This window comes from Camponotus floridanus, unplaced genomic scaffold (genome assembly GCF_003227725.1).
Source record: "Camponotus floridanus strain SB8 unplaced genomic scaffold, Cflo_v7.5 scaffold217, whole genome shotgun sequence".
In the NCBI taxonomy this organism is placed as follows: domain Eukaryota; kingdom Metazoa; phylum Arthropoda; class Insecta; order Hymenoptera; family Formicidae; genus Camponotus; species Camponotus floridanus.
The window spans coordinates 106,571-178,659 of record NW_020229345.1 but is presented as its reverse complement, the minus strand read 5'-3'; the positions used below and the strand labels follow the sequence as shown (position 1 = coordinate 178,659).

Genomic DNA, 72,089 nt, shown 5'->3' with positions numbered 1-72,089 from the left:
GAAAAAAGGAAGATTTCATTAAAAGTATTGATGTCAGATTTTAAAATATAAAAATTATAAGCATTGAAAAAGGAAAAGAAATAAATTGAAGGTCAGATTGACTTACAGTTTTGCAATAAAAGACGTTAGTGGTGGTTGAGCTGCGAGTTGGTCTACTCTCAGTAGACTCCTGGTCTTTAGCATTGAGGATGATAGGATGCTTGTGGCGCTTGTTCGATGATCGAAAGTGTGTGTCCGCATCACGCAAACTGTGTATGGACTGTTAAAAACCAATGACAAATTGAACTGACTGAAGTGACTGCCTAAAGTGACCGATGCTCCTTGACAGCTTCTCTTTTTATATCCGATTCTGTTTACTTTTCCGGTACGCATCTTATCCTTCAATTAGATTTCAGATTCCCAAAATTTGTTCAGGTGTCTAAGGTTTCGAATTTTTTTAAGATTTATCTAGTTATTGTTGATTAGATTTGTCAGTTTAGGTCGGCTAAATTCGTCATCGATTTCTTATTTTCCTCTCTGATAAGTTTTGAAATGTTACTATTTCTATTTACAGAGGGAGATCTATGTTGTTTTATTGTCGACATATTTCTCTATTGTTCTGTCTGTATTTTTTATCTTCAGGTAATTATTTGTTAAAAGGATAGATGTTGCTTCATTGTTAGCATTTCTTGCGTGTTTTTTCGTGATTATTCATAGATATTAGATGACAATATAGATTATTATGAGGCACGAGAGGCACTATTTGATCAATAATTTTGCTTACCGTTAATCGAGCGATCGTTGCCACAACTTCGTGAAAGGAAGGAATCGTGGAGTCGACTGGACGTAACAAAGAAATTTAATGAGAAAAATTTTTTATTTAGATTTTTTATTTAGATTTAACTATATTTTCGCATATGTATAAAATTATGTGTACTTGCATAACTATATATATTTACATAACTATAATACATAACTCTTATTTTATCTTCTTAGCATATTTGTTTTTTAATTCATATAATTTAAAGTCAAGTTCTGCCATGGAATATGTCTGAAATATGTTCGTCAATGATTATATATGATCATATATATATTTATATATATTTTATATATACAGGGTGTCCCTGAGCACTACCACACGCACTTGTGAGGAGATAGAGCGCAGTAAATAAAATAAAATGTCCTATTCCATGTAACGATTTTTGCAATAATAACAAATGAGAAAAACGCTTGACCACTCGAGATATAACATGGCCGACCGTATCAGACATTATCTTCTAGCGCGTGGCAAAACGTGAAAATGGCGATGACAGTAACCACGGATAGCAGCGTGTTGTCCTTTCCCTCGCCGCGCGCCGGCAGACAATGTCTAACACGGCGGTAGTCTGTGCTACAGCTCGAGTGATCGAGCGTTTCTCTCATTCATCCGATTTCAATAATTAATATTTCTATTATTGCAAAAATTGTTACATGGAATAGGACTTCTTCATTTAATTTACTACGCTCTACCTCCTCACAAGTGCGTAAGGTAGTGCTCAGGGACACCCTGTATGTATATATTGCGACGTTTATTCAATTAGAATCAAATGAATTGCGACACTGCTCGAGATATTGGATGGGAGCGTGCGCGGGGGAGCGAAAACGTCGTCAAAAAAATAACGAAATTAATATACTCGCGTTATGAGGAACAGGGATGGAGGACGTTCTCGCGCGAGCCGCGGCGGAGCGGAAACCGTATCGATATATCGAAAAGTTGGGCGCCAGATGCGATCTTTCACGCATCAGTTTTCGCGAAAAGCCGAAAAACGATAGCCTGCTTCGCCACGGGCCGACTAGCTAGCCTAACGGTAGAGGGGAGGAGTTATTAGAGAAAGTTAATTGATTATGCGAGTCTTCACGGAGCCGACAGACGACAGACAAAACGACAATCGACAATCAAGCGAGACGAACACTTCAATAAATTACGCGATTTGAACAAAGAAAGATAACAAGTTTATTACTAGAAAAATAAAGTAACCATACGAGTGATCAATAATAGAGTAATAATAAGAAATGGATCAATTTTGAACAATAAATCAGCCGTCAGTCAGAAGCGATAATTTGACTGAGATTAATAATGCCTTACTGAGACATTGGTTTGCTAGTAATTCCACAAGAAACGAGAACGAATCATACAAATCAAGAAACGACGGTTCACAATAAATTCGAACGACATACGAAAGCGAAAAATACAATACAATTAATTCTGGCACGAGTAATGGGACGGAATTCTGAGAGTAGATGTAGTAGGCCGGTTCTAACCCAGGTCCTCTGAGGGAGGTGAGGTGCGAGGGGATCTCAGCGGAGCGGGGGTATGACGTCACGCGGGGGTTGGGGGGGGGGTCACGTTAATGACAAGCATAAACAAAAGAGCGGTATTCTTTTGAAAAGGATTAGGCCTAATCCTTTTTTGGGTCTAATCCTTTTTATTGTTCTTTTATTTTATTGTATTTTATTATATTTTGAAAAAGATTTTGGGGACCTAATCTTTTTTATTGTTCTTTTATTTTATTTTATTGTATTTTATTATATTTTGAAAAAGATTTTGCGGACCTAATCCTTTTTATTGTTCTTTTATTTTATTGTATTTTATTTTATTTTTTAAGGAAAAATTTTATTTTTTAAGGAAAAATTTTAATAGCGCTAATGATCGGCTGCTTTGTCTGGGGATTACTCGATTAGACACAATACAATTGGACACAATTGGCTTTGATTGACTAATCGGAGGTGTCTCCCTCGTTTACATATCAGCGCTGATGTTCGGCTGCTTTGTACTCTCGAGGTACACCCCTAATATAGATAATTCCAGGTTTTTTCCCGTTCGACGTATAAACAATAGAGATTAAGCGGACAAGCTTTCAGAGATTATCGGGGGACACAAAAAAATTTTTTTTTGCAATTGGGATACTATAGAAAACCTTTTATACTCTTTTTTTTTACTCTTATACATATTTTTATGACTTTATTTCATAAACTTACATTTTTGAGATATTTCAGTCCAACCTTTTCAAGCAATCTGTGTAATATAATAGCGCATTTTTTCTACGATCCTAGGTACATTTGCAAGAAAATTTTCTTTCGTGTCCCCAACAGTCTCTGAAAGCTTGTTGGTCGAATATAAGAAGGATCGAAGCACAGCAGATTATAGTACGTCATTTGAAAACGCATCGACACGCCGGTAGCAAAAATAGTGTTCTCTCGGAAAGTGTTTTGTCAGAAAAAAAGATAGTGTTCTGTTAGAAAGTGTGATATATATTGTGTGATAATACATAAAATGGAAAACGAAGACGAAGATCGCGTGTTGTCGTCCGACAGTGACTGTATTAGTGACTGCAGTGAGGATAGTGACTCTGCACTAGTCAGATCAAAAATAGTATCTATCGCAGAAATTAATGCATTAAGCGGACGAAAAAAATATTGCACGATATCCTTTTATTACTCGACTGGCGGCGCTTTAGCAGTATGTGCGTCCTGTATGATTAGGCTGCAAGGTATAGACCCCATAGAGATGTATGCCGTACGAAAACATGTGATTCAGACATTGGATGCAACGGATGGACGATACTGTTCTAATTGCAGAGATCCGTTATATCTAACATTTCCGTGCAATATGTGTCCACAATGCACGTGAAAAAACATTAAAAAAGTGTCCACAATGCACGTTGTGAAAAAAAACATTAAAAAAGTGAATAAGACTAAAGTGTGCGAGCAACGGAATAAAAAATTAATGAACATGTCGGTGGTGGAATATTTAAGAAATCGTGAACTTGGCGGAAGAAATTCTCCAATCGCGACCTCCCATCTAAAATCGTATATAAAGATTAGAAAGAGGGATATACGAATTAGAAAGAGGAACAAATTAGAGGCAACCATTTGCCGAGATTGCTGTTTGCCAGGCGGAAATCGAGAAGCGTGTTCCGAAAGGATGCGAGGAATCCATCAGCATAACTATCTTGAATATATGATCAGTTATGATTCTGATTCGGATTCTGATCAATAATTGGAGGTAGGTCGCATGTGTAGGTATTTATTATCAAATTATTCAAATAATTAATAAATTTTTTTTTATGTGCAGAAAGAGTCACCACTCTTCTACCGGCCGCCCCACCATCGCCTCTCATCGCCGCCCCACCATCGCCTCTCATCGACACCACCACCACCACCATATCGTCGTTGCCATCGCCCTCCTATTATATTATATATTATATATTCAATTATATATTATTCATTTTATATTTTTTGTATTCTTTTTTATACTTTTATAATTGTATTATATAATTGTATATATTACGTATTTTAAATTCTTTAAAATTTCATTTTGCACACTATGTATATAATACACATTTATATTTTAAATTCTTTAAAATTTCTTTTGCACACTATGTATATAATACACATTTATATTTTAAATTCTTTAAAATTTCTTTTGCACACTATGTATATAATACACATTTATATTTTGTATATTTTAAATTCTTTTGCACACTATGTATATAATACACATTTTATTTTATTTTATTAAAAATTAATTAATATAAAAAATCTTATTTATTTTCCAAATTCCTCTCTCCCTCTCTTTTCATTGCTCCATTTATTACTAAATTATAAGAAAACTATTAAAAAATTATATTAAATTATCAAAAATATTTTCATTGTGTGATATCTCTTCTCTCACGTGCACCGTATCACTTCTTCTGTCTCTTTCTTTCTTTCCTAGTGTTTGCTCTCTCATGATAATTCTCTCGCAAGGAGCTATGCATGAAAGCTGGGACGGGAGAGCGCGCCAAACGCAAAGAAAGTACACCATGATATAGATTTATAACTATTTATTCTGTTTATATATTTAGTATACAAATATAATTTTTGTCTTACATATTAAGAATTAAAAGCTAAAGATGCCAGCTCGCAATCGACGAGTTCATGCTTGTTGAAAACATCACTCGCGCGTATTACATATGATACTTCTTTCGGATCCGTTACAGTGGACGCGATATTGCAGAATTGTGTAAATTTAACATCAACTGTTTGGATAATTTTATCTAATCGATCAAAAGTTGCATCTATGCATTGATCGAGATCGAACATACGATGTAACGTTGATTCGACCATCATCATGCGTACATCCGAAGTTTCGAGACTTATGAGTTTGACGTCGTTAATCGTACGAACTCTCACTGTTAGCGGTCCAACACTTATAAAATTGTAGTCATCTTTAGAGTCGTTCCGAAGTAAATTTTGAATATTGCGACGCTGCTCGTAGAGTCCTTTCCATGTTTCGAGAGATAATATCAGTTCCTTTCCTCGATGATCTCCTATGGCAATCTCCATGTAACTCGGTGGACCCACGTTGATACCAATTTCGAGGAATTTGAATTCCGTAGCTGTCAATGCGTATCGTCTACCTAGTATACGAGTCACACGACGCTCCAACGAAATGCTATAGAAAAATTAAAATTAAATAATAGTAATAATAATAAAATTATAAAAATAGAAAAAAGTCAAATGAAACTTACTCGTCACATTTGTTCTCAAACGAAGTTTTATTACGACTCGGCACGTAATTATTATTCACGCGTCTTCTGACGTCGCTGCCGCTACTGCTTCTTTCGACGTAGTACATTTCTTTGAAGGTTATGAAAAGTGAACCATGAGCGGTTAACGCGAGACTGATCGTACAGGAATTAACCGGTTATACGTGACGCTCATCTTCCAAAAGTATGATGTAGTGGGAGGGATCAATGCTTCTAACGCTTTGAATTTTAGGAGAAGGGTGAAATAACGCTCAGATAAAATATTCTTAGAAACGCAAGGAAAGGTCTAGGGAGGAGGAAAGGTCTAGGGAGGAGGAAATAAGAGATAAAACACATATTAATGTTTACATATTTGTTTTATTTTCTTGCAATTTTTTCTGGCGTTGCGACCACCAGTTAAATATTTTAAATACATTTTGTAATGCGCAATTCTTAACATGTTTTCCACATCGCATACTATTGATAATATCTAATTTATTTAAAGCATCAATATCTTCGTAATCTGCATCCAAGGTTTCAATAATAATATAGCCATTTCCCGCATCGTCTAGTATATCGGTCAACCATTTTCGCTTTTCAAGTCCTTTAACGTATACGACAGACGATTCTTCTTCTTCTTCTTCGTGTATCGTACCAACGACAGCTGTTGTAATCGCACGCTGAGCCAAGCCATACGGAATGTTTCCGTCTTCCCATTGTAATCCGTGATGATTTCTAATCAGCCATGAGACTTGACATCGCTCAGATTTTGTAAGCGTGTGCCACGGTACGGGACTTGCGAAAAATTAATGCGATAGAACGTATCCCTTTCTCAAGACTGCCGCTTCCTTCACGACAAAATTTTTCCCAATGATAAATCCTTGCAGATCCACAAACGTTGGTACGGACATGATGAGATCTCTATCTCTCTCTTCGATACGCCAGTCGAGAGGAATGACAAAACTCTAAAACCATCTCGCAAGACTTTGATTTATATCATGCTCCTCTTCCCCCTCTCTCTTGTGTCGATGTTATCGCCTAGGTGATTTTGCGTACAACGTTGGTCAACGGATTGTATTGGATCATGCGATCGTGTATGATGAGACAGTACGCAGTGGTATTCGGCGGCACATTCTCCTTACACTCGAATTCCAATCTCACATCCACAGTTGCGCTCTTAACCGATTCGTTTTGTCGAGAACAATCGATAATCACGAACGGACCGTGTTGCATAAACTTCAGGATGTCGAGACTCGGCTCGAAATACTCGTGTCCGTAATAATTCTTGCAGAAGCGTGCGTACGTATCATATAGAATGGCATATCTGCTTTTATCTAAATCCAGATTCATATCGTCATACGGATAATATTCCGAATTCAGATAGAGTTTCACGTTGATCAATTTGCAGTCGTCGAATCGACTCACACCCTTAGACATGACATTCTTCCGACCTGTCTGCAGAGCGAAGATAACGTATCGTGGTTTCTCCAGCTGAGTCGCAGTCTTAATGGCCCACGAATGCTTGGTTGTAAGCTGCAATAGCGGATACTCGTACAGATCCCATGAGCGAAAAGCCATGCTGAGATATCGTCCGCTTTCCAGAGCACGCAGCATCGACAACTTTTTGATTTCGCTCAACAGCACGTGAGGCATTCGCCATTGTATCTTGAATATGTCGATCACAGGCTCTTGCGCCGAACTTCCATGCAGACAATTGTTGTCGTTGCGCGATCGTATCAAGATCAATTCGTGACGAGCGTTAATCACCACGCGTTTGTAATCCTCGCAAAATCCCAGCAACATGTAGAGCGGTACGCAAAAATTGAAATGTCCATGCGTGTAGGTAAACGGCTCTCAGCCAGCATTTTTCAAAATCATCTCTCTACCGGATGATACTGTTACATAGTTTTTGAGCGCAGTAGTTATTCCTACGTTTCTATTGCGATCAATCTCAACACCGTCGAGTTCGTATCGAATCTCATCGAACATGAATGCGACGAAATTATTTCCCAGTATCACTTCATTTTCTCCTTCAGCTGGTGGTTTGTTTTTCGTTAGTTTTCCCTCGATGTATAGGAAACTCTCATGCGGCAGCGTATACAGATCCTGTTGTTGTATGGGTATTCTTATCTCGTCATTGTGTCCGAACGTTGTATTGGCGAACGGGTTGTACGTGTGAGTCTCGATCTTGACGATACGATCGTCAAAGATAGGTTCGTCACCGATGTTGAGGATATCGGTCATCGTTCAGCTGTTTCGCACCGCGAATCCCAAAGATTGCAAAAACGCAACGTTCGATGTGTTGAGTTTCTTTTTCTCAGATGATTGGATATTAGCGAACGTCGATGTTGTTGTTGTTGTTGTTGTTGGTGTCACTGATTTCGTAAAGATTGTATTATCTCTCACGTCTTTCGATCCGTTCAACACGAGCATCTCATACGTCGCATACGTACGTTATCGCTGCAACCGTCGTACGTGCAATCTTACGGTGATCTCTTCTCCTCGAAAATCGAGCAATCGTCCGTTTTGGTCGACAACGCGTAACGTTAAATCCGTAATGCTCCGCGCGATGATCGGCAGGTAAATGATCTGCGCTGGCGTTTCCGATATCTTATATCCCGGCGGTACCCTCGGTGAAAATTCATGTATCGTATGAACGAGTTTGCCGTTGTTGTACGCACCCGCGGTCACGTTACATTCTACGCGGATAATATTAACGTTGATAATGTTAATCGGCATGTTCGATTCGTACCATTTTCCCGACTCGAGAATACGATTCGAGAATCCTAGCAGCGATCCAATGTTGCCGGGTTTGCTAAAGTTTAATCTGTATGCGCATTTGATCTCGCTCCTCATCGTATTGTAATTAGTGCGGAACACTATCGGATATTCGTCATCTTCATTGACACCGTTGTCATCTTCATTGACACCGTCGTCAATGTGTTTCATATTGTAATTAGTGCTGAACACTATCGGATATTCGTCATCTTCATTGACGCGATGTTGCCGTGAAATTTCACGTTTCAAAAATTCATGTATATCTCGCAACTCATACGATCCCTCGGGAATCGTAATTTCCGTGTCGTCTTTGCCAAAGTAAAATTTATTGTTCGAGGAATTCACATTCGGTATCGTGTGATAAGTCTCAAAATCCGTTAGACCGAGTTCGTATGCATCGTCATCCAAATCTACGGCGGGAAAGAAGTTTGCCGTGAGAACGCTACTCTTCCCACTCAATGTGAATGTCATAGACATGTCGGCAAAACTGTTTAACGAATACTGAGTTAAATAGCGCAATATGAGTCTTTAAATTCGCACGCATCGACCGTTCGACCGGAAGTATCCGTTTCTTCGCCGTTCTTTTCTTCGTCTTCGTTGTCTTCAGACCCATACCGAGCTTCGTCTTAGCTTTCATCGCTGTCCAGACAGCTGTAGCTGCAGCTCTCTCACCAAGAGTCGAATCTCTCGCAACGATGCGATTCCGCGCTTTTTCGGCGAGTATCCTATCCGCAGCGTGTCTCTCGGTGAGATCGTTGCTTCGAGAGTATGCTATATCGTGTTCGCGACACGCAGCGTCCAATGGATTTATACCTCGATCACCTCTGGCTAATCGCTTCTCCAATCGTGTACCTGGCCCGCAAAACTGATAGCCGGGAATATGTAATTCGATCGGAAGTGCGTTTATCGCGTGATTTAATAGGCCTCTACCTATTTTCGTTGACATTCGCTGCAATTCTTTATCAATGGCGCCGGACCGTCGATGTGCGTTTCCTGCCACGGCTGATTGTAGTGTTTGTAACAGCGACGATACGTCTGAACCTCCGGATCCGCCTTTATATATTCTGGAAGCTTGTCCCACACGTAGTGAACGTGATCGCCGCACATTCGCAACAGAACTGCTTTCGACACAAATTGTAGCTGTTCGACGCTCAAATCGCAAATGTCGGAAGGACTTGATAGCAGAATGAACATTTTTTCTTTACTGAGCGACTCGTGATTTCGCGCACCTATAAATAGGCAGGCGTTCGATCCAATCAACAGTGTTGAAAAAAATGAGATTCGTACGACAACCTTTGACGATTTACGTGAGAAATTGCGATAGCAGATTACGATTAATGGGGGACAACGCGGAGATGCACAGGCACGGTACGATGCTACCGACTACTATACGCGCGATCATATGCGGACCCTCGAATTGTGGTAAAACCAACGTTCTGATAAGTCTACTGGAAAGTCCGCACGGTGTACGTTTCGAGAATGTGTACGTGTATTCGAAATCGTTGCAACAGCCAAAATATCAATATCTAGAGAATTTGACGCCGATCGACGAAATCGGCTACTTTACGTTCTCGAATAACAGTGACGTCATTCCACCGAGCGAGGCACATCCAAACTCGATTTTCGTCTTCGATGACGTGGCATGCGACAAGCAAGATACGATAAGAGAGTACTTCTCAATGGGTCGTCACTCGAACGTCGACTGCTTCTATCTTTGTCAGACGTACGCGAGAATACCAAAACATCTTATACGCGACAACGCGAACCTGCTGATCTTGTTTAAACAGGATGGTACCAACTTGAAACACGTGTACAACGATCATGTGAATACCGACATGTCGTACGAGGATTTCAGTGAATTATGTCGTACTTGTTGGCAACAAAAGTATGGATTCCTAGTGATAGATAAGGACAGCTCGCTTACGAACGGGCGATACAGAAAAGGATTTAACGTGTTCGCGATACCGCAAAACGATTAGTCGCTGCCAACATTTTGTCGAGAAGGGTGAAACGCTCGACATTCCGTCAACATGGCTGAAAGCGATAATATTCGTGAGCGTGAAAAGATTGCGAAGGAGATTGAGAAAACGAGCGAATCGATCCGCAAGAAACATCGCGCTTTAAAGACCGGTAAGATCGACGACGATATCGCGGTCAAGACCCATTTTAGACCTATTATCGAGCCACTACAAAAAATCGCCGACAACTCTAGCTTTATCGCGATGAAAAATGAGCCGGAGAGTAACACTGGCGCTATAATTAAAACATTACCCATCAAGCGGAAATAAGGAGAAAGAGGAGGAGGATGAGGAGGAGGAGGAGGAGGATGCGACACCGAAAAAGAGGAAACGATTGAAGGCTAAACGTTTATTGACGCCGCGTACATTGGATGAACCGCTGCTAACCTCTACACCGCTGCTAACTTCTACACCGCTGATAACCTCCACACCGTCCGGGACAACGAGAACCGTACAATCCAGGATACCCAAATTACTTGATGAGATCGAAGAAGTTCTCGAAAAATCCCAAAAAAACCTGTTTCAAGAGGAAGTTTTCGAAACCACGGGCAACCCGCTCGAAACATCCGTTCGAAACAGATTACAAACGTCGGAAGGTCAAGAAGTGTTACGAGAACACTTGGGATCACTGGGACAAAAATACATAGGTGCTCTTCTTAGCGGTGACGAAAGAAAAAACACGATCGATCACGTGTACGGCGTCTATTTCGACGAGAATGGAATGCGTCTCGGTAACAAACGATTTGACATTGACAAAGATGACTCTATAATCATAGACAAAGTGAGGTATATTGGTACACCAGGATTATACGAGTTGATCTTCAAGAGAATTCCCGACGATGTCATATACACTGAGGACGATATGCAAAAATATAAGAGCATATTGATGATGACGAGTGCGCATAAACGTCAATATGATGCGCAAGGTCAATTAAAGAGCAACAAGGGATACAAGTATAAACAAATAATCGCGCCGTTGATGTCGATCGAATCGAAAAAGAAAAAAACGGGAACGGGAGTATTCACGCCTCGCGCGATGACGCTAACCGACAATAAGATCGATTACGTGCACTGGGACGATCCCAACGAGCTAGTGGATCGCCTACGATTGCTCGACGCTTCGCGCCGAGCTGGTCACAACGCTCACGACAACGAGATCCTGTCGATCATAGAAGAACTTCGCGAAGCTGGCCTTATTATAAATTAAACGGTGTCTCGACAAAACTAATCAGTCGATCGACGTTACTCACATCGAAAAAAAAAATGCCTATCAACAAATTTGGATTATTCGAACGGACAAATGAAGAAATCTGCACAAGCGATCATTTGGGTAAATTGGCGACAAGTTACTTACGTCGAAACGCTCTGTGTCGCGTCGCTACGGACTATGACGCGAGGTCGCGCAAGATTCGTCGTGTAGCGCAACCTGAGGCTGATACCGATGCAGTCAACAAACTGTACCTGGAACAATATGTTAAAACGTTGAAGAATCAACAGAAAGAATCAGACGAAAAGCTGATTGCGTTCGAGAAGGATATGCAAGCTTTGCAGATTGCGATAAACGAACTTCGACGTGCGATTAACACTAATTCAGAAACGGCTATCAATCTATAATGAGCTGTAGCGAACAGTTTAGGAGCAGCTATTGTACAATTATTAAACATCTACAAAGACTTATCCAACGGCTACAAACGCTTATCGAACGGCTACAAAGGCTTATCGAACGGCTACGAAGGATTATCGAACTACAATGAGTGACAGCGATCGAAGAGGAAACGACCTCGAACGGGTCAGCAACGGCTATTGAACGGCTATTGAACGACTATCAAACGACAGTGAACGGCTACGAACGGCTATTGAACGGCTATTGAACGGCTACGAACGGCTAAAGAGTGACAACGAATAATAAAACGCATGGTGATACGTATCGTTTATTTGATCGACGAATCGAAACAACGATGGATCGACGATTGGGAATAATCGAAGAAGCGAAGAAACAACATAGTTTAGAGAAACGGCAGTTGGTGAATGAACTGCACGCACCGGCGAGAAAAAATTTCCCCCGAAGACACGTTATAGTGCGGGGATACGATGACCTGTGGCAAGCCGACATCGTCGAGATGCGTCCGTACTCTCGTTTCAACAGAGGTTACAACTACATACTCACTGTCATCGATGCGTTGAGCAAGTACGCGTGGGCTGTACCACTCAAGAGTAAAGGTGGAAGCGAGACAGCTGACGCTATCGCCGAGATAATTCGAGATAGCAAAAGGTGTCCGAAAAATATACAGACCGATATGGGGAAGGAATTTTATAACGTCGACGTGCAACGGCTCATGCGAAAACACGACATTAATCATTATTCTACATATTTGACATTAAAGGCATCGATCGTTGAGCGATTCAATCGCACGCTGAAAAACGACATGTGGAAGATATTTACGCTAAACGGATCTTACAAGTGGATCAACGTGTTGCCGGAACTCGTATCGAATTACAACGCGCGCAAGCATAGAACGATCGGTATGCGGCCCGTCGACGTTACCCCCGCGATCGCTGAAAGACTCTTGGCTACTGTATACAACCATGTAAATATCGCGGGTCCGGCGAAATTCAAAGTAGGTGATTCGGTACGCGTTAGCAAGTACAAGACAGTTTTCGAGAAAGGTTACACGCCAAATTGGACAACCGAGGTGTTTAAAATTATAAAAGTGCAGCATACTAATCCCGTAAGCTATCTACTTGAGGATTATCGCAAAAAATCTATCGCTGGAGCGTTCTACGAACACGAGTTGCATCGCGCGAATTATCCGGACGTGTATCTCGTGGAGAAAGTACTGCGCAGGAGGGGTGATGAGGTTTACGTGAAATGGCTGGGATTTGACAATTCGCACAATTCTTGGATACATAAAGACAATGTGATTTAATTAATTAATTTAATTTTCATACAGTGTTTATTTTTTTTAATTTTCTGGAAAAAATATATATGTATAACATTATAATATTTGAAAAATAAAAATATACATAAAAATATATATACATAAAAAATCCTTATCATTATTCCTTTCTATAGTATATGTATTTTTAATAAGTTATAATAAGATGCATGAGATACACATAAAAATATATGAAATATAAAAAAATCCTTATTAATATTCCTTTCAATAGTACATGTATTTTTTTTAATAAGATAATAAGATGTATGAAATATACATTACATAAAAATATATACAATATAAAAATCTTTATTAATAATTCTTTTAATAGATAGTTTATCGCACACATTTTACATTTTACATTTTACATTTTACATTACATATTACAATGGTATCCTATAATGTCCCCACGGTAATGTATCTGTGGTTTCAGGTACGATATATCGCTTATCGTCGTACGGACTCAAAGCAATTTTCGTCTCGCAGATCGTGTATACTTGGTGCAGTTTAGATCGTATACACGACTGCTGGCGCGTTATTTCAATTTCTTCTTTCAAACACCGCGTGTAATCATCAAACGTTATCGTTCTCGCGACAACGTTGCTCTTGACGCCTTTAACTTTTTTCGTGTCTTTCTTTCCATCCACTCGTAATGCGTACATCTTTGCTCTGAGTCCGACGAATTCGGTCATTATGGCACCGTTATTTTCATCCTTCATCAGGCCCGGTACTTTTTTATTTTCAAGCGGTATACCGTACGCATTGTCTACCGCATAATCGCTCGTGTCAAATCTGGCGATATCGCGCTTCATGTTCTCATACACATCAACGCACTCAATGTGATATATCAAACTATCTGTATCGGTATACATAATCTTACATTTATCGCGATACATTGGCGTCATATACTCGTGATGAAATTCATACAAACATGTCTTGGATATGTCGAGTATGCACATACCCACATAAATCGGCTTGTAGAATTTCACCTCGAGTTTACGCAATTCCACAGCGATTAAGTTTTCTGAAAAAACGCTTCTGCTGTGGAAATTCGGTTTCGCGATCATCGCTTCTGCACCGTACTGGCCATCCCATTTTGTTAATAATTTTACATCGACACGATTCCGCACATTTTCCATCGTTTTACCAAACACAGCATTATTCATTAATTTATATAAATTTTTCTCGAAATCGTTTTTCGCGAGTGTTCTGAAATGTGTATTTAATTCGATATAACTGCGAAGCCATGGAGATTGCGTAAATTGTAATACGCGATGTATTTTTGTTACACGAAGGCCGTGACGCGTACACTGCTGTAGGTTACGGTAGTGTATCACGTAACGCTTCTTATCATATAACGTTGCAAGTAGTTTGAATTCCCGCTTACCGGGCGGCTTGTCGCGCGTCGGACAAAACGGTAGGTCAATGTGCGTATCGTGAAGATGTCGTGGGTATTCGAGATCGACTTCGAGGATATAGCCTGTAGGGGAATCTAGCGCGATGGATGATACATCAAAATTCGACACGTCGTCGACCCATCGAAAATCGGCATAGGGCAACGGTTGACACATTGCCCATCCGTATAAATTATTAACGTCAAAATACATCAAGTACGACGATGGTTTCGATGGATCGTACGACTCCATGTACTTGTTATTAGCGCGAGAGTATCTGTTGGAACATTGGCTCAGACCACCGCGTATACCGCGTTCGATGAACATAACCATGTCGATATCCGTAAGCAACTCGAACGTGATCTTTGTATGCTTTAACATGGCGTCCCACGTGTATCCGGGGAGAGTATAATAATACGCGGGGTCGAGTCCGTAACTTTCGATACATTTATCGCGAAAATTTTCGAAAATATCTGCTAATAACAATACGTCGATTTTGAGATACATGTCGCTATATTCACCCAGCGTCCGAATGGAGAACCGCGTCCAGACGTTCTCGGCGTGCGCGTAATCGCTCTCGGATACAGTTTCACCGGTCAAAGAACTGTAAAACGATTCGCGCGGTGGTAAACACGTATCGTGCAACCTGTCAATGGAATCGATGTATTCGTATGGAAATACACCTTTTCGCGTTAACAAATTGAAATTTTCGGCAGATAAATTTTGAAATTCCGATTTTAAAATTTTGAGTTTATCTTTGTCCAAAAATGATGCCAATTTATCGAGACTCGATGTGAGAAATTTGTATGAATCGATGAAACGTAATTTTATTTGATTTTTTGATTCTTCTTTAAAATCAACACTTTTAGTAAATGAAATATATTTTTCCTTAGTTATCGGCAATAACTCGATTTTCCCTTCGAACGCTGTGGCTATTTCCTCGATAATAAAATGAGAATCGTAACCGGATAAATTGTGAAAAACTATCGGAATGCAAAAAGAATCTTTATAATTTAGATTACAATTTGAATGTGCAGGACCTCTGTACCGCCCGGTCAGATGGCAATGATCGCGAACGCGTGTATCGTCTTGCGCGAACGGTTTTTTGCATATGTGACATTGAGTAACGTGATAAAATTCTTTCTGTTCTTCGAACGTTAAATCTACCATGGGGACATTTGTTTTTAAAATATTTTTTACGCGTAATGCCAAATTTTTAAGATCTTTAACGAACCATGCTATACAATCGGCGCTACGATGCGAATGATACGCCGATAAAGATTTGTCGAACGAGCAATGTACATAGTAAGCTATGCTAAATACTTGATGATGATGATGTTGATATAATTTCTCTTCTTCCTTCTTGGCCAGGACGCATTCCAAGTCGGCGTACACAATGAATGGAAGCCGCTCCTTCCGATTAGGGTTGCTGAACTCGAGCCACTTGTCCTTGTCGCTCGGCAATCGGACAGCGCAGTCGTTTAGCTTTCCGCAGTCGACCGTATGCAACTGCAACTTGTCGTCCGAACCAAAATAATGTAGACATCTGTAAAGGAAAAAAATTTAATTAAGATTTTAACAATTCATATTATAATTATACAAATAATAATTATTCAAATAATATAAAATAAACTAACCGATCGCAGATATATTTCTTGTGATTTTTTTTGCTGAGTTGCGAGCTCACTAGTCGGGATAGATTCTTGATCCACGCGAAATGTCCCACGCTGTTGTTACCATCTTCCACGTATAGCAGATTCACATGCTTGTCCCGTTTCTGCTGTGAAAGATGTATCGGGGCAATGTTGTTCTCTTTCTCGATGCTGTACACGTTGATTGAAATGTTATTTGCATGTTCAAATTTCTTAATCTGATTCATAGTCGCTGGAAACTCAATGTCCCGGAGATTCAACACTGTCGCGTAATGCGGGTACGATGATTCCCGTTCCGCGTGACTTTCGGCGGGATACAGAGCGGCGACCACTGCCCACGCGAAACATGCATTGTCCTTTGATTGCACGTTAATCACCGCTCTCTTCATCATAATATCCCGCGGTAACTTGATGTGACATCCCGCGTGCATGGGATTGAACTTGTTAATATTTACAGTCAAGTTCAGTATTCGCGACAAAGCCCACCCGCTATCGCGTTCCTGAAATTCTTCCAGAGACGCTAGGGTGGACTCGATAACGCGCTGTTCGTACCACTCGCGTAAATTGGATGTGCGAAAGAGTTCATGGTTTCTTGTATTTACACTTTTATTCGCATGTTTATCTCCGGCCACAAATTCACCATTGAATATTGTGTTCACTTTTATACTGCTGTGTTTTTCTAGAGCGTCCTGCACATGTTCTATCACAATGTCTTCGGCATCCTTGAGAAATTGGCGCGGTTCGATGTGATTATAATTTATCACCGCACCAGTCGATACGCGACTCTCGAACGCGGTATCGATCTCTCGCCAAACGAGTCTCTCCGCGTTATTGTCATCGCTGTATTCACCACCACTGGGACTAAATCTTCTCTGCAATCGAGTTTTTGCACCTTCGAGCTGCGCGATTTTGGCTGCCAGAGATTGTCTCTTTCCGATCGAGAGTCGCGGACGCTTAACACGACTGCGTTCTTCGAGCTCTTTGATCAATTCTTCACAACGCTGCAGCCATGCAAAATACTCGCCCAAGGTGGTAATTTGGCGAGATCGCTCTATCAGATCGCCTTCAGTCTGCTCGATGTTTTCCATTTGATGTATTATCACACAATATATATATCACAGAAGACTAACAGAACACTATCTTTTTTCTGACAAAACACTTTCCGAGAGAACACTATTTTTTGCTACCGACGTGTCGATGCGTTTTCAAATGATGTACTATGATCTGCTGCGCTTCGATCCTTCTTATATTCGACCAACAAGCTTTCAGAGACTGTTGGGGGTTGACACGAAAGAAAATTTTCTTGCAAATGTACCTAGGATCGTAGAAAAAATGCGCTATTATATTACACAGATTGCTTGAAAAGGTTGGACTGAAATATCTCAAAAATGTAAGTTTATGAAATAAAGTCATAAAAATATGTATAAGAGTAAAAAAAAAAAAAGAGTATAAAAGGTTTTCTATAGTATCCCATTTGCAAGAAAATTTTCTTTGTGTCCCCCGATAATCTCTGAAAGCTTGTCCGCTTAATCTCTATTGTTTATACGTCGAACGGGAAAAGAAACCTGGAATTATCTATTACGGGTGTACCTCGAGAGTACAAAGCAGCCGAACATCGGCGCTGATATGTAAACGAGGGAGACACCTCCGATTAGTCAATCAAAGCCAATTGTGTCCAATTGTATTGTGTCTAATCGAGTAATCCCCAGACAAAGCAGCCGATCATTAGCGCTATTAAAATTTTTCCTTAAAAAATAAAATTTTTCCTTAAAAAATAAAATAAAATACAATAAAATAAAAGAACAATAAAAAGGATTAGGTCCGCAAAATCTTTTTCAAAATATAATAAAATACAATAAAATAAAATAAAAGAACAATAAAAAAGATTAGGTCCCCAAAATCTTTTTCAAAATATAATAAAATACAATAAAATAAAAGAACAATAAAAAGGATTAGACCCAAAAAAGGATTAGACCCAAAAAAGGATTAGGCCTAATCCTTTTCAAAAGAATACCGCTCTTTTGTTTATGCTTGTCATTAACGTGACCCCCCCCCCAACCCCCGCGTGACGTCATACCCCCGCTCCGCTGAGATCCCCTCGCACCTCACCTCCCTCAGAGGACCAGGGTTAGAACCGGCCTACTACATCTACTTCTGAGCAAATATCTGCTCGAAATCGACAACGAAAACGAGAGCGCTAAGACAATTCGGTTGTTTATCCGAGCCCGTTTTTATGGCCGGAGTTCGCAGGACTGAGCGAGACTTTACGGAATACCAAGGGTTTTCGGCACGGAAATATTCGCGGATGATACTCAAACGATATCGTAATTTCGGTAGCCAGATCGACAACTGACTTTTCGCCTTGATCGCAACGGACTTTTCCTCGCAATTTCCTAGTTCGCGAAACAAATCGACAGCTTAATAATTCGACAGCATAAGTAACCAGTGATCGAAAATACTTAATACTTTTGCGAAGACGGATCACGTATGCGACAGGCGAACGATATTCTCAAATTCCGATAGCCGACAGCGGTCGGAGATTTTTCTCCGCCGAGGTTTCGCTTCTTTCTTCCGCGCAAGCCGCTCAAATTTTACTCTCAATACTTTGGCGATTATCTCGCACCGCGACTAATTCGGCAGATACAAATTATTGTTTATTACGCGCTATTCGACGGCGCAATAAACGGGACGAAAACGCAAATATTCTATTATCCTTTATTACGCTCGATGCGACGGCGTAATAGGCGCGACAATGACGCAAATACTTTCGCGCTCACACTACAATACAATATCAGAAACGCTCATACGCAGTCTTAATAATTAACGACGACATACACGCAATCAGACATCCAAAATCGCCCTGAGATACGTCACGGAATATTCTACGCGGCAACGACAGCGGTACGACAACACGGGCGGTATTCGCTTTCGCGATCCTTCGCGCACGCGGTCGATATTCGACGGTCAATAGCTACGCATACAGAACACCCGAAACGCGGAGAGAGACGAACGTTGCCTTATCAATTTAACGCCGACGTTACGATGGTCCTTCCTCGGTCGCTTGCCTCCGGTCGCCCGACAAAATCATGAAAAATCACCGTCTCGGCACTGGGCCTGAGCGGTCGCAAAACACGAAAAAGATGGCGACGGCGGCAGAACGGCCGGCACGCGGACGAAATCGCGTGCCTTACACGAAAAGAAGGGCAACCTCACCGATAACGTTTCCTCCTGCAGGGGATGGTCCTCGGTCTCGTCTTCTGCTCGGTCTCTTTATCAGCGACAGACATCCGTTTCACAAACGACAACGACAATAATTTGCAAAAGCGACTGCTCGCAATTAGCGCCCGCATCAAAATGATCCTGGGATCTCGCGGTCCGGGGTCGATAGCGACGTCAATGACCGCTTAGTAGGGTGCGCAGCCCCGCGGCCAATCAGGACACGGCACGCAAGAGGTCCTAGCGCCTCGCGAGATCCGCGGCGCTTTAGCGCTTCGCGCGCAATTAATTTGATTTGAATTGTTAAATTGCTGTCGCGGGCCCATTTACAAGGGAGACTCCGCTGTCTCTTTCTTCTTTTGTCGATTTTCTGTTACTTTGTGGTCCTTGATATTTTTCTCAACGAAAATTTAATTGAAGGTATTTATCTTTTTCTTTTCTTAATAAATATTTTATCACAAATAAAGTTTAAGAGTATTTTATTTTATATTATATTATATTTTTAATATTATTTTTTACATTTTTATTAATTTTTCACAATAAAACATTTCACAAATTTGAAGTTATGAGGTTATGAGAAAGTACAAGAAACATAAAAATATAATTAATTATTAGTCCAGCATTTTAAAGCATGCGCGCATAAATTTATTATCTATTTAATAAATAAAAGTTAAACAGAGTTTTTTTATTTCTATGCTAACGTAAATTTACCTCAAAGTTGTGAATTGCATATTTTTGCTGTACTTTATCGTGAGCTTTATATTTGATATATATAAAGTATTGCCATTATTCTTATTTGTAATTTCTATGTTGCAACATAGCCTCTAAGGAAGATTTTTACATCAATTATTACTACTTTCAGTACAAGGAAAGAGCTGGAGCAAAAGATTTATTTGCGTATCTATCTGTGCATCTAGAAGGACGATTAGTATTACAAGAAAAGAGCTGCAGCTAAAGATATGTCTACGCGTCATCTCTGCACCTAGATAAACATAAAGCATATACAGGTAAGTATGATCTCTTAAATATTGCATGTATATTTATAGATACACGTATATATTATATATATACAGAGTGTTTCACTAAATGTGGGCAATGTCTCTTGTACTCTATCTGTATCTAAGGATGATCCTACTTGTGGCTCCGACTGCTTTTTTTCTTTCTTTTATATATAATAATATAATCTGTTAATCATTCTGGCACTTCAAATCAGATGTATCTAATCTAAAATCAGAAATTTTTTTAATTGATACGATTGAAAATCAACTTCAGTGTGGTTTTCGACTGTCTACAATACTCACTTGGATAAGTCACAAGTAGAATCATCCTTAGATAGAACATTGGATATGTAGCGAATAGGTAAAATTATCCTATAAATTTATAAATTTTTTTATAATGCATCTTTATCGAGGTACTTGTTATTGAAATTAAAATTTGAAAAGTATGTTTCTAAAATAACTTTTATATTACTCTGTAGATTTTAATAATTTATAATTATTTTTATATTAAAAGTAAAAATTTCTAAAACAGAGAGTATTAAATTACTTGATATCTTTTGTTTTATTTCGTAAAAGTTAACTATTTTCAAGAAAACACATTTAAACGATACAAAGTACATTCAGATAATAGAACAATAATTTTGAATAAAATAATACGAAATTGTATTGATTGTGTTAAAATTTATTAAAATGAAATAGATTTAGCCGAAATTAAAACAACTTTTAACCTTTAATAATTTGATTTTAATATTTATTTATTTAGGTATAATTAGGTAATATTTGTGTAAGCACAACAATTCTACGTTCATCATGCCTAAAGATGTAAGGTATTTATCACAAAGACGAAGGAATCAAATTATTTATTACACTTCACATAATAGTAATATTTCATTAGAAACCGTTTTACCGAATGTATGATCTAATAATGTAGTAGAAGAAACGGCAAAAAGCGTAAATTCTGATAAAGTTTTTTGTAACAATAATATATCATTTGAAGATAGAATATACCAATCAGATGAATCATCAGAATCATCAGTAGAGTTAGAGTCACGATTTGAAAACAATGAAAAATATACTGATCTATAAGATAATATTGCATTGACAGACAACGAGCAAAGCTTACGGGAAGATTTACAAAGATTAATTATAAATCATAATATACCTCATAGTACTGCTAATGAATTACTTAAAATATTAAGAAAACATGGTCATGTAGAATTGCCTGGTGATGTTAGAGTTTTAGTTCATACACCACGTAACGCGTCAATAAATATTAAATGTATGGGTAATGATCGGTATGTACATTTTGGTGTTGCTTCTGGTCTGAAACGATCCATAGAAATTTATTCCAAATTTATTAAGACAGATGAAATTAAAATAAACATAAATATAGATGGTTTACCAATTTCAAAAAGTTCTGGTAGTCAATTGTGGCCTATAATGGCATCGATTGAAAATATTAGTATTCATACATCGCCATTTATAATTGGTATGTATCACGGTATGTGTAAATCGAACGATGCAAATGATTTTCTCACCGATTTTATTAACGAATTTTTGTTTCTCTCCGAAAATGGCATAATTGTTTGTAACAATAAATATAAAGTTAGTATTAAGGCAATACTGTGTGATACTCCAGCCAAATCATTCATCACTTATACGAAAGGTCACACAGAATATTTTTCATGTACTAAATGTATACAAGAAGATGATTTCGTAATGAATAGAGTAACTTTTCCTGAAACTAATAATATTTTACGTACAGATGACTCATTCAAAAATCGAACTCAAATTGAACATCACACAGGCGATTCTATATTAGAAAAGCTTTCCATCGGGATGATTTCACAAATTCCGCTCGATTATATGCATCTTATTTGCTTAGGTGTTACAAAACGGTTGTTGACATTATGGGTAAAAGGAAATAAAAATAACAGATTACGTGAAGAAAATATTAATTCAATTTCGCAACATTTGAATATTAAACATTGCATTCCTTCTGAATTCGCAAGAAAACCTAGATCTTTAGTTGATATTGATAAATGGAAAGCTACGGAATTACGTCAATTTTTGTTATATACTGGAATAGTAATTTTAAAGTCAACCATTCCTCCGATTTGGTATAATCACTTTCTTTCCCTTAATGTTGCGATAAGAATATTGGCTGATCCAGAAATATGTACGATATTTGTAACTTATGCACATTCGTTATTATTATGGTTTGTTTCTAATTACGGGACTATTTATGGTGAAGAATATCTGTCACATAATGTTCATAATCTTATTCATATTGCTAATGATATAAAAACCTTTGGTTATCTTGACAATTTTAGTTGCTTTAAATACGAAAATAATATGCAGAAAATTAAAAAGAAATTGCATGAATGTGGAAAGCCTTTAGAAGAATTATCAAATCGCCTATTTGAAGAATTACAGCAACCAATTATACTGTGCTCTGTCGTACATTATCCGATTGTTGTTTATACAAGTAAAAATAAAATTTCGTATAAAATTTCAATATGAAAATTTCAAAATTGCAATAACTGAAAATGATAAGTGTGCTTTGCTTAATGATAATTCTGTAGTTTTTATTTTGGATGTAGTTAAAGAGGACAGTATATTATTCTTTCGTGCAAAACGTTTTTTAAATCCAAAATCTTTTCACTATACCATGTGCTTCAGAAAAACTAGGTATATATGTCATTTTAGACACAACTGCTTCAGAAATCATAACAATTCCATTAACTAAAATAAAAAAAAATGTTTAATATTGAAAAATATAGATCAGGACGATTCTTATATTATAATTCCGCTTCTTCATACTAACAATTAGATGCGCGCTGTACATTTTTATAAATTTGTATTTTTTGTATGTTTTGTATTTTTATGTGTTTTACTTGTCAATAATCCTAAAAATAGATTGTAAATAAAATGTAAGTTATTATAAAACATATTCCTTTGTCTTGAACTATAGTAACATTTCAAGAGCCTTACATTCCCTGTAGTTACATTCAATGTAACTGCAAGGCTCCTGCAATGTTACTGTAATCATCTGTGCTGTATAAGAAGTAATGTTAACTTGTATACTTGGAAATTTGCAAATTTTATTTTATATTGAAGGAATTATAAATAATTAATAAGGTGAGTTAAGTACTTTCAAGTATGCTGTATTAATATTTAATTTTTTAATTTTGCAATGCTTTATGTACTTAAATCTCATGAAAGTATAAGCAAAACCGCAAAATTACAATTTTGATTGATTGATAACTTAATATAAGAGATTACCTTTAAACACAAATTTTCCACTTGTTTTACTTTATGTAAGATAATACATTAATTATACAAATTTAACATTAAAATAATATAATTTTCTTTATGTCAAATCAATCTGCTTTTGCCAATATAATATAGTTGACATCATTAAATGTACATATTTTAATTTGTTAAATAATTTTACATACTAAAATATACTGTTTCCTTTTACAGATTATATTGAAAAATGGAAAATCGTGGCAAAATAGTACAGACATATGCAGTTGTCAAATTTATTGTAGACGATCTATATTCCGAGGTGCCAATATCGTGGCTTCAACGCAAGGACAATAAGCAGCTGTGTTATTGGCCGCCACGGACAATAAATGTTACCTTTGATAACCAACTATACAAATCCGAATGTAGAAAGTTGGAATCTATATGAAGTTGACGTCATAAAATACTGCAGTACTTATGCGTTCATATCTTCAGTATATGCCTTGTTATTATATTACACTATCATTAGATCATATAAGTTAAGATTGAATATATTATTATTATTGTTTTTATTATTAATATTATTATTCTTAACGCATACGCGCGTAGATTAATGTATATATCAATTTTTTTGTTTTTATAGCATCTTTAGAATCTGCAAGAAAAAGTGCAGCTGACTCCAATTATGAAACAACTGATGAAGATAGGCTGGGACGTGGTAAAAGACAACGCATTTCATATAATCGATTTAGCAGTGAAGAAGAGGAAAATGATGTACCGCAATCATGTAAAACTTATAAGAGTATGTATTACAAGAATGTTTTATTATATTTAATATACAGGGTATCTGACTGCTCCCGCAAGTCTACTCGTGTGCAGGTAGATTAATACAATTAAATCAAACCAAACACAAAAGTCCTGTACCATTTTGCAAATAACCATGTAAAAATTTGAGTTATTAATTAAAAAAGATGGTAAGTAATCGTGCGTGATAATTCATTAATCCATTTTATGTACTAACTCTAAATAACACGTAGTAATTTGTGGAAGTTTCTAAATGGATTTAGAACAGAGAGAACTTTTGTGTTCAGTTTGACTTCATCTACTTGTACACGAGCGGACGTACAGGAACAGTCAGATATCTTGTACATTATAATTATGCATTAGTCTTTGATTTCTTTATTTTACTTAAAATAAAATATAATTTAAATATATTTTTGCATTCTTCATTTGGGAAGATCCCAGTTGCGCACCGAATGAAACGGACATAACCAATCATATCGACCGATGCTTAGAAGCCTAGCACGGTTGACCAATAGAAAGTCCGAGAGAGTTCTGTGTCCGATTTATTCTGTGCGCAACTAGGCCTCACTCCTTCATTTTATGAAAACTGTACATATTTGAGTAAATAGAGTTCAAATATTTGATATGTATTTATTAATAGCTATACAAATCTTTTAAGGTATTTCTAAACATTAATAATTCCTACAAATTAACAGTTATCTCGTTTGTTCGGAAGCTTTTGTAAGATAGAGAAAAGTGAAATAAGATAAAAGTGAAATAAGAAAATGAATAACTTTTTTTATTTTTAAGTGTTACAGAAAAAATATTTAAAAAATATTTTTTACAGGGAAAGCAAACAGTATGAATAAAATGTCTGCTATTCCAGCCTGTCCGGACAATTTAAGATTAAACAATAATAATGAAAACAATGTAAATGATATGAATGACTTTCCACTTTCATAATCTTATGGTATGTATATTATGTATTTAGTACTATTATTATATATTTTTTCATTATTATAATGCTATATATATTTGCAGAAAAAAGGAAGAGTTCCTTCAACAATCCCAGTTCAAATTCTGAACCCAGTGAGAAAATAAATATTTCTCAATTGCCCATAATATTAGAAGGTATACATATTATTAAAATGAATAAAAATTATAGTTATTGTAATAATTATAGTTATAGTATAATATATTAATGTCTCAATATTATAGACGGTGCTCCATTATCTGCTCCATTTGAAGGAATGAGAGGATATCTAGAGGATTCGAATATGAAAATAAGTATGTATTAATATATACATATGATGGCTGTTAATTAAGTAAATTGTTAATTAAGTAGCTACATGTATAAAAGAAATACAATTCTTTATTATATTCTTTCAATGTTATGATCAAATTTTTTCAAATTTGTGAGAGTCACTGCGTTCCATCAGCGCAGTGTTTTCTATCAATATCCAATGATTCCCATAAAAATTAAACAGGCACAAGACATAACAGAAGGAATGTAATAATAATTATTAGTAAAAGTAGAAAAGTAGTTTATTTTCTGCTATTACTTCACTAAAAGGCGTCCACGATGCTAGAAATTAGTCCAAATTTTTGGATATATATATATATATATATATATATGAATATATGTATGTGTATATATATATATATATATATATATATATATATATATATATATTGTGACGTGGCCGTCACGTCGTGTACATCCGCCCCGGCAATCTTGACGGGGCGCGGGCCGAGTGGCCGCGTCAAGGGTCAAGAGAGAGAGAGAACTATCGCGCTCCCCGGAGAGACGAGTGACTCCATGTTATATTGCGTATATTATTAATTTTTCTGCTATCTTTTTGCTTTGTATCGATTCGAGTCTGAGGCGCCTCACCACCGAACACCGAAGACCTGGGGAGAACGGCATCACCTCCCCACGACAGCGAAGAACGACAGCCAAAGGACATTCCTGAGAGCGGAGGATCCTGTCCCGGAAAGCCCGGCATCGTGGGTCCGGACAGGGGAGGGCAGCATAGCCTCCCCTCGACAGCCGGGAATGACAGCCGCTGCGATAGCCATCCTCCTGGAGAGGATACGTCCGGGAAGGACCTCACCCGGGTCATATAAGGGCCCGCGGCAACATTCAAGCTTGGCGCTATTTCGCGCCGGGCGCGAAAATGCCTCGCGTGGCGCGCGAGGCGCCAGGACCTCGCGCGTGTCGGCCGCTAATTGGCCGGGGGTCCGCGCATCCCCCTGCGCGGCCAGCGACCCCGCTATCGACCCTGGATCGCGAGATCCAGGGATCACTTTTGTCGCGGCCGCTCGCCTAAGTTAGTCGAAGAGAAAAGTAATCTGCGTAGTATTGTTCTGTGTGCTCTCGAGACGGAAAAGACCGTGAAGGACGAGACCGAGGATCATCCCCGCAGCCGGGAGAAGACTTCATCGGTGAGGTTGCCCACGAATTAATGTACTCCGCGAGCATGATTGTGTCCGCTCGCCGGCCGTTCTGTCGCCGTCGCCATTACAGCTTATCGCGACCGCTCGAGCCTTCTGCCGAGTCGGTCGATTTTGTGTATTTCGGGCGACCGGAGACAAGCGACCGAGGAAGCGCGGACATTGGCGACGGAAGTGCGTATCGTAGGGTAATTCTCGTCTCTCTCCGGGTATCAGGGTGCGTAATACGCGTAGCATTCGACCATTGGGTATCGACCGCGTGCATCGTAAATCGCGAGAAATGCGTAGTTCGCACGGGCTGTCGTTTGGTTGTCGAAGCCGCGTCTCGCACCTCTGAAGGATGTCTCAGAGCGAGTCTGTGGAACATAATTAGTCGTGATTAATGCGTCCTCGTGTAGTATCATCGTCGTTCGGGAATATGAGTTGCGTGAAACTGAGTATTATTGTCGCGTCCATTGTGTGCGTGCGAGTTGTTCGTCTCGAAAGGAGGAACGTAATTCCTCGAAATTGTCGCGGTGTGCGGGTATCGCACGATTCTAAGTATTGAGATCTGAGGTCAGGAAATTCCTGGCGAATATCGCGGCTATCGAAGGAGGCGCGGTGCGGGACTGTCGCCCGGCCTTCCTTATTTCCTTGAGACGAGAAGATAATTAATTCTCACGCTGTCGAAGGTATCGGGGGTGTGACACGACATTGTCGCATCGCCCCGATTGCCAGAAATATTTAAGTTGCGAGCGTCGCAGAAAAAGGCGGAGAAATCTCCGACCGCCGCCGGCTATCGAACTTCGCCGGTATCGTCCGCCCCTCGTATGCGAGATCTCTCCTCGCGAAACTAATATCTTTTCGCTTATGGCGTAGCTGATCGGCTACCTTATTTCTGGGTTGTCGACTTCGAGTACGCTCGGAGGAAATTGCGAGATACGCAGCTAATTAGTAAGATCTCCGCGAGGTTGTCGAAGCTGCGAATTATAGGCTGGTATTATCTCTCTCTCTCTCGCGTATGGTACGACCGTTATTGAGAATTCGAATTATCAAATTCAGTTATATCAATTATTGTTCTAAGGAGCTTCGACTTTAGGAAGCCTCCGTAACAGACGTTCTTTGTTAGACCGACTTAGAATATCGCGCGTTTTCCTAGCGTTTCGAGAATTATTGTCAGTTTATGTCCAGTACATTATTTCGGTTTCCATTTTGTATCGAACTCTAATTTTTTGTTAATCACTTCTCTTATTATTTCCTCTCTTAATAAATCTGTTATTTATTTTTCTTAAATCTCGCGTTCTTTATTTGACTGGCGAACGTCCGTAATTTCTGTGTTCGTCTTTGTCTGTTAATTTAGTAAGCTCGCTCAATCAATTGACTTTTTCTTCCAAACCCCGCCCTTCTACCGTTAGGCGAGCTAGCCAGCCCGTGGCGAAGCGGGCTGTCGTATTCTTTCGCGCTTTTCGAAGAATTTGTGAAACTGGTACGTGAGAGACCGTACCTGGCGCCCAGTTCTGAGGTAACGAGACGGCCTTCGCTCCGCCGCGGCTCGCGCGTGGACATCCTCCATCCCCGTCCCGCCGATCGCGAGTACATAAAACCCTTGTGTTTTTGACGGCGCTTCCGCTCCCCCGCGAGAATCAAAATTAGAATTGAAAAAGCGTCGCAATATATATACATATATACACATATATAACATTACTCGTTGCATTGCAGACAGAAACCTGAAAGAAATATTACGTTTCCAAGCCACATCGAATTTAATATTGCAAGATATAAAAGAACGAATGTATCGAATTGAAGATGTTATGAGAAACCAAGCTCCGGTTTTAACGAAAAGCAGCGAGGATAGTCTTATTGCTGAACTATTACTCTTACAAACGATAGAAGCCATACGTAATTTTGATTTGCTGTTGCACAACACCAACGAAGCAGTGACGCAATTTGTAAGTTTTAATAGCATTTTTATTTTAATATACACAACTGTTTTATGATCCAGAGACTGGATCGCGGTGCCGCTTTCCCCATTCCAAGCGCGTGCTAGCGGCCGAGCGCCGTGAAATGCAGTACCGTCTATCGGCGCGGCGCAGACGGCATTTCACGGCGCTCGGCCGCTAGCACGCGCTTGGAATGGGGAAAGCGGCACCGCGATCTTAGCCCATATAGATATGAACTGCACATATCCCCACTTTTCTGCGTTTTCAATGAAGCCACATTAAGAGAAAGAGAGAGATATTGTTTGACCTAACCATGCGTGTGACAAAGAAGAAAGAGCAAATAAACTTTTTTTCTTTGTCACACGCATGGTCAAACAATCTTTCCCTCTTTCTCATATGGTTTCATTGAAAATGCAGAATGCGCAGTTCATATCTATATGGTCTAAGCACCGCGATGCAGCCTTTGGATGACATACAAATAGTGTTGCCATAATAATATATGGAAAGTTTTCTAATTGTTTATTTCTGTTTATAGAAACAATTTCTGTTAAGGATTGTTGGAAATAATCCTCGCGATATTATTCATCGCATTCTTTCCAAAATATTTTCCAACGAATGTGCGATAAATTGTTCATGGAAAGGCATCCGTAATAATTTCAGAGTCTCCAACTTATATTTTATTAAAATTGTGAAAAGTATGTTCTACATGTTAATTAAACATATCTATTAACCGAAATCTTTGTTATATTATTTTACTAATTCTATAATATATTATTTTTTCCAGGAGAAATTATTTTTAAACATTTAAATTTCACGGAAGTTGAATTTGATAATATAGCAGCAGAATGGCTGCGTTTTGCCAAACAACGAAAACAGAGACAAGACAAAGGAAAAGATGTCGAACGTGAACAAATTGATGAAAGTAATTAAGAAAAGTCTTATAGTACAAAATCTTATTACAAAGTCTTATAGTATCTTAGTACAAAGTCTTATAGTACAAAATCTTTATAAGCATAAATAAGTTCTCGATAAATTTAAGTTGACATTGTTAAAATATATTTATTTTAGTTTTGTATTAATTACGTGCAAGTTAGTGATCATATGATTATCATTTTGTTTTTGTGTATAAAAAGAATCATTGATCATATGATTATCATTTTGTTTTTATGTATAAAAAGAATCTATAAAAATAGAGTACAAATTTTTAGTTCTTATAGATAGATTCTTATAGAGATATAGATTCTTATAGAGAGTTCTTATAGATTTTATTTTCATTTTTATTTACGTTTTTGTCTAACAAAGTCTAAGTATAAATAAATAAGTAATGTACAAAATTAGTCAATATGTATTATACACGGTCCGTCGATTTTCGACCTAAATGAAATAAATAAGTAGATTGGCTCGAATTAAGAAGGAATGACCTGTATTGTTTTGGGATTGTCGCAATAATTAACGAAATATTAAATAAAAAAGATCGGCCAATCTGCGTGAGTAAAAGCGCGCGGCGACGAGAGTCGTCCCACCGTAATCCGATACTACGAGTGCGGCGAAGCGGTGGGCGGGTCGCTCTCCGAGACATGATGGTGGTTTGCGATATATCGCAATACCACGCCGAAAAATGACCCGTCCCCCCTTTTCGTGGCGAGAAAATGATGCGCTATCATTTCCACACCACCTTGCGGTAGATAGCATGGTGCGCTTTTTTTATAGTGGTTTCCCCATAGGCCTATTCCACTCTCAATTTAAAAATTATTCAAAATGCTATTTACTATACGCTGAATATATCGTAAATGTAAAAAATTAATGGTGACAGTACCTTTACAAAAATTGATTCGTGGTTGAAAATCCCTCGATAAAATGTGAGTGTAAGCGTACGTGTGAGTTCGACGCCTGCGCACTATGATTACACTCGCATGTCCGCTCAGCTGTAGTTGCGTGCTGCTGACGTACGCAGTCTGGTAACAGCGTGCGAGAGCTAAGACGTTTTAATAAAAATCTTGTGTTTGCGTAGTAAATTAACAGAGAAAGTGAAGTGTACTCTGCAGGAATATACGGATATGATTGTGGCATACGGACTAGCGGAAGAAAATATTGGGTTGTCCGGAAAGTTCGTGCGGATTTCTCAATAGATGTCGTTCAAAGGCGAATTTTACAAGTTTATGTCGATGTGATATGTCAAATGCTTTCGTGTTTTGATTAGTGACATTTCAACGCATACTTAGTGATATTAATTATCCCAATAAATTAAAAACTTTTTACTTGACATTAGTTTAGAGATGGAACGAAATAACGTGTTTTTTCGATGCATAATGCTTTTTTATCTCCGTAAAGGAAAGAACGCGACACAAACTCGAAAAAAATATGTGCCGTATACGGGGAAGATGCCGTAAGTGATCGCATGTGTCAGAAGTGGTTTGCTAAATTTCGTTCAGGAGAATATTGAAGATGTTCCTCGCTCTGGTCGGCCAGTCACCACTGATGTCGACCAAATAACAGCTTTAATCGATTCCGAGCGGCAGATCACAGTTCGGGAAATCGCAGCGAGGTTAAACATTGGCAAATCAACTGTTTCCGAACATTTAAACAAGCTCCAGATGGTAAAAAAGCTTGATGTTTGGGTGCCGCACGACTTAACTGAGAAAAATCGTATTGACCGCATTTCCATCAGCGATTTGCTATACAAACGCAATGAATACGATTCATTTTTAAAACGCATCATAACAGGCGACGAAAAGTGGATAATTTATAATAATGTCGAGCGTAAAAGGTCGTGGAGCAAGCGAGGTGAACCGCCATTAACCACTTCGAAGGCAGGCTTACATCCGAAAAAGGTAATGCTCTGCATTTGGTGGAATTGGAAGGGGATAGTATATTATGAGCTACTACCGGACAACGAAACCATCGATTCGGACAAGTACTGTTCACAGTTGGATAAATTGAAGATAGAAATCGCCAAAAAGTGTCCGGAATTGATCAATAGGAAAGGCGTCGTTTTTCATCATGATAACGCCAGACCTCATGCAAGTTTGCAGACTCGCCAAAAATTATTGGCGTTTGGCTGGGATGTTTTGCCTCATCCACCGTATTCCCCCGACATTGCACCCTCGGATTTTCATTTATTTCGGTCGCTACAAAACTCAATTAATGGTTTGAACTTTGCTTCTTTGCAACTCCTCAAAAACTACTTGGACAGCTTCTTCGCCGAAAAAAGCCCAAGACTTCTATGAGAGAGGAATTATGAAATTACCCGAAAGATGGAAAAGTATTGTGCAAAATAATGGTGCATATATCACAGAATGAAATAACTTTTAACAACAAAATTTTTTCATTCGAATTTTGCTTAAAAATCCGCACGGACTTTCCGGACAACCCAATACTTATCGTGCGGCCACAATTTACATGGAATCATTTCTCGGGCGTGCACGAAAACCAAGTGGCCGTACAATTTTACGTGTTGTGCAATAATTATGTGAAACTGAGTGTCGTGCATAATATCGGAATAACCGGTCCAGCAGTGTGTCTTCGTGTACGAGATGAAGAAAGGATTCTTGAAGAATTTTATCATCGTATCACATTATCAACGCGTGCAATACATTTTATCGAGGGATTTTCAACCACGAATCAATTTTTGTAAAGGTACTGTCCATTAATTTTTTACATTTACGATATATTCAGCGTATAGTAAATAGCATTTTGAATAATTTTTAAATTGAGAGTGGAATAGGCCTATGGGGGAAACCACTATAAAAAAAGCGCACCATGCTATCTACCGCAAGGTGGTGTGGAAATGATAGCGCATCATTTTCTCGCCACGAAAAGGGGGGACGGGTCATTTTTCGGCGCGGTATTGCGATATATCGCAAACCACCATCATGTCTCGGAGAGCGACCCGCCCACCGCTTCGCCGCGTTCGTAGTATCGGATTACGGTGGGACGACTCTCGTCGCCGCGCGCTTTTACTCACGCAGATTGGCCGATCTTTTTTATTTAATATTTCGTTAATTATTGCGACAATCCCAAAGCAATACCGGTCATTTCTTGTTAATTCGAGCCAATCTACTTATTTATTTCATTAAGGTCGAAAATCGACGGACACCCTGTATATGCATATTATACACATTCAAAAAATAATGAATAAAAGAAACTTTATATAAAAACAAGTATAGTTTATACCTTTTATTAACATATCATTTAATGATGGTTACATATCTATAAGATATTTTTAATAATCAATAAAGTAAAAATCTTAATTTTTTCAGTTATGTTCATTTATTTACAATTTAATGCAATATTATATATATATATATATATATATATATATATATATATAGAATAAAACTGTTGTATACTTTTGTTACAAACACGAATATTATATAAATATCAAATTCTTTAATTAATTCCATGCAAAATTAATTAAAATGTTCTTTAGTTTTGCTCGAAATTAATTAAATAATTTAATATTTATAGTATTTGTGTTTGTAACAAGTATGCAATAATTAAAATTTTTATTCTCAATATATATATTATATAACTATTCAGTAACGAAAGTATATAAAAGTTTTATAACACAATTCAATAATTTACATTATAGTTATATAATATTTTAACTGATTTTTATACATGTAAGTGTTATGTAAGTGTTATATAACATGTAATTTACGTGTTAGATTAATGTTACATAGCTGTAATATACAGGGTGTTTCATTTTAATCCGACCACCTAAATTTCTCGGAATCTAAGCAAGATAGAGAAAAACGTTTTAAACAAAAGTTGTATGGTTTCAAGGGGGACATAAGATGGTGTCATTAGTTTGATCTTGGAGAGCCACCTGAAGGATACGCGAAGGTCAGCTCCAACTTTTTAAATGGGATACCCTATATGCTTTTGCATATTCTTGTAGCTCATCTCAAGAGCTTTCCAAAACACTATAATTAAGTTAGTTTTCATTAAGTACTTTCCAAGTTATGAGGCTTGAAATCATTTTTTAATTTTACATAAACCGTAAAATATCTTGTAAAATATTCATTTTTCGATTATTTTACCTTAATACTTTTATGTACAAAATAATGAGAGGAATCAATTGGTGTAAAGAAAACACATAGTTGTTTCTAAGAAAAAATATGGAATTGTTAATTGCAAATTACATATTTTTTCTTAGAAACAACTATGTGTTTTCTTTACACCAATTGATTCCTCTCATTATTTTGTACATAAAAGTATGAAGGTAAGATAATCGAAAAATGAATGGTTTACTAGATATTTTATGGTTTATGTAAAATTAAGAAATTATTTCAAGCCTTATAACTCAAAAAGTACTTAATAAAAAGGTACTTAATTATAGTGTTTTGGAAAGCTCTCGAGATAAGCTACAAAAATATGCAATGAAAAATAGGGGTTCCCATTTAAAAAATTCAAGTCGACCTTGACATGACCTTCACGACGCCACCCAAGGTCAATCAAATTTACCCATGTAATGCATTACTTTATCTTCAACAACTTTTGTCTGAAACATTTTTCAAAATAACCACTTCCTTTACTTTAAAATGGGGTGTACGGGTGGTCTGAAACACCCGGTATATGAAATTAAATAGCTTGAACTGAACTTTATTGTTAGTATAGTGATTGATTACAAAATTTATCTGTATTGAAGAACAGAGAGATATGCATAATTTTTTTATAACAATGTAGATATTTTATTATAATAAAAGTTGTAGCGCTGTTTGAAACGAATATAACGATGTATGATTTAATGTAAATATTTTACTACATATTATACGAGATTTTCCGGCTTGAAATATCGCGGGCGACGTCTACCATTTCATTTTCGGCCCTGTGATAAAGCCAACTTCTGATTGAGTATCATGATTAAATGACAACATGACATATGTCAACCTCTAATGCACGAATCATAAATATATTATACGTTTATGTATGTACATATTTATATATATTTGTAATAAAAATATAAAACATAAAAAAAACTGTGAGAAAGAAACATATTGAGATATCGAAGGCGAGGCTCGCTCAGCAGCGTCCCGTGTCGCCCGTCGCTTTCGTTGCCTGCTTGGTAAGGAGACAGGAAACTGTATTCTGTCCTCTTCTTCTATCCTAAAGTCGCCGAAGCGCCGAGCTCACACGTACGCTTACGCTCACATCTCTGTTACCTTTTCCACTACGCGTGACATGTTGCTTGCGAAGACAATCTTGCATCCCTGATGCGCTCTTCGACCGATAAACCACGCGGGACCAGTGCGGCCTCATATACTGTCTTAGATGGATCTCACTTTCAAATTAGGCGTTTTCCTTTTCACCACCTAGCGGCAAGGCCTGAAACTCGTGGAAATATATTGTTACGGTCTTGATATCCGTGTTCATCGGGACGGCGCCGATTAACGAGAAGAAGCGCGTTATCAAGAGGTTGTTGACAGCAGCGTCTGTCATTTGAGTTCGATTCCAGCTGTCAAGCTGCGCGGACGCGTATTTGTATCGAGCCGATCCGTATTGCTAATATTGTGTATAAATGTTCTGTGATTACGTTGCAGTGTTCTGTGTTGTGTATTAAAGTTCTTAGTTCCTTTAAAGAATGTCTATTTATGTCGCGCGACTCGCGAGTGGCCGTTCTCTTCGTGCACGACTTCGATATCTATCGAAGTCTTCGCCGCGGGCGTAACATGAATATCCATTGGATATCTTTGGTAGCTACTTGGTGAATATACACTCAAAAAAACGGACTACTAAATTTTAGCAAAATATTTTAACATCTTTTAATGGTAATAAATCAGCAAAAAATAACCATATTAATATGAAATAAAGCTCAAATTAAACAGTCCTCTAAAAATTAAAAAAAACCAAATTTGAGTTACAAAAAATGTTTTACAAAATGACAAATGCTGAATGAAGATAGACTTTGAGAAATAGAAAACAAATTTTTTTTAAACCGCTGTGGCGGTTTGCTCAGGAAAATCAGCTTCCTGGTACAAAAGTGTTTTTAAGCTTATTTCTTAACAAATCCATATTTTAATAAATTTTCTACCTTTTTTGATAAAGTTACACCGTTTTAAAGAAAATATTACAAAATGAAACTATCGTTGTAAAATCTGCAATTCAGAAACAAATTCATGGAAAACTTTTTCAAAAAAGAAATAAAAATGTAACTCGATCCAAGAGAATAAAGATAGACAGTCAGATTCAAATATTTCCTCAAAATATAATTATATCAGAAAGATCGTAGAAAATTGATTAAAATATGAATTTATTAGGAAATAAATGAATTAAAAACCCATACATTTTTGTACCAGAAAACAAAAGTTTTTGTACCAATTAAAGAAAAATTTGTTTCTCATTTCTCAAAGTCAATCTTCAACGCCCGTTGTTTTAAAATATTTTTTGTAAAATATTTTTTGTAACTGAAATTTGTGTTTTTGCTTTTTAAAAGAAATGTTCAGGTTTTAATTTGAATTTTTATCTTAATACGACGATTTTTTCGCTGATTTATTGTTAGGTTATTGAAAGATGTTAAAAAATTGTGCTAAAATTTAGTGGCCCGTATTTTTTGTGTGTGAATGTAGATATATGGATAATATGTGTACATCCGGGGGTTTCTGATAGCTACTTAGTGCATATACATAGATATGTGGATGTTATATATACAGGGTGTCCAAAAAAAATGGAGACCCCGAATTTTCTTGAAAGGATGACGTTTCTGAAAAAAATGTTTCAAACAAAAGTTGTAGGGTTCAAAAAGATCTATTTACTGATGTTATCAGTTTGACATTGAATGGCGTGGCCAAGATCACGTCAAGGTCACATCAATTTTTTTAAACGAAATACCTTATTTTTCATAACAGAATCTAATAGCTAATGTTAAGAGCTTTACAAAACACTATAATAAAATTATTTTTCGTTAAGTATTTTTCGACTTATGAGACTTAAAAGTTACAGTACCGTCGGCATTAGCATTACCTAAGCACCTGTACCGCGTGGAGGTTGCCCGATCGGATTTACACCTCTTGTGTGTGTGTGTGTGTGTGTGTGTGTGTGTGTGTGTCGCTGGCGGGACGCAATGTTGATTTAAAAAGCTCTGGGTAATGCTAATGCCGACGGTACTGTAACTTTTAAGTCTCATAAGTCGAAAAATACTTAACGAAAAATAATTTTATTATACTGTTTTGTAAAGCTCTTAACATTAGCTATTAGATTCTGTTATGAAAAATAAGGTATTTCGTTTAAAAAAATTGATGTGACCTTGACGTGACCTTGGTCACGCCATTCAATGTCAAACTGATAACATCAATAAATAGATCTCTTTGAACCCTACAACTTTTGTCTGAAACATTTTTTTCAGAAACGTCATCTTTTCAAGAAAATTCGGGGTCTCCATCTTTTTTGGACACCCTGTATATCTACTTGTTATTTATAGAGGATATGGACCTCATATAAATATTTAGACATTTAGATATCTATTAGATAAATTTTTCCGTGTGAGTATGATGTACTTAATATTTATAACACTTACTCTTTTTTGGATACGTGTTGAAATATTCTTTAAGTTATCTTCAGTTGCCTATAACAAATTTAAAAGATTGTATTATATTACAATTTATAATTAAAAATTCTTAAATTATCTTAATATCGCTAATAGAATAATCAAAGGATCATTGGAATATAATTGACCAAAAACTAGCCAAAATTCTTGTTTATTTATTTCAAAAATTTATTACGATGTTTTGACCATATAGTTGTGGTTCTTTCCAAGTAGACACTGGAATAATGAAACTGATATAGCAAACCTACTTGATCTGAGAGGTACATAAACTACCATTCAAACCATCCGTCCCAGACAGCACAGGACATCCTATGGACATTCATTTTATGTTCATTTTATGTCCGCACGTCCATGGATATAAAATAAACGTCCATTGTACATCTGATTTAAGACATCCGTTAATGGTCAATATTTGGACATCCACAAGATGTCCGATCTTGGAGATCAAAGTTTCGCGCGAGCACGCAAGGATGTATTAGTTCGTTCGTTTACCGCGAGACACCTCCGATTAGACACAGTACAATTGGACACATGGTTTTGATGGGCTAATCGTGCTTGATCGTGCTGGTTACCCTAGGCATTGGTCAATATGATTGGCTGTGTTTAATTGTACTGTGTCTAATCGGGTAATCCCCGTTTACCGCTACGTGACGTTCGATGTGCTATCTTTCTCGTATTTAAGTTTTAGTTATGAGAATTATATAAAGTTTGCAAAAGATAACAAATAAGATTAAAAATATACTGTTCAATTTAATTTCTGATCTAAATGCACCAGTTTCAGATATTAAATTGATTTTATAAGTCGGACAAGTAAATATCCGACGAATAAACGAAAATAATCCGTTAATTTATTTATTTAAGATGTAAAGTGCAATATGCAAGTATAAATTATAAATAAAATTTTTATGTAAAATTTTATATGAAAAAGATAAATTATATTATTATTTAGGGATTAAAATATATATGTTTCGTTTAAAAATTATATGTTTAGATCATAAAGGTTCTTTTTTCATAAATATAATACATATTTTTTTAATTATCTGTTTTATAATCGTTTTGTGCAATAAAAGTAACATTTAAATAATATGTGATATTGCATTAATGTATATGTATAAATTTTCTTTAATAAATGTATTGTTTAAAAAAATATATATTTCATCTTTTTAATATATAAATTCAAATGTATTGTTTGTTCAGGATTCGCCCTGAATTTCGAGCGAAAATATCACCTCCTGTTGCGCCATCCGTGCGCGCCAAAGTGAACTCACAAATATAATTCCGTGCGGTGTTTTTTCAAAATCAGCCAGGATCCGCGTGATCGCGGAATAATTCATGATCCTGGCCAATTAGGCAATCAGAAAATCACGCGATTCGATGTGCCTTAACCGGATAGGCTCAACTCGGATCATCCGATGCGCAATGGATTCCTTATATACGGGAGAAAGGCTCTCTCCCGCGAAGTCACTGTTGAATTTTACCTAGTCATTGCGAGAGTCATGAAAAGTTATAGAGGAGTCTTTGTCTAGTTCTTATCGAGTCATAACGGAATAATTACGAGAATCGTGGCAAGTTATAACGAATTATTATCAAAGCCATTGTCGGATTATAGAGCGGCGAGAACCGAGATTTTGCAAGAGCGTTTGAAGCAGTGGAACGTGCAAATCGGGATTATATTTAATAGCCGAATTTTGTATCAGATATCGCGACGGATCGTTGGACAATTCATTTAAAGATAATCGATTCCGTTCAACACGTGAACGTTCTGAACGCGAGTGCCGGGATTCATCGGAGCGCCGCCACTCTAAGTTAGAGGTGGAGCCTGTTTCTCATTGAGCCTCCGCTCATTCGTCGAACAGTGGAAAGTGCGGTCTCGCTCGCTCTCACAGACAGTGAGACCAATAGAGCGCTGTCTCTCTCAGTTTCGCGTCGAACCGTGAATAGTGCGGTCTCGCTCGCAATCACACGTACGGCTGAAAGACTGCCGTCTCGCTCGCTCTCACAGACAGCCCGATAGAGCGCTGTCTCTCTCTATCTCGCGCGTGCAGCCGTGGAAAGTGCGGTCTCGTTCGCTCTTACAGACAGCCCAATAGAGCGCTGTCTCTCTCAGTTTCGCATCGAACCGTGAATAGTGCGGTCTCGCTCGATCTCGCGGACGGCCGCAATAAAGCCGTCTCGCTCTCTCTCTCGAAAACAATCGTTGGAGCGCTGTCTCTCTCAGTTTCGTGCGTGCACCCGTGAATAGTGCGGTCTCGCTCGATCTCGCAGACAGCTGATTGAACGCTGTCTCTCTCAATCTCATGCGTGCACTCGTGAATCGTGCGGTCTCGCTCGCTCTCGCGGACGGCCGATAGAGCGCCGTCTCGCTTGCTCTCACGCGAACAGCTGATAACGCGTTGTATCGTTTATATTAAGGGAACAATTGTATAGTGCGATCTCGCCAACCGAGTACGAATCTCGACGTGCTTAAATACCCGAAATAGAGTCGCACGCATCGAAAGCTTATAAACTCTGTACATATCGTGTAATTCTGTGCAATAAACTTATCGCCACTCTGGTGTGGATGTCACTGTGTTATAATCAAAGTAGCAATTTTACGTTATTTCATCCCGCGTCACTCCTCCAGTGCGAAATCACGTTATTTGCAAACTCGCGATATCCTCTCGGGTGTGTCCGGGCAAAACAAAATCGCAACTCACAGGTGCGATCCTGAACATTGTTTAAAAAAATATATATATTTCATCTTTTTAATATATAAATTCAAATTTTATATGTAATCCCTTTTTCATCTCCTTATCACGTCCGTATAAAGCCCGTTTCGTATATCTGTTATTGCTAATTTATGTCCATTAGACGTCCATCGGATATCTTTTGGACACGTCAGGGATTAAATTATGTCTACCAATTTCATATTTGGATATGCTATGGATATACCATACTGTATATTTGAGGAACATAAAACGAACATTTTATGGATATTCTCAATATCCTTGAAGGATATTTGTAGAATATTTTATGAATATCTATGTGCTGTCTGGGCGTTGAAATACAAAATTAATATTATTTATAATTTGGTTGACTATGCAATTTTATTATCTCATGACAGTTTCCAACAAAAAAATATAGAGTTAGTACATGATATTTTACTCAATAACTATTTCATATCATAAAACGACACATACAAAAAAGAATCAATTTTTTAAATAATCGTGACTACAGCAATAACGTTGACGCAAATCTTATATGTTTCGACAGAACATCTTTCATTTAATTATATTATCATACGTTAAAGATGTGAATCATGACTTGTGCCGTCTATTGCGAGGCAGTGGCTTTAACGTCGTCTATAAAATAACAAAAAAACTAAATACTTTAATAAAACGTATCAAGGATATTTTACATAATAACGATAAAACAAATGTTGTATACAAATTAAATGGCAAAAATTGTAATGTGTCATATCATTGAGCAAACAAAAAGACATCTACGTACTAGAGTGAAAGAACATTTTAGTAATATAAAATTGCATGAAATGAATCATTCTGTTATACAGTTGCGGTCAAAATAATAGTAGTGGCGGGAATAAGTATAAATAAATTATTCGATTTCTTTTTGTTCGACTTTTTGACTAGACATTACTGTTAAATACAATTATATTGTCAAAACATTCTTGGATCAAGTGAATGTAAACACAATAATTTGCTGTAGTTATTGTCAATTCCTCTATCTTTGAAGTGTGGTGATTTTTTGTGCGGTCAAAATAATAGTAGTATTTAACTAATTTTTGTAATAAAAACAAAAATCTGATAAATTGCGTACTTTAAAACTGTTGGAAAATCAGGTACTGAATTTTCTGATTAGTTCTTTAAGACATAATATCGAAATCGGGATAATTTTTATTACAGAAATGGGGCGAGGTTAAGCATTGCACCCCTGAAAAGCGTGATCTTATAAAAAAGTTAATTTTGGAGGGTAAAACCTACGCTGAAATCCAGAATTATATAGGCTGCTCCCCGACAATGATCCGAAATGCTTTAAAATATGAATCAAAAGAGATCACGTGGACGCAAGCCGTCAATGTCGCCGAAGTTAATCAGACGAGTAGTTCAACACTCTAAAAGCAACCCATTTATGCCAACAACACAAATAAAAAATAATCTAAATGTATAAGCAAGCCTTGAAACTGTTCGCAGACGTTTAAGAGAACATAACCTAGCAGCTCACAATCCGAGGAAAGTACCTCTGCTTACAAAAAAGCATGTAGTAAAAAGAATGAAATTTGCGAGGGAGCATTTAGATTGGCCAGAAAAGAAATGGAGAAATATTTGGTGGTCGGATGAGAGTAAAATTGTGTTGTATGGTGGAAAGAAATCTCAACTCTACGTTAGACGACCGCCCAATACCGAATACAATCCAAAATTCACCATCAAAACGGTACAACATAGTGGATCCAGTATTATGATTTGGGCGTGTTTTTCTTTTTATGGTGTTGGTCCCATATACTGGATCAAAAAAATTATGAATCGACATATTTATATGAAAATTCTGCAGGAAATTATGCTGTCGTATGCTCGCGAAGAAATGCCACTGATATGGATCGTCCAGCAGGACAATGACCCGAAGCACACGAGCAATCTCGCTAAAAAGTTTCAAGACAATCAGGTTGAGGTCATGGAGTGGCCCGCACAATCGCCAGATTTCAACCAATTGAGAATCTGTGGTGTGACGTTAAAAACGCGGTTGCTAGTTGCAAGCCAGCTAATAATAATGAACTTTGGTCAGTGGTGCAACAATCTTGGAGCTCTATATCTGTAGAAAGGTGTCAAGATCTCGTCAACTCTATGAAGCGTCGATGTACTGCAGTTATATTCGACAAAGAACATGCAACTAAATTAATTTGATGTAAAAATATCGAAATTCTGTTTAAGGATAATGTTTAAATTTAGCAACTAATATTATCTTTTTGTTTCTTCTTTAGCGTAAAAACTACTCCAATACTACTATTTTTTGACCATCCACATTTTGATACTTTGGAACACATTTTAAGTTTTTTCTTATAATATTGAAGTATCAGTTTCGATTTTTTGATTAAATTGTTGCTGTGTAACATAAGTTAATAAAATAAATAAAAATAACATAAGTTAACATAAATTAATAAAATAAATAAAAATAACATAAGTTAACATAAGTTACCCGAAATTAACAAATTAAAATAAAATATAGTAAAAGGCCATAAAGAGCCAACGCAGTTGTAAGGCGTGTTTTTTGGAGAAAAAAGTAATCCATGAAAACGATCACATTAGACGATCTTTCTTCTTTATAACGTTTCGGACTCAGTTCGAGCCTTCTTCAGTGATTCTGATAAGATAAAAAAGAATTAAATAAAATAACAATGAAAACGCAATTCTTAATAGAAAAGAGAGGAAAAAAAAATTAGTCATCATATCATGTATAATCTTAGAGAGCGAACGTGGACCCGTCAAGGCAAGTCAACCCGAAGGAAGCCAGATGCAAGCAGTCCTTTGAGCGTTGCAAGGCGCAAAGAGCAATGCACTAACAAAATAAATGTACAAGATATAGATGCAAAGCCTTGCAATAATTATAATTAGACAAAGGCAACTCCCACTCGAGAAGATGAAACAGAAACGGACACGAACACTCAGCGCGCACATGGTCGACTAGGCAAAAAGATTCGAATGCTAACGATAAAATGACGTCAAAATGTGATCGACAAAAACAATCCAAGTATACACTGAGGACAAGAACAGTCCTAACAAACGATTAAATTTTAGATATGTTTTCGATTATCGATAAACATGAAGTATTCAATTTTGACGTATCGCTGTGAAGATTCAACGCATTTCTTTGACGCTTAATATAGATCATCTCCGATATTAATCTCTTTCCCAAAAAAGTTTCCTCATCCAAAACCTCAATGCCATCAAAATTAAACGTATGATCTAACGCTCTGTGCTCGGCAATGACGGACGTAAGATTCCTTTTATGTTCCTTAATCCTCGTCCTTAATAAGCGTCTCGTTTGTCCCACGTAAGAAGCGTCGCAATCTATGCAATTGATTTTATATACTATGTTGCTGCGCGAGTCTTTTTCCAAATTATCTTTGCCGACTTTAATAAAACGGCGCAAATTATTTATTATAGTGTAAGAAATTTTGACATCTAGATCTCTGACGCAATGCCGAAAACGCTCAGATATGTTCTTAACATACGGAACATTAAAATATGAGATCCTCACTCTTTCATTAACATCATGACACACATTCGAATTTACAGTCAAAGCGTCATTAAGTCTATTGTTAAATCTAGGTAATAAAATATTAAGTCGGTCAGCAATCGCCAAGTCCAACGGTATATTCGTGAATAATGAGATAACGTCCAATGAGATCAGTTTTACGTTGTCATCGATACGTTTACCATTTAGTCTATCCACTACTTGAGTACTGTTAATAATTTGACTGTCTGGTCGTGGAATAGATTTATAAATGATATCATGTAAAAACTTAGCGAGACCATAGAGTGGTGTGTTCTTAGATGAGACTAGATGATGACTTAGATGAGACTTTTATTTTAGATACGTCGATGACGTTGTGTTGGCGGCTCCCTCCTCAATGCTCAGTACCATTCAGGACACTTTCAACTCGTTCCACACAAGGCTGCAGTTTACTATGGAGGAGGGTGCCGACAACCGTTTGAATTTCCTTGACGTCACTATCATTTTAGAAGATGGACTGATTCATTTTAACTGGTTTCACAAATCGACTTTCTCGGGGAGATACCTCCATTTTGAATCGCGACACCCCCTTTGCCAGAAGAGGGGTACGATAATTGGTCTAACTGATAAAGTTTTCTGGCTTTCTCATCCAAAATTTCATAAAGAGAATTTTGAATTTGTTATCAACATCCTGTTGAACAATGGGTATCCTCTCTCTTTTATTTTCCATACAATTGCTGACCGACTTAATATTTTATTACCTAGATTTAACAATAGACTTAATGACGCTTTGACTGTAAATTCGAATGTGTGTGATGATGTTAATGAAAGAGTGAGGATCTCATATTTTAATGTTCCGTATGTTAAGAACATATCTGAGCGTTTTCGGCATTGCGTCAGAGATCTAGATGTCAAAATTTCTTACACTGGAATAAATAATTTGCGCCGGCAATTTATTAAAGTCGGCAAAGATAATTTGGAGAAAGACTCGCGCAGCAACATAGCATATAAGATCAATTGCATAGATTGCGACGCTTCTTACGTGGAACAAACGGGACGCTTATTAAGGACGAGGATTAAGGAACATAAAAGGAATCTTACGTCCGTCATTGCCGAGCACAGAGCGTTAGATCATACGTTTAATTTTGATGGCATTGAGGTTTTGGATGAGGAAACTTTTTTGGGAAAGAGATTAATATCGGAGATGATCTATATTAAGCGTCAAAGAAATGCGTTGAATCTCCACAGCGATACGTCAAAATTGAATACTTCATGTTTATCGATAATCGAAAACATATCTAAAATTTAATCGTTTGTTGGGACTGTTCTTGTCCTCAGTGTATACTTGGATTGTTTTTGTCGATCACATTTTGACGTCATTTTATCGTTAGCATTCGAATCTTTTTGCCTAGTCGACCATGTGCGCGCTGAGTGTTCGTGTCCGTTTCTGTTTCGTCTTTTCGAGTGGGAGTGAGTTGCCTTTGTCTAATTATAATTATTGCAAGGCTTTGCATCTATATCTTGTACATTTATTTTGTTAGTGCATTGCTCTTTGCGCCTTGCAACGCTCAAAGGACTGCTTGCATCTGGCTTCCTTCGGGTTGATTTGCATTGACGGATCCACGTTCGCTCTCTAAGACTATACATGTATGATCACTAATTTTTTTTTCTCTCTTTTCTATTAAGAACTGTGTTTTCATTGTTATTTTATTTAATTCTTTTTTATCTTATCAGAATCACTGAAGAAGGCTCGAACTGAGTCCGAAACGTTATAAAGAAGAAAGATCGTCTAATGTGATCGTTTTCATGGATTACTTTTTTCTCCAAAAAACACGCCTTACAACTGCGTTGGCTCTTTATGGCCTTTTACTATATTTTATTTTAATTTGTTAACATAAGTTAATAAAATAAAAATAAAAATACATTATGGCGTGATAATTTTTTTAATTTATATTATTTATTTTATAATATATGCACTATTATTTTGACCGCAACTGTAAGTAAACATTAATTAGAATCCAAACACGAATTTGACTGGACAAACCTAATATATTACACAATGAGAAATAGGTGCAAAAAAGAGAAATTACTGAAATGTTTTATATTAAAAAATTCAATATATCAATCAACCTATAGAAGTACACGGAGAGCTTAAATAACATCTATGACAAAGTAATAAAGGTCATGTAGTTTGTTATTATTTTTTGATTTAACATATTCAGTTTTTGACGAAGTCTCACACTGACACAACGTTTCACCTCTCTTTTTTAAATGTGGCAAGACGTAATGATCTTGCAACTGTGATATGTGGAGTTTACAAAATTAAGATTTATATATATTGTTATACTCTACTTTTTGAACTATATGTACTCAAATTGTTCACAGTTAATCTATGTGGTGCTGTCTATTCAAACCATTGAAAATTTAATTATTAATTTTATTATTCCAGTGTATACTTGAAAAGGATCACAACCATATGATCTCTAACATCATAATAAATTTTTTAAATAAATAAACAAGAATTTTGGCTAGTTTTGGTCGATTATATTTGTGCGCACCCGGTTTATGGGCGTTCAGGCTGGGTTCGCCTTGTAAGAAGGCTCGGTGGTCAAGGCGGTAAAAATCGTAGATCGGCTAGGTGATGAAAGAATAACGCTCTAGGCTTGGAAACGATAACTATGAAGTTTTATTAAGTCAGCACTTAAAGCGAGACGAGCGGTAATCGACAACGTGTGAGGATAATTCGCGATGCGATTGCTTTGATGACCGTTCTGAGAATAAGAGTCTTTCAATAAATTCGGCCACGAAGGCAGGCAGAAAACGCGGAGTCAGCTGATTGGCTATTCGAGTCTTAAATTCGACTATTGACAATGCGAAGAGTATGGGAAGAAAAACAATGATAGACAGCATCGAACTCTTGATGTTTACGACGATGTATTTGCTTAATGATAGCGCGATGGTTTCATCGATCGAGCGAGTTTCAATTAAAGTATGATTGAGACCATGAAATATTACTGAGATATTTAGAGCTTTCGCGCTAACACGCTATTCCGGAACATACCGCCCGCCTCGAATGTTTACATTCGACGATCAAAGTGAACGCCTGATCATGAGTACATTAGAGTTTTGATAACATAATTTTCACTGACAGTTACAACATTTAAATTTTACACGAATGACAAAGTTTATGTATATATATACAGATATAGCCGGTTTTGCTCCGGGATATTGTACGCATTATGAGAGTGGGCCGCCCACCTTGCGCGTTTCTCGTTCGGTTACGATGTTAATATCAATCGGGAGAAAGCAAAGCTTTACAATAGGTCGCTTATATTCCGAATTCGCGGTTTTAACGGTAACGACGCGCGTAAGTCCATCATCACCGGGACAGGCTGTAATGCGACCGAGTTCCCACTGACTTGGTGGAGCGAGATTATTACGCAACAGAACAATTTGACCGATCTTGGCCAGTTTTTGAACGACACGCCACTTTGGTCGTTGTTGGAGGGTATGCAAGTAATCGCTCGTCCAAAACTTCCAAAAAACCTCGGTTATTCGCTGTACAAGTTGCCAGCGCGACAATCGATTCTCTGACAACTGGAGAACGCTAGGTTCTGGTATCGCGTCGACCTCGCGGCCCAAATGTACAACCAAATGTACAGGAGGGTACGCGAGGTCCGTGAGATGGGGGTGCCAATAACCGGTAGGGTCCGTCGCATAATTAAGGACCAGGCTCGACGGTCGCTTCTCCAGCGGTGGCAGCAGTCACTGCTGGACCCGCAAACTGCGGGAAAACGGACCGTCGAGGCCATAGGACCCCGTCTACCAGATTGGATGGACGGGGTTCGACGAGAGGGTATATCCTACCGGATGACACAGGTGCTCACCAGACATGGCTGTTTCGGTGAGTACCTGTGCAGGATAGGGAAAGAGCGCACCGAAAGGTGCCACCACTGCGCCTGTCCGCGAGACTCGGCGCAGCACACGCTGGAGATCTGTCCAGCGTGGGCGGCCGAGCGCGCGGACCTGATAGCCGAGGTCGGCCAGGACCTCACCCTCTCGGCCGTAATAACGGCCATGACCGAGAGGATTGAGGCATGGAGGGCCGTGTCCTCCTTCTGTGGCAAGGTTATGGCCCGGAAGGAGGACGCGGAAAGAGTCCGGCGAGGCGAGGGTGGCCGCCATAGAGCCACCCAACACCCGCCGCGAGACGGAGGAGCTATGCCTCCGCCCACGGGGGCTCCTCCCCTACGTAGGGGGAGGCGCCACAGCCCCCACCCTCCCATCCCACGTACTGGAGTGGGATGACCTTGCCTGGGGCGGGGGGTTGACACCACTGATTGATCCCCTGCCCATTCGCCGAGGAGAGACGGGGGTACCGCCAAAGGGAGCCATTATTCAGCTCCCAAAGGCGGCACCCGCCACACCGGCGAGAGGCTCCCCTCAGAAGGTGTTACCACCAAAGGTACATCTTCGAGGGGATGATAGATGAACTCCGGACAAAACCCGTCCGGGGTTCGGGGGGCCAGGGTCCGAGCGGGAGACTCCGACCCTGGTCCCGCCCCCTCGAACACCACGAGGGGGCGCGGTTCCGAGGAGGTGCCCCTTGGAACCGCACATGGAGTAAGGCCGCCATCCAAAAGCGGCGCGTGCGGCACTCCCCACCTCTAGGGGAGTGCCCACAGGCGACAGTCGGGTGGTAGGGGGAGGATGTCCGGACGAATGCCTACGGCACTTCCCGGTCCTCCCCCATATACCCGAGAGGCACCCGGTGGGGTTTTAGTGGGTATACCTGTTAGGGTGCGTTCGGATTCCCCACCCGATGGGTGAGCGTTGGGTGACTGGGAGATGGGCGGAGCAAGAGCTGAGTGTTCCATGAAGCTATGGAATCGGAACGGTAACCGAATGGAAATATAAACAAATATGGAAGTTAATAGACAACGATTAATTGTTGCAGCTGTAGTGCTAGGAGATAATTTACTTAGATCAATTGTAATATTTGATAGTGATTCTGACAGTAGCGATAGTGATACTGATGAAGATGATTTACAATTATGGAGAAAAATGATTCTACGCGGCAGATCGCATAAACCTTTGAGATTGGAAGGTTATGTCGAACGTATAATTCCTCTACTCACAAAGGATCAATTTAGAAAACATTTTAGAATGATTCCAAACGTTTTTGAAAATCTTGAAGCATTACTTGATCCAGTATTATCAGTTACAAATGGAAAAGCAGTGATTCTAGTTAGAAAGCAACTATTAGCAACATTGTGGCTATTAGCTACTCCTGACTCATATCGGTATGTTATTACAAGTAAAATTGATATTTGCGGATATATTTACTGCTATTTGTGGATATACTCTTATTGAAAATATGATATAATTTTTCTTTCGTCTAGTTCTGTCGGTGAAAGATTTGATATAGCAAAGAGCTCTCTCAGTTACAGCTTTATGAGAGTTATTGAAGCTATAAATGACATTGCAGGCCAGTTTATCAAATGGCCAAGAGGTCAATATCTACAAGAAGTAAAAACAGGTTTCAGTAAAAACATTGCATTGTGTGGTATTATTGGTGCTATTGATGGCACTCATATTTTGATAAAACAATCCAGGGTATAATATAATTAGCTACAATCATGATGATTATATATGAACAAATATAAAAATATATAACTTGTTTTTTTCCTTATATGTTTTTCTTTATGTATATTTTAGAGAGATGCCCAGTTCTACAAAACTTATAAAAAGACGTATGCAATCACACTTCAAGCTGTTTGTGATGATTGCTTACGTTTTACAGATTGTTTTGCTGGCTATCCTGGCTCAGTTGGTGACTTGAGAATCTTACGAAATTCAGACCTTTGGAGAGAAATTCAGATCGACAAACAAAATTACTTCCCTGAAGATGAATTTATCATTGGCGACAAAGCTTATCCAGTAAGCTGGTGTATTCCTCCATACATAGATCGTGGTCAATTAATTAATGTAAGTTTACAATTAAAATATTTTATATGCTATTTTTTATATTAAAATGAAAGCAGTAACTATTGTTATTTTAGATATTTAAGTAGAGATTTGGGTTTTTTATAGGCTCAAAAGAAGTTTAATCACGAGATCTCTGCTAAAAGATCCGTTATTGAAAGAGCATTTGCGTTATTGAAGGGCAGATTCAGGAGATTGAAATATCTTGATATGAATGTTGATGAGATGATACCTTATGTAATCATTGCATGTACAGTATTGCATAACATTTGTTTGAAGGGTGTTGATGATAATGTAGAAGATTTAATAGAAGAAGGAGCTGAAGTGATCGATGAAGATATTTATGATGTAGGTATAGCTAATGAAGTAGCAGGAGAGATAAAGCGTGACTATCTGTGCAATCTTGTAGCTGGTGTATAGACTTATAAGTAATATCTATTGTCAGCTGAAAGCTTTAATTTATTATTCAAATATAGATTCTATTTTTATAATTGCATTTATGAAAAAATAAAACAGTTATGAAAAACATTCATTTTATTGTTTTTTTGTTACAACTTACATCTAATAAAATCCAGTAAAATAAAAATGCTTACAAACATATTGAACAGCTCTAAAGCTAAATGTTAGAAATTCGAACAGAATTTCACTTGTAATAAAAAAAAACAGATTTTCACTTGTAATAAAAATAAAATATTAAAATATATATACATGTTTTCATTATAGTTTTATCTTTGTGATGCTTTTTTTAAATTACTGACTCATCAATAATAACAAAAATATTTAAAGAATAAAGTTAAAGAGCAGGCTGTAACTTATGCTGGAATCGACAAAGTAGAAATTGCACACAAGAATTCAAGAGAACTGCTATTATATATATATATATATATATATATATATATATATATATACTATATATATATATACATGAAAATGTAAAGATAAAGAGGAGAATATGATAACAGCTAAATTAATTAAAGAAAATCCTCTTTGGGAGCACACTAAAAGTAATGTAAAAATAAAAGAAAAGGCATGAAAAAAAGTATTGATCTTTATCAGTTCCAACATAAATTATATCGGTTACAGACTGCATAAATTAAGAATCACAATATAACTTACGTTTAAGTAACACATAAGTAACATAACATTAATAAACAAAATGGCATTAATCCAACATTAACTAAAAATATTAATTTCAACACATTACTTACAAAAAAATAAAAATAATAAAATGTAAGACTTACATTTCTATTCTAGAGTTGAAATCACAGTAAAGGTAATTGCGAACTTAAAAATAATCAAAATTTGTGCAATAATTTATTCATGACACTTTCATACATCTTAATCGCTTCAGCTTGGTGTCGCATTCTTTCTTCATGTCGCCTTTCCTTAGCTTGTTCTCGTACAGTAGCTGCTTCTTGCTGTAGAAGTGCCCACTTTTCCAGCTCTTTGCTAACTTTACTTTTCTTCTTAGGTTTCTCAGTCTTTTTATTAGTCTTATTTTCTGTAAAATTTTCAATGTTTTCCCTCTCTTCTTCATCTTCAGATGAGAGAAATGCACAAGGTGAACGTTTGTGCTTCTTCAAATTAGAAGCGATAGCTACTGGTTTGATTATAGGTTTTTCACCAAATACTGCGTCCATTTCTTCATAAAATTTGCATGTCTGTAAATCTTGTCCACTCTTGTTTACGTTATTGTCTCTAGTTTTAGTATACATTTTTCTGACATCTTTAAACTTATTTTCACACTGCTTTCCAGTGTACTCCCAAAGAGGATTCTCCTCAATTAATTTTGCTGCGATCATATTCCAAACTTTATCATTTGTAATAGTAGTACTCTTGAATTTGTCCTCGTGCAACTTCCATTGGCTTATAAGTGCTTTGACAGCATTCTCGTCTTTCCATGAAGCTTGTTGCTTACTTGAACCTTTAATTAATAAAAAATATTGTAGAAATAGAAGAAATCATAAAAAAAGATTTAATAATTATATAATTTCTGTATATAATACCTGTAATTTTGACTTCTACGTGACATTCATTGTCATGCGCTTTTTCTCGCATTGTTATATTAAAGTGCTTACGCACATTTTTTTCATCTGGGAGGTCAATTATTGTCTGGGCTGAAATGAGAAAAAATCAACTAATGAGAAAAATTAACTTATTTTTAGTGCTCTGCTTTGTTTAACAAAAAGTAATTGACTCGCTTCAACAAATATATTTATAAATACAATTACAAATATATATCAATAAATATATTATAAATACATGACATTTAATTACATATTTTTAATATTGGTAATGCGATAAACATATTTTGTAAAATACAAATAATAGTGATGCTGGCTTCTGCCATAACCTTAATTAGTATATAATTATTACACAAAATATATTTAGCAATATTTATTACCTTTGAGATCAAACGCCATCAATCTACCATCTTGCACAATAACTTCTCCGGCTTCATTTGTACATAATTTTATATTGTTAAAATCCATATTAAAAACTTTGTTTTACGTTAGGTAAAATAGTAGAATTTAGCGCTCTTTAGTCTCTCTCACCCAACCACCCGGCTCTCGGAGCCGGGTGAGTTAGAAGTTCTTCCAAGTGCTCTCTAGTGGGAATCCGAACGCTACTGCTAGTTACTTCTGGGAAGGTTCGGAAGGAATCCGAACGGTTTTTGGGTGCCTGGGAGCACTCAGGTGGGGAATCCGAACGCACCCTTAAATAGGGGAGTCCCACATAACTCGCGGTTCCTTCCCCGAGGGCCACGGGTATGCATCAAGCATTTCCCCACCGATATCAAAAAAAAAAAAAAAAAAAAGGTTCTGGTATCGCGACAAGATTATCGCCGATCAAAAAATGACCGGGCGTCAATGCGCGATAATCATCGAGACAATCGGAGGTGACGGCGATTGGTCGTGAATTTAGGCACGCCTCGATACGACACAATAGCGTATTCATCTCTTCATATGTAAGCGTATGAGCTCCAATACATCGTTTTAGATGATGTTTAACGCTGCGCACTCCTGCCTCCCATAACCCACCGAAATGTGGCGCTGACGGGGGAAGGAAATGCCACGCTACGCGATCGATCGATAGTTTGTTTGTAACGGTGCACTCCGATGTACCGTTCCGAATTCCCGGCAACAACATCGCCGGAAGCTGCCGCCCGGTAGAACACCCGCCGGGCAGAGGCAGGGGCGCGGTGCGCCCACATTTTTAATACTTATTACAAACCGGGGCCGTTGTAAATTCAAAAACGGCCGAGAATTGCCGAGCGAAGCCGACGCGGCCCGACCGACCGACCGGCGAAAACCCGCGCTCGGCGCAAATCCCGAATCCCTCCGAACGGGCCCGATCGTACCGTACCGCAATTAACCCGTTCGGAAGGGGTAAACCGCCGCGCGCCGACGCGGGTAATTAGCCGGTATAAAAAGGCCGTGTTTCGGCTAAAACACACATTCTCCTGTTCCGCTCTAAGCTGTACGCTCAAGAGAATTTACCAGATACCTGAAAACCGGCACTACCGCCCCGATCAATTAGGTTGAGCGTGCTCAGCCTAAGCCGAGAGTTCTCGTTATCGCGCGGGGTACTGCCTCCATCCGCTCCTCCACATCCCGGCTGGCAAAACCCACGGAAGGTGGAGTTCAGAGCCGCCCCGATCGAGAGTTCTCGAGGCCAGCTGTGCTCACACGCGATTCCAACTTATCCGCGCGATATTTTAATTCGCGGAGACCGCATATTATTTCGCGAAAATAACGCATCGTTTCTCGGAATCCACCGGCTTTTTCATTGTACACGGATTCCCGGAACGACGGGATTCCCCGTGCAAGAAACGCGACAAAAACACCGTCACAACAACGCGAGGTCTTCGACCGATACCGAGCGCATATCCGCACGCGCCAAAACAACGTTTTTATACACGCGTATTCTACCAGCGAATTATTGAACATACGCGCCACGATTATACCGGCGCATTCTGACTTGCATTCAGCACGCGTAATCAAACCATTTATCCATTCGAACACGCTCACCGTTATAATCGCAGCGAGATACACGAACGATTTGTATACACGCCTTAATTCAAATAAAAACTTTCTTTTCTTTTACATCACACATTCGCTCACCATTCATTACCCCGAATCCGACGAGTTTATCCGCAATCGAATCACAGGGAAAAACGGAACGTTACATGTTTAAGAAATTAGAATTGCGAACGGCCGCGTTATACGAAGCAACGAGTTCGCGATCAGCACCTTGGAAGGTGGTGCCGTTATCCGAATACATCGAGTTCAGAATTCCACAGCGCGATACAAAGCGATTGAAACAGGCGAGGAAGGCGTCTGAGCTATAGTCGCTTACCAGCTCTAAATGAATTGCTCGTGTTGTCATACATACGAACAACGCGATATAAGCTTTGTGAGCTTTATGGCCACGTCCAGGCGCGCTTCGCACGAGTATCGGTCCTGCGTAATCGACACCGGTATGTTCAAAAGCACGAACTGATTTGTTCACGCGAACATTAGGTAAATTTCTCATGAGCTCTTCCGCGACCTTGGCCTTTTCGCGAGCACACTTAATACACCGGTGCAAGACTGCTCGCACTATTGTCCGAGCTCGTAGGATCCAGAATTCGGTGCGAGAGTTAGATGAGGACCACCATGAAGTTTTATCATGGGCATGCGATATAATAAGCGACAACAATGGATGAGATTGTAGGACTATCGGATGTTTGGTAGATACAGGAAGGTCGGATTTCTCAAGTCGTCCTCCGACTCTAATCAGTCCGTCGACATCGAGGTATGGGTTAAGCGTGACTAGTACGCTTTTCCTTGACACACGTTTAATTTGCGTGAGCTGCGAAATCTCTTACGCGAATGTTTCGAATTGTATTGTTTTGAGCCAAAAGATTTTGGCGGCTTGCACTTCGTGCTGTAATAACGCGAGCGATGTATTATGTGAAGCGACTTTCTGTGATGCAGGTTTCAGACGATAGCGAAGATTAGTTATGAATCGAGATAGATATGCAGTCATTCGCAGAAGTTTGGACCATGAAGAGTAACGCGTGGCGAGATCCCAAGAATCCGTAACGCGCGGAATGCAAATATGTACAACAAGACGTTTCTCATTGCATAGATCGGATTCAGACATGATGGAGCATGAGCTCGGCCAATGTTGAGGGGATTGTTTAAGCCATGAAGGCCCAGACCACCAAAGAGCGCAACTCGCGAGAGTCTTCGGGTTCACACCGCGAGATGCACAATCGGCGGGATTGTCAGCTGTGGGGACATATCGCCAGACTGCTGTTGGTAGCAGAGTTTGAATTTCCGCAACCCGATTCGCGACAAATATTTTCCATTGTGAGGGCGTTTGTTTCAGCCACGTTAAGGTGATAGTTGAGTCAGTCCAACAGTGACACTGCAAATTTTGAAGTTGGAGGTTCGAACGAACAAATGACATTAAACGCGCGAGAAGTAACGCGCCGGAAAGTTCGAGACGCGGAACGCTCAATGTTTTGATCGGTGCGACTTTCGATTTAGCGACAAGAAGCGAAACTGTAGCGGGTCAGTTTATCGGTACAATGCGAATATACACGATGGCTGCGTATGCCTTTGTTGAGGCATCTGAAAACCCGTGCAACTCGCGGGAAGCGATACGAGATTCATAATTTGTCCACCGAGGAATCGATATCAATTCGAGCTGTGGTAATTGTTGGTGGTATTCACACCACTGATCGAGAAGGTCCGACGGCAGTGTGTCATCCCAATCACATTTCAGTAGCCATAAGCGCTGCATGAATATCTTCGCGGCAATTACTACGGGCGTTACCCAACCTAACAGGTCGAATAACCTCGCGATACACGAGAGAACCGCACGCTTAGTTTGTCCGGGAGATTCTAATGTCGTTATGCGAAACTGAAAGCTATCATCCTTTGGGTTTCACACGACACCAAGAATTTTTAGTGACTCATCAATTTGCAGTTCTTTGTTACACGCGAGACCATGATCATGAGGATCAATGTCCGATAACAAATCTGGACAGTTACTTGCCCATTTTCGTAAACTAAAGCCTCCCTTGTTTAAAAGTGAAATTAGCTCGTTTCGAATCTGGCGCGCGAGTTCTGGACTATCGGCTCCGAACGTACAATCGTCGACGTAAAGCAGACGATGTAAGACGGCAACTGCTAGCGGGAAGTTGGATCCCTCGATAATCAACTGCTTCAAGACGCGAAGCGCTTGGAACGGGGCTGACGCTGTGCCGTACGTGACAGTGAGCAAACGATATTCGACGACTGACTCGGAGGGCGTAGGACGCCACAGGATTTGTTGATAATCAACGTCTTGAAGATCTACTAAGATTTGCCGATACATTTTGGCAATGTCGGCTGTATAAACGTATCGGAATTGCCGTCATTGAAGGATAACCGCGATAAGGTCATGTTGCAATTTTGGACCGACCAACAGATGACCGTTTAGTGACGTACCGTTTGACGTGCGACACGATGCATTAAAGACGACACGGAGTTGAGTGGTAATGCTCGTTTCACGAAAGACTACATGATGCGGAATATGATAGATTTGCGAATGACTCGAGTCGATGTCAGGTGCTTTAATCATATGACCGAGATTCTCATATTCTTCAAGAAAATCGCGATATAAAGTAGCTTTGGTTGGATTGCGACGAAAGTGTTGTTCAGCGCGATATAGACTCGACAGCGCGGCGGAGCGCGATTCTCCGATCTCAATAGGAGGGTCGCTCTTGAACGGTAGTCGAACAACATATCTTCCCTCCGGCGTGCGATAGTGAGTGGCTGCGAAATGGTCCTCGCACTATTTTTCTTCGGGACTCAGAGACTGTTTGCGAGGTATTTCTTCGACCTCCCAAAAGCGACGCAGATCGACGTCTAATGTTTCGAGAAAGGATCCGTGGTGAACGAGCATGGAACTCGTATAACGAGGTTGAGATGATGAAGTGGGTCCGGATAATATCCACCCGAGAGTTGTGTGCTGCGCGATAGGCTCGGTATCGGTACCCCTACGGATACCGTCCAGCAAGAGCTGGCCGTAAAGGTCGGCTCCGATGATGACATCGATAGGGTCTGAGCTCATGGGGTCATCATCGGCGAGAGTTAAATCAGATGTATGCGTTCATTGGCACGACGAATTGATACGATTAGGTAAGTATTTCGACAATGAATTAATTATGTGAGCGATAGTGGAGTAGGCAGGATGATCACCGGCGGAGGGTGTTACGCGGATATGTGCCGTTAACGCGATACCGATTGCGATTCTCCTATTCCGGTGATACGCGTTATGCGCTTCACCTTTGCTAGGCGTAAGTACTGAGCGATGTTCGACGAGATTAACGTGGCGACGGAGCCTTGATCGAGTAATGCGCGAGCACGAACACAGCATCCGTGCGGCGAGTATATGCGAACGCGAGCGGTGGCCAAAAGTATTGTCGATCTCGGCATCATGATATTCGACATCAAATGTGATGCGACTTCGTTATTCGGTTTTACATCCTTTGATTCAACGATTGAGGCCGATTCCCCCTTGTTAGGCTTTGAATCATCCGTGAAATGGAGCAAAGTATGATGCCGTTGATGACAAGTCTTACATGACCGAACGCTTTTACAATTTTTCTGTGAATGTTTGCACCCAAGACAATTTATGCAACGATTTTCCTTTTTAATATAATCGTAGCGTTGCAATGGAGTATAGGCGGAGAAAGACTGAAATAACGAATGCGACGATTTATAGATCGGACACGATGGATTCGCAGTTGTGGCCGAATGAGAGGCGATCGATTTTGTTTTAGTCGATTTTTGCGAATTAGCCGTATTGTCGGATTTAGACGGCGCGATAACTTCAAGAGCGCGAATACGTGATTCTAGAAATTTATCTAACTCGGCGTACGGAGGATAATCGACGGTTTCGCCTAATCGCAATTCCCACGCTTTTCTGGAGGATTTATCTAATTTCTGAGAGATAAGGAACACTAAAATTTCGCTCCACCTATCGACAGGACAACCGAGGTTTTTGAGCGCTTGAATCGACATATTCGTTGTGTCACGCAACGTTTGAAGGTCTTTGAAGGTTTCGGACGAGACCGGCGACAGTGAGAACAAAGTTTGTAAATGGCCGTTGATCAAGCGGCACTTATTTTCATAACGCGACGTAAGAATGTCCCATGCGACAGCGAAATTAGCATCGGTAATCGCGAGATTATTGAGCGCGTTACTTGCATCGCCCGATAAACTTGAACATAAGTATTGCAGTCGATCGACATTCGTGAGATTGCGATTATCTATAATAATTGCTTTAAATCGATCGCGAAAGCTTTCCCAACGGTTGAAAGTTCCGTTGAAAGTCGGCAAGCTGATCCGCGAAAGTTGAGGCGATGGATTAGTAGACGAATCAGAGTTATGACTCACGGTTTGGTCTCCGGGTTTACCGGTGCTAGTGAGTTTAACGAGAGCCTCCGACAGGTAGTCCAGTGCTTCCTCGACAGCGTCTTCATAAGCGACGAAGTGGTTTTCTGAGACGTAGGTCTTCTTACCCTTGATGTCGACGTGCGAAAGAATTTTCGCGTCCAGATCCTGGCATAGCGAGAACTTCTTCTTCAAGAACGTAATTTTGCCCTGCACCACAGCATATGTCATCTTAGCTTGTCCCATTTTCTTGAAATTTGGTAGCGTACGTTGAATGGAATTCATTAACTGGTGTTGCTTTACCAGAAGCTCATCCAGTGATGTCATGGCGACCTGCCCTGTTTTCACTGCGATGACGACGACAGCCGATGCACAAACGACAATGCTCCTTGACTCCGAATCCGGCTCGAAGGACCAATAAATGTGCGCACCCGGTTTATGCGCGTTCAGACTGGGTTCGCCTTGTAAGAAGGCTCGGTGGTCAAGGCGGTAAAAATCGTAGATCGGTTAGGTGATCAAAGAATAACGCACTAGGCTTGTGGAAACGATAACTATGAAGTTTTATTAAGTCAGCACTTAAAGCGAGACGAGCGGTAATCGACAATGTGTGAGGATAATTCGCGATGCGATTGCTTCGATGACCATTCTGAGAATGAGAGTCTTTCAATAAATTCGGCCACGAAGGCAGGCAGAAAACGCGAAGTCAGCTGATTGGCTATTCGAGTCTTAAATTCGACTATTGACAATGCGGAGAGTATGGGAAGAAAAACAATGATAGACAGCATTGAACTCTTGATGTTTACGACGATGTATTTGCTTAATGATAGCGCGATGGTTTCACCGATCGAGCGAGTTTCAATTAAAGTATGATTGAGACCATGAAATATTACTGAGATATTTAGAGCTTTCGCGCTAACACGCTATTCCGGAACAATATTATTTCCAATGATCATTTATAATTAAATGTAAAAACATATAGGGTGTCCTATTTAAAAAGTTGGATATGATCTTCACGTAACCTTTAGGTGACTCTTTAATGTCAAACCAATGACCTTATGTCCCCCTTCAAGCCATACAACTTTTGTCTGAAACATTTTTTTGTAGCTGGCGTAGTTTAGGAGAAATTTGGATCCATCGATTAAAATGGGACCCCCTTTATACAGAGTGTCCTAGACCACCCGTCCACTCCTTTTCTTTCAAAAACTAAGCATTTTAGAGAAAAACGTATTCGACAAAAATTGTATGGTTTTGAGGGGAACATAAGATGGTGTCATTGGTTTGACCTTGGATGGCATCATTAAGATCAGGTCAAGGACATCTTTAATTTCTTAAATGGAACCACCTATTTTTTTATTGCATATTCTTATAGCTTATGTCGAGAGCTTTCCAAAACACTATAATAAAGTATTTTTTCATTGAGTGCTTTTCGATTTATAAGATTTAAAATAATATCTTAATTTTACATATACTATAAAATATCTAGTAAAACATTTATTTCTCGATTATCTTACCTTAATACTTTTATGTACAAAATAATGAAAGGAATCAATTGGTGTAAAAGAACACATAATTGTTCCGAAGAAAAAATATGTAATTTGCAATGAACAATTACATATTTTTTCTTAAAAACAACTGTTTTTTTTTACACTAATTGATTCCTCTCATTATTTTGTACATAAAAGTCTTAAGGTAAGATAATCAAAAAATAAATATTTTACTAGATTTTTTATAGTTTATGTAAAATTAAGATATTATTTTAAGCCTTATAAATCGAAAAGTACTCAATAAAAAAATATTTTATTACAGTGTTTTAGAAAGCTCTCGAGATAAGCTACAAGAATATGTAATGAGAAAATGTAGGTTCCATTTAAGAAATTGAAGGTGACCTTCATGTGACCTTCAAATAACTCTTCAAGGTCAAACCAATGGTACCATCTTATATCCTCCTAGAAACCATACAACTTTTGTCTGAAACATTTTTTTGATTTTTCATTATTTTCCGAAATATTTGGCTGGGGAAATTAAAATGGGCCACCCTGTATATCTGACAGATATTAGATTACGAGAAAGTACAGCTCACGTAGCGGTAAGTGAAGGAACTATCGATTCATGCAAACCCTGTTCCGTTTCTGCCGTTAATCTGCTATCAGAAATTGTGTGTGCAGATCCTGCTCGGTTTTTATTATCAATCTGCTGTCAAAATGGCGCCGCACAGATCCTGCTCGATTTCTGCCATCAATTATATCAACATGTGCCGTCAATTATATCAACAAGTTCTGCTCGATTCTATTGACGATCTGTTGTCCAGATCGTTATGTGAACAGATTTTGTTGTATGTCTGCTGACATGCTGGCAACATGATCGAATATATCAATTCCCTTATGCAAACTATAGTCTTTCTGCCTTTAAAATTTCTAATGGTTGACGAAAATCTGTTGTAACAGATTTGGCTATCTGGGTAATTACCATCTCAAAAATACTGCGTTAAATCGAAAAATGTTTCAAATATAAGTTATATGGCTTGAAGAGGGACATAAGATGGTTAAGTTAGGTTTGACCTAACCATTGATTTGACTTTGGATGGCGTTGTCAAGGTCAGGGCAAGATCACTTTGAATTTTTTAAATGGAACCCTCTATTTTTTATTACATATTCTCGTAGCTTACCTCGAGAGCTTTTCAAAACACTGTAATAAAGTATTTTTTCTTTAAGTACTTTTCGAGTTATAAAGCTTGAAATAATTTCTTAATTTTACATAAACTATAAAATATCTAATAAAATATTCATTTTTCGATTATCTTACCTTAATACTTTTATGCACAAAATAATGAGGAATCGATTGGAAAAAACACAATTGTTTCGGAGAAAAAAAATATGTAATTTGTAATTAACAATTACATATTTTTTCTCAAAAACAACTATGTTTTTTCTTTGCATCAATTGATTCCTCACATTATTTTAGCCAAAAAAGATAGGGATGTATGTAGGAGGAGGTCAGACGTGTCTATACGTCTATTTGGTCAACGAACGATAGAATCCATCCATGGCAACGGCATTAACGCATATCCTGTGGAGAGAGCATTCACACACTTTTCAGCTCAACGAATAATTGTTGCAGAAAACAATATTCGCGGACTAGAAAAATATATGAGGTGCAAGTGACTGGATCGGGAATCGAATCCGAGTCTTTCCTGGTAACTGCTCTAGATCACTGAGCTATCCAGACTTTACATCTAATGCTGCTTTTTAATACAGCGACTCCAGAGCGATGTTGATATCTCGCTCGATGGATGCAATGCCGATTGCCATGGAAGATCCTTGATAGGTCGTTCACTGACCAAATAAGTGCCGGTGAGGGTATTTGCGTGCATAGCATGCTTCCAACTGGCCTTCCATAAGAAACGGCACCGATGAGCACAACGCCATAAAGTGACATCCCCCAAGATCCCTCTAGTAAATACTAATATCCTCACTGTGCCAATAACAGTGGCGAATGGATCCTAAATAGAGCCGTGGCAAGCCTCCAGAAAAGATATGGATGTATGTGGGAGGAGGTTAGACGTCCCAAACAGCACAAAAAGGCCAAAAGATGTCTTAAAGACATCTAGAGGACTTTAAGACGTCTTTAAGTCGTCTTTTAGATGTATTTCGGACATGTGTTGTCTGGGGTGTCTGTACACCCATTTGATCAACGAGCGACAGAATCCATCCGTACCACGTTAATTTAACCGAAGCTACTTTTTTCATGTAAAATGCGTGAAGCTTTTTTAATTAATATAAAATATAAAAATGTTTTTGTTAATAATTTTACATATATTTAATATTTTTATACATATATATATTTTGAAAAAAATAATTTCAAAAGATTAATTTTACTACTTTTATTAAGAATTGAAAAAATAATAAAGAGATAAAGTTAATATAAATGATAATTAATATTAATTAATTATATTATTAATAATAATATAATTATAATAATATATTTTATGTACAAGGTGTTTGTTAAAGAATGAAGTAAACTGAACAAAAAATTTATTCTTTATCATTTTGCAATTTTTACAATAATTATTGAAATAATAATTAAAAAAGATTGGCAAATAAATGTACATTTTGTGCAATTAGACAATGAAATGTATATTATAGGCGTGGAAACAGTGAGTGAATGGCAGTGAAAAAAGGAACACACGACGAAACTTTATGACACTTACTATTGATATATCTAAAGAATACATCTTATAATCTAGGCGCGTAGAACGCTCGATAATTCCCTAATCCTTTTAAATTAATATTTTGATAATACTGTAAAAATTGCAAAATGATAGAGAATTTTTCTATTCACTTTACTGTGTTTTACCACCCACGAATGTTGATCCAATCTTTATCAAATACCCTATATATACAAGGTATTCGATAACTTTTTACACATCCGAAGTATGAAGGTTGGCTCAAATTATGAAAAAAAGTTCTCTATTGTTTCGCGATAATTAGGAAGAAATTAATTAAAGAAGATCGGCCAATCTGCGTGAGTAGAAACGCGCGACGAGAAAAGCCACCATCCCACTGCAACTTGATACTAAGCGTGCCGCGAAGATGAACGGGGCTTACTCACCAAGTAACGATATTTAAAATTAAATTAATATAATAAAATAAAGATCCATAGGATAAAATCAATAAAATTTCATAAAAGGCTTAAAGGACCAGCGCAATAGTGAAAAGATGCGAAAATAAAAACAGTTATATTAATATAATAACGGTTATATAAACCTAATAAAACGTTTATTTGATTTAAGTGACAAACTCTGCGTTTCGATCCAATTCGGATCCTTTTCAATGTCAAATCACGAAATAACAGTAAAACATGAAAATAAAATAAAATACGATCAAATTAACAGTCATTAGTAATGAGTGACGGAAAGACGCAAAACAAAATAAATAATAATAGAAGAGTCAAAAAAGTCGAAATAAATTAACGCAAAATAACGGGCGAATTCAAACGAACAAAGAAGCGCAACGCGTTGATAAGCAGATAAGCAATCGCGTATTGCAAAATCTCGGTGTGCCATGAGAAAGCAAGCTGCTCCCCTCGATAACACATGCCGAAAGGAAAACCATACAAACAGGTCCACATATATCTCAATAAAAAGCCGTCAAAGATGCATAAGTCGATGACCAGCCGAAAATGCAGTGGGGCCTGATGTGCATTGATTAAAATCTTGATTAGGGTGGCATTCTATAAAAGAGAAAGACAAAAAATAGACTCCCTAATAAATAGCATAGAAAAACACTCCGAAAACTGATACGGGAATCAAATGATCAAAACTTAAGAATTAAAAAGTTATAAAAAATAATAATTAAAAAGTTATAAAAAATAAAAAAACGATGAAATACAAAATAAGATAGAGAAAGTAAAATAACTAAAAACAATTAAACATGCGTACCCGTTTCTAAAATGAAAGTAAGAAAACTAAGAAAATCCTTCGAAGGGAGAGCAAGACAGGCACAACGTAAACGCTCTTGTCGATAGCGATGAACTGAGAGATATGAGAACGCAGAGAGGCACCGTGAGACTAAAAAAGAGGGGGAAAGAGAGAGAAACATCATCAAATGAAAGGATAAGGAAAATGATAAACGGAAATATTTCGAAGAATTCAATGCGAGAACTTTTTGATAATCGGCAAATATATCTTGTCTAAGAACTCCGTGTCGCTCTGGATGTTGATACTATGATTCTGATTAGAAATATGCAGCATCTCTGCAATTAATCTCTTTTTGTATCCTGGTTCTTCTTCCAAATGGAAATGTTCGCCCAGTCGAATTCGTGACCCTCCATTCTATGAAGGGACACGACCGAGAGAAACCCAGAAGTCTTATTGATATCAGAGCGGTATTCCTTGATTCTGGTTATTAGTTTTCTCTTCGTCTGTCCCATATATGACGCATCACAATCCAGACAACTGATCTTATAAATGACATTCGAGTGGTGGAGTTCAGGCAGAGGATCCTTATGTAGTCTGATAAAAGATTTTAGTTTGTTGTTCACTGTGTAAGCCAATCTTCTATTCATATACTTCTTTATATTAGAAATAAAATTTCTAGGAAAACTTGAGGAGAAAGGAATGGTGAAAAAGGGAGAAGGAGTAGAAGAGGAAGGAGGTTGAGAACGCATGTTGACGTCAATGTTCTCAGTAGAAATTAAAAACTTGAGCCTTTGAGTAATAGTTTGAAAAATGAAGTGCATAGGATAACCATTGTTCAATAAAGTTGAAATGATAAATGAAAAATTATCTTTATGAAAACGCGGATGTGAAAGTTTGAAAATCCTGTCTGTCAAGCCGATGACAACTCCTCTTTTATGTGACAAAGGATAGTTTGAAAAATATGAGAGAAATCTCCCTGAAAAAGTCGGCTTCTTGTACCAATTGAATTCAATATAATTCTTGACTGTATATTCGAAATGCGACCATATTTTTGTATCTTAACACTTCGTGACTGAAGAGATGCAAGTAAGCATCGAAACGTCTCACTTTTTTGTCGCTCTCTTAATAAATGCGACTTATTGACATTCTTTTTTAATCTTTTGTTTTTTTAACTGACCTACCATCCACAGTTTAGCTCGTATCAGGCTGTTTATTGTATTTATGTTTCTTAATTCGTATTAACGAGCTTTATTATTAAAGTATTTTAATTAATATAATTCTTGTTAATAATAATAGTTGTGTCCAAGAAATTTATACTATTATTACTTGAATATTCAATGGTGAAACTTAACCTATTATGAAGTGAGTTGAAAACCTGGAAAATGTGCTGGATGAATTGTCTCGGAGCAGCAAGAACAATGTCGTCAACATAACGTATGTAAAAAGGAAGGGAAACTGGGAGGGATGAAATTGCTCTCTCGTCTAGATCCGCCATAATAATATTCGCCAAGATCGGAGAGAGTGGGGAGCCCATCGGAGAGCCAAAAATCTGTTGATAAATGACCTTATCAAACTTGAAGTAAGTGGAATCTATGATCAATTTTAGAGAAATAACAAATTCGTTGTACGGGATGTTAATTTTCTTTTTTATGAAATGCCATCGTTTCGCGATTCCACCAATAACCGAATCAAGTGAAACGTTGGTGAAAAGACTCACCACATCCAATGAAATCAGGTCGTAGTTATCATCTAAGTGAAAATTATTAAGTTTTTTAGTTAGTTCAAAACTGTTTACGATATGGCTCTTCGGATTCGGTAAATTCTCATATAGAATGTTATGGAGAAAAGACGCCAATGAATATAGAGGACTATTAATGCTAGAAACGATAACACGTAATGGGCATTCTTTTTTATATATTTTTGGCAATCCGTATGCACGTGGTAAAACCCTCTTCGAACTCAATAACAATCTACAGGGTGGGCCATTTTAAGTGATCCACTCAAATATTTCGGAAAATAATGAAAAATCAAAAAAATGTTTCAGATAAAAGTTGTATGGCTCGAAGGGGGCCATCAGATAGTGGCAATGATTTGACCTTGGAGAATCATTTGAAGATGACGTAAAGGTAACATTCAATTTCTTAAATAGAACTCTCAACTTTTTATTACATATTCGTGTAGCTTATCTCGAGAGCTTTCCAAAACACTATAATAAAGTATTTCTTCATTGAGTACTTTTCGAGTTATGAGGCTTGAAATCATTTCTTAATTTTGTATAAACCGTAAAATATCTAGTAAAATATTCATTTTTCGATTATCTTGCTTTAATACTTTTATGTACAAAATAATGAGAGAAATCAATTGGTGTAAAAAAAAACACATAATTGTTTCAAAGAAAAAATATGTAATTGTTAATTGCAAATTACATATTTTTTCTTAAAAATAACTATGTGTTTTCTTTACACCAATTGGTTTCTCTCATTATTTGGTACATAAAAGTATTAGAGCAAGATAATCGAAAAATGAATATTTTACTAGATATTTTACGGTTTATACAAAATTAAGAAATGATTTCAAGCCTCATAACTCGAAAAGTACTCAATGAAGAAATACTTTATTATAGTGTTTTGGAAAGCTCTCGAGATAAGCTACACGAATATGTAATAAAAAGTTGAGAGTTCTATTTAAGAAATTGAATGTTACCTTTACGTCATCTTCAAATGATTCTCCAAGGTCAAATCATTGCCACTATCTGATGGCCCCCTTCGAGCCATACAACTTTTATCTGAAACATTTTTTTGATTTTTCATTATTTTCCGAAATATTTGAGTGGATCACTTAAAATGGCCCACCCTGTAGATCGTTATTGAGTTCGAAGAGGGTTTTACCACGTGTATACGGATTGCCAAAAATATATAAAAAAGAATGCCCATTACGTGTTATCGTTTCTAGCATTAATAGTCCTCTATATTCATTGGCGTCTTTTCTCCATAACATTCTATATGAGAATTTACCGAATCCGAAGAGCCATATCGTAAACAGTTTTGAACTAACTAAAAAACTTAATAATTTTCACTTAGATGATAACTACGACCTGATTTCATTGGATGTGGTGAGTCTTTTCACCAACGTTTCACTTGATTCGGTTATTGGTGGAATCGCGAAACGATGGCATTTCATAAAAAAGAAAATTAACATCCCGTACAACGAATTTGTTATTTCTCTAAAATTGATCATAGATTCCACTTACTTCAAGTTTGATAAGGTCATTTATCAACAGATTTTTGGCTCTCCGATGGGCTCCCCACTCTCTCCGATCTTGGCGAATATTATTATGGCGGATCTAGACGAGAGAGCAATTTCATCCCTCCCAGTTTCCCTTCCTTTTTACATACGTTATGTTGACGACATTGTTCTTGCTGCTCCGAGACAATTCATCCAGCACATTTTCCAGGTTTTCAACTCACTTCATAATAGGTTAAGTTTCACCATAGAATATTCAAGTAATAATAGTATAAATTTCTTGGACACAACTATTATTATTAACAAGAATTATATTGAATTCAATTGGTACAAGAAGCCGACTTTTTCAGGGAGATTTCTCTCATATTTTTCAAACTATCCTTTGTCACATAAAAGAGGAGTTGTCATCGGCTTGACAGACAGGATTTTCAAACTTTCACATCCGCGTTTTCATAAAGATAATTTTTCATTTATCATTTCAACTTTATTGAACAATGGTTATTCTATGCACTTCATTTTTCAAACTATTACTCAAAGGCTCAAGTTTTTAATTTCTACTGAGAACATTGACGTCAACATGCGTTCTCAACCTCCTTCCTCTTCTACTCCTGCTCCCTTTTTCACCATTCCTTTCTCCTCAAGTTTTCCTAGAAATTTTATTTCTAATATAAAGAAGTATATGAATAGAAGATTGGCTTACACAGTGAACAACAAACTAAAATCTTTTATCAAACTATATAAGGATCCTCTGCCTGAACTCCACCACTCGAATGTCATTTATAAGATCAGTTGTCTGGATTGTGATGCGTCATATGTGGGACAGACGAAGAGAAAACTAATAACCAGAATCAAGGAATACCGCTCTGATATCAATAAGACTTCTGGGTCTCTCTCGGTCGTGTCCCTTCATAGAATGGAGGGTCACGAATTCGACTGGGCGAACATTTCCATTTTGGAAGAAGAACCAGGATACAAAAAGAGATTAATTGCAGAGATGCTGCATATTTCTAATCAGAATCATAGTATCAACATCCAGAGCGACACGGAGTTCTTAGACAAGATATATTTGCCGATTATCAAAAAGTTCTCGCATTGAGTTCTTCGAAATATTTCCGTTTATCATTTTCCTTATCCTTTCATTTGATGATGTTTCTCTCTCTTTCCCCCTCTTTTTTAGTCTCACGGTGCCTCTCTGCGTTCTCATATCTCTCACAAGGAAAGGGTCGGAAGTGTCCCCCTCCGATTTTAATGAGCTTTGAATATGTTGTAGTCTAGATCAAAATAGGAGACACGTATTTTTTTATAAGTGCTGAGTCGGCCGTTAAGGGGGTGAAACACCTTCTTGAAAAAAATCGATTTTTTCATTTCTCAGCGGATACCGTCGAAGCGATAAGAGATATAAACAAAAGTTTCAAATAAAAGTTTTATGGTCTTTAATGTACTTCAAAATCATGTAATCAGATTTGTCGAAAATGTCATATTTTTCGAAATCCCCCCCCTCCCTTTTAATGTTTGAAAATTTTTAAATTTGTCTCATAACAAAAGTTATAGCTCATTTAACGACAAATTCAATCATATATAATAAAGTTGTATTCCGAAGTCACATTTTTCAGAAATAAATTAAAAATATCCCTATACACTACTATACGCCCGCTTTATCCGCCTTATGACGCTCGTTATTCACAGCGACAGTCATTTTTCTTCGCAAACTCACAGAGGCAACCATAAATTAGCAATAAATAATTTATGAGAATATATTTTTATAAATTATAGAAATTATATTTATAAATATAATTATAAATTACATAATAATTATAATTATAATATATGTCTATATTATGTGACAATAAATATACATATAATTTATATGGAAAAGTAATGTTTTTAATGCATGAAAAATAAAACTAGTCGGACAAGGAAAATTATTGATCAGATGCCGATGTTAATAGATTCAATTCTATGAATAAACAGATGTCGCATTCGCGAAATGAGTTGGTGCAATATATTATTTTATTAACAACTGCGTGCAGTGGAACACATATTACTATTAAAGCGTCTATCGAATATACGCGAGCGCGATAGTAAATATATTTATATATATAAGAAAATAATTAAAAGGATTATAACTTATAAAGCGAGCGAAAAAATGCGTCGCGATAAGAAAGTCAGCTGCCCGAAGTGCTGATACAGCCAGTATCACACGGCCAAGTCATCAAACAGAGGAAGAAATCACTCTCGAAATAGCGCTGAATTGCAATAAAATGCGAGGAAGTCTTCGGACTTCCTTCGCTTGCATTTTGATCACGCCACTTTAGAAATAACCAATGATTTTATTTGGTCATGCCACCGCGCGATCCTCCTCCGATAATCGTTCAGAACCGGAGGCGTTAAAAGCCACCGCCTAGAAGCGGCGGACAGTCACAAATCAGTTATCAAATAATTAACAAGTGCTCGAGTTAATTAACAAGACTAGCCGTTATCCTGAAAAAACAATTGTGCCCCACGCACACAACAATACAGTATGTATGTACTTTTTCGATTTTTAAAACTTTTATAGTTTTTTGCTTTTACTTACACTTCATTCAAAATTGCGGTTTATCTGTTTTGTTTTAATGTATTTAAATTATAATTAATATTTTATTACTTTATTTAAGTTATGTGATAAAACTGTTCTATTTTTCATGAAACTCGGAAAACGTAACAAATTATTAATACGCATTAAATAATAAAATATTTTTGTTGCTAATAAGTATTTTTTTGCTAATATTTATAAAACAAATATACATAATGTTAATAATTTTTTTAGATAATGTTTAATCCAAGAAATGTAGCAGTACTGCTATACACTGCACTGTATATGACTGGGGAATTCCCAGAAAGTCCTGTTACAACAGATGAAAATGAAACAAAAGACATGATGGAAAATATGCTTCGATCAATGTATGAAGAAGCGTTTGAAGTTTATGAAGAATCATCATTAGATTTTCAAAACGAATTTGATATACCTGAAGTAGAACCTGTAATTGATGAAGAAAGAGAAGAAGACACATATTTTGTAAAAGAAATTGAATGTGTTGCGGATTCTGTACCAATAGAATATAAAAGAAATGCAGTAGAGTTATGGAGAAGTGGAACAAAAAAGTCAAGAACTCTTGCATCTATAAGAAATAGATTTCGGAAAGTCACGTCATTACGTCAATTAAGAAGATGGGAGCAGCAAGTAAATCAAGGTGGCAACAGATTTGATAAACTGAAAGAAATTTCAACATATACGTTAAATAAATTCCATGAAGGTATTGAAAAGGGAATAATTATTCATGACATTGATATTGCTCGATGGGCTCTTCGCGCACAGAAGGAAGTAAATCTACTTGGGTTTACAGCATCATTATCATGGGTAAAAAGGTTTAAGCTTGCACATAATATCGTATCTAGAAAAATTACAAAATTTATAACAAAAAAAAATTTAGCGTCAGACAAAGATTTAGAAGCACGAAGCAAGTCATTTATCGAAAATGTTAAATCTTCTATTATACAATATGGAATTGAAAATGTATATAATTCGGACCAAAGTGGATTTCAATTAGAATTTCATTCCGGTCGTTCACTATCACCTATTGGTATTAAAAAAGTAGAGCGCATAGTACAATCCATATCAGCAACTACACATAGTTATACTATACAACCTATTGTTTCAGCTGATGGTAGATTATTATCGCCTCTGTTTATTGTTTTAAAAGAACCTACTGGAACATTTGGTCCAATAGTAAAAGAAACAATGTTTAAAGATAATAATATCTTTGTCATGGCATCAAAATCTGGAAAATTAACATCGCATCATTTTGAGATCTGGATAAAAGAAGTGTTTTTTCCAAATGTTGGACCAAAATCAGTGTTATTATTAGATTCTTGGACTGGTCATTGTCCTGATATAATTCAAAGAAACAAACCAGATTTTATAGACAATATTAATTTGTTAACTATACCAGCTGGAGCAACGGGAAAAATACAACCTTTAGATGTATTCGGTTTTCGTTTATGGAAAAATTTTGTTAGACATTTTTCAGATACCATCATGCTTTTAGATCTTGACGTCAAGCTTCATTCAAGAAACAATATTTTAAAATTACAATCATTAACACATAATCAATTTTCATCACCAAGGTTTAAAAATTTATTCAAATATGCATGGTATAAAAGTGGTTATTTAGAAAAGAAACCAGAAGAATTTGATACACCAGTAGATTTTTGTTTCAAAACTAATTTAAAACCAACATGTGATATTTGCGGTGAAATTGCTGTAATTTCTTGCGCATGGTGTAAAAAATCCCTTTGTATAAATCATTTCTTTCATGATCATCATCTTTGTAACCGATATCAACCATGAATATTTGTTATTCTTGTATGCAATAATTATGTACGGTATTTTATGTAATATTTCCATATACATATATATAATGACTTCGGAATACAACTTTATTATATATGATTGAATTTGTCGTTAAATGAGCTATAAGTTTTGTTATGAGACAAATTTAAAAATTTTCAAACATTAAAAGGGAGGGGGGGGATTTCGAAAAATATGACATTTTCGACAAATCTGATTACATGATTTTGAAGTACATTAAAGACCATAAAACTTTTATTTGAAACTTTTGTTTATATCTCTTATCGCTTCGACGGTATCCGCTGAGAAATGAAAAAATCGATTTTTTTCAAGAAGGTGTTTCACCCCCTTAACGGCCGACTCAGCACTTATAAAAAAATACGTGTCTCCTATTTTGATCTAGACTACAACATATTCAAAGCTCATTAAAATCGGAGAGGGACACTTCCGACCCTTTCCTTGTAAGTAATTTCAGCGGTTTCTACAAGACACGAGAATTTAAACAAGATCGATCACATATACTCAGAACCAAACAATATTACTTTGAAGGAGGCCAACATAAATAGCATAAACATTTCATGAATCTTAAACGTCAATTTTACGGTCTTTTTTACATTAGAGTACAAAGAGGTTGCAACAGAAAAGTGGCAAACAACGAATTATTTTAAAATGAATAACAAGGAAGTAATATACCATATCGGAAATTTACAGTCGGGAACTTTATGCAAGTTTCGCTTGATATTGGGATATCCCGAATATGAAGAAACTTTTACATGGCCGACTGATGAAAGATTTATTTTTTCAACACGTGATAGCAAATATGGTAAGCAAATGAAAATACCCATGCACAATAAGATTGTAGATATATTGAAGAATAATTTTAAACATTGCAAATTGATTGCGAAACTTTGCTGAGTCATTGTTATAA

At 37.5% G+C, this 72,089-nt stretch overlaps 4 protein-coding genes across 4 annotated transcripts; 2 read left to right on the top strand and 2 right to left on the bottom strand.

Moving 5' to 3' along the window:
• The first annotated feature begins 24,158 nt into the window (after positions 1–24,158).
• LOC112637890 lies at positions 24,159–25,515 on the top strand. Its single transcript, XM_025408570.1, has 3 exons — positions 24,159–24,240; positions 24,413–24,571; positions 25,400–25,515. Exons 1-3 carry the CDS (start codon positions 24,159–24,161, stop codon positions 25,513–25,515), a joined length of 357 nt encoding a protein of 118 aa, XP_025264355.1.
• Positions 25,516–48,621: 23,106 nt separating this feature from the next.
• LOC112637889 (protein ANTAGONIST OF LIKE HETEROCHROMATIN PROTEIN 1-like) lies at positions 48,622–50,103 on the top strand. Its single transcript, XM_025408568.1, has 4 exons — positions 48,622–49,001; positions 49,101–49,314; positions 49,417–49,686; positions 49,792–50,103. The coding sequence occupies exons 1-4, from the start codon at positions 48,622–48,624 to the stop codon at positions 50,101–50,103; spliced, it is 1,176 nt and encodes a 391-aa protein (XP_025264353.1).
• An 875-nt stretch (positions 50,104–50,978) lies between these two features.
• Positions 50,979–51,741, bottom strand: LOC112637888 (zinc finger and SCAN domain-containing protein 29-like). The gene is made up of 2 exons (XM_025408567.1): positions 51,690–51,741; positions 50,979–51,607 (listed from the first exon to the last, which is right to left on the bottom strand). The coding sequence occupies exons 1-2, from the start codon at positions 51,739–51,741 to the stop codon at positions 50,979–50,981; spliced, it is 681 nt and encodes a 226-aa protein (XP_025264352.1).
• A 5,207-nt stretch (positions 51,742–56,948) lies between these two features.
• Positions 56,949–58,442, bottom strand: LOC105252613. Its single transcript, XM_011260072.2, has one exon. It carries the CDS (start codon positions 58,440–58,442, stop codon positions 56,949–56,951), a length of 1,494 nt encoding a protein of 497 aa, XP_011258374.2.
• Positions 58,443–72,089: the final 13,647 nt, after the last annotated feature.

Coding starts and splice junctions, on each gene's coding strand:
- LOC112637890 (XM_025408570.1), top strand. CDS start 24,159: ATGTTACCTTTGATAACCAACTATACAAATCCGAATGTAGAAAGTTGG. Junction 24,241..24,412: donor TGACGTCATAAAATACTGCA/GTACTTATGCGT, acceptor TTGTTTTTATAG/CATCTTTAGAATCTGCAAGA. Junction 24,572..25,399: donor ATCATGTAAAACTTATAAGA/GTATGTATTACA, acceptor TATTTTTTACAG/GGAAAGCAAACAGTATGAAT.
- LOC112637889 (XM_025408568.1), top strand. CDS start 48,622: ATGGAAGTTAATAGACAACGATTAATTGTTGCAGCTGTAGTGCTAGGA. Junction 49,002..49,100: donor GCTACTCCTGACTCATATCG/GTATGTTATTAC, acceptor TCTTTCGTCTAG/TTCTGTCGGTGAAAGATTTG. Junction 49,315..49,416: donor TTTTGATAAAACAATCCAGG/GTATAATATAAT, acceptor TGTATATTTTAG/AGAGATGCCCAGTTCTACAA.
- LOC112637888 (XM_025408567.1), bottom strand. CDS start 51,741: ATGCGAGAAAAAGCGCATGACAATGAATGTCACGTAGAAGTCAAAATT. Junction 51,608..51,689: donor CGTAGAAGTCAAAATTACAG/GTATTATATACA, acceptor TATTAATTAAAG/GTTCAAGTAAGCAACAAGCT.
- LOC105252613 (XM_011260072.2), bottom strand. CDS start 58,442: ATGACATCACTGGATGAGCTTCTGGTAAAGCAACACCAGTTAATGAAT.